Source organism: Phocoena phocoena, chromosome 15 (assembly GCF_963924675.1).
Source record: "Phocoena phocoena chromosome 15, mPhoPho1.1, whole genome shotgun sequence".
Taxonomy (NCBI): Eukaryota; Metazoa; Chordata; class Mammalia; order Artiodactyla; family Phocoenidae; genus Phocoena; species Phocoena phocoena.
In genome coordinates, this window is record NC_089233.1 from 57,735,304 (window position 1) to 57,802,611 (window position 67,308).

The 67,308-nt window shown below is 54.7% G+C and overlaps 5 protein-coding genes across 11 annotated transcripts; 3 read left to right on the forward strand and 2 right to left on the reverse strand.

Moving 5' to 3' along the window:
* Positions 1–2,117: 2,117 nt before the first annotated feature.
* Positions 2,118–11,553, reverse strand: CDC25B (cell division cycle 25B). Of its 4 annotated transcripts, none has more exons than XM_065891852.1 (16): positions 11,136–11,432; positions 10,228–10,334; positions 9,557–9,608; positions 7,874–7,915; positions 7,653–7,689; positions 7,277–7,399; positions 7,041–7,163; positions 6,716–6,850; positions 6,168–6,248; positions 5,870–6,049; positions 5,586–5,681; positions 5,017–5,079; positions 4,777–4,875; positions 4,432–4,565; positions 3,593–3,704; positions 3,288–3,430 (listed from the first exon to the last, which is right to left on the reverse strand). In XM_065891852.1, the coding sequence occupies exons 1-16, from the start codon at positions 11,333–11,335 to the stop codon at positions 3,290–3,292; spliced, it is 1,725 nt and encodes a 574-aa protein (XP_065747924.1). In that variant the 5' UTR covers positions 11,336–11,432; the 3' UTR covers positions 3,288–3,289. The 4 variants fall into 4 exon arrangements, with proteins under 4 accessions (XP_065747926.1, XP_065747924.1, XP_065747925.1 ...); XM_065891853.1 differs by having other exon boundaries at positions 3,290–3,430; positions 10,228–10,319; positions 11,136–11,335; XM_065891854.1 differs by lacking the exon at positions 7,277–7,399 and having other exon boundaries at positions 2,118–3,430; positions 11,136–11,553.
* Positions 11,554–17,476: 5,923 nt separating this feature from the next.
* On the forward strand, positions 17,477–20,117 carry CENPB (centromere protein B). Its single transcript, XM_065892970.1, has one exon. The coding sequence runs from the start codon at positions 17,477–17,479 to the stop codon at positions 19,286–19,288; it is 1,812 nt and encodes a 603-aa protein (XP_065749042.1). The 3' UTR covers positions 19,289–20,117.
* A 2,762-nt stretch (positions 20,118–22,879) lies between these two features.
* SPEF1 (sperm flagellar 1) lies at positions 22,880–25,523 on the forward strand. The gene is made up of 7 exons (XM_065893402.1): positions 22,880–22,988; positions 23,925–24,036; positions 24,387–24,543; positions 24,732–24,771; positions 24,919–24,979; positions 25,193–25,316; positions 25,416–25,523. Exons 1-7 carry the CDS (start codon positions 22,880–22,882, stop codon positions 25,521–25,523), a joined length of 711 nt encoding a protein of 236 aa, XP_065749474.1.
* A 2,714-nt stretch (positions 25,524–28,237) lies between these two features.
* ADISSP (adipose secreted signaling protein) lies at positions 28,238–41,930 on the forward strand. Of its 2 annotated transcripts, XM_065892559.1 has the most exons (6): positions 28,238–28,338; positions 35,197–35,313; positions 36,741–36,883; positions 39,897–40,035; positions 40,894–41,016; positions 41,254–41,930. In XM_065892559.1, exons 2-6 carry the CDS (start codon positions 35,295–35,297, stop codon positions 41,352–41,354), a joined length of 525 nt encoding a protein of 174 aa, XP_065748631.1. In that variant the 5' UTR covers positions 28,238–28,338; positions 35,197–35,294; the 3' UTR covers positions 41,355–41,930. The 2 variants fall into 2 exon arrangements, with proteins under 2 accessions (XP_065748631.1, XP_065748632.1); XM_065892560.1 differs by lacking the exon at positions 28,238–28,338 and having other exon boundaries at positions 40,894–41,003.
* Positions 41,931–42,320: 390 nt separating this feature from the next.
* On the reverse strand, positions 42,321–60,115 carry HSPA12B (heat shock protein family A (Hsp70) member 12B). 3 transcript variants are annotated; one of them, XM_065892248.1, is made up of 12 exons: positions 60,041–60,115; positions 55,165–55,224; positions 53,435–53,532; positions 52,308–52,432; positions 49,606–49,792; positions 49,155–49,259; positions 48,708–48,824; positions 46,722–46,896; positions 45,393–45,497; positions 45,025–45,283; positions 44,422–44,525; positions 42,321–43,832 (listed from the first exon to the last, which is right to left on the reverse strand). In XM_065892248.1, the coding sequence occupies exons 2-12, from the start codon at positions 55,205–55,207 to the stop codon at positions 43,177–43,179; spliced, it is 1,974 nt and encodes a 657-aa protein (XP_065748320.1). In that variant the 5' UTR covers positions 55,208–55,224; positions 60,041–60,115; the 3' UTR covers positions 42,321–43,176. The 3 variants fall into 3 exon arrangements, with proteins under 3 accessions (XP_065748320.1, XP_065748319.1, XP_065748318.1); XM_065892247.1 differs by lacking the exon at positions 60,041–60,115 and adding an exon at positions 45,927–46,013 and having other exon boundaries at positions 43,177–43,832; positions 48,708–48,821; positions 55,165–55,207; XM_065892246.1 differs by lacking the exon at positions 60,041–60,115 and adding an exon at positions 45,927–46,013 and having other exon boundaries at positions 43,177–43,832; positions 55,165–55,207.
* Positions 60,116–67,308: the final 7,193 nt, after the last annotated feature.

Sequence of the window (67,308 nt, forward strand, 5' to 3'; positions counted from 1 at the left end):
GAGCAAATCCGATAATGCCCAGTGCCCAGTGATGCCTCCTGACTCTGCCAGGCCTGGCACAGGCTCCTTACTTGGGCCCTGCCCTGCACAGCTCTTTGTGAGTTGGCTGCACGTGGCTGCTCCCAGGCTCCTAGCCAGAGGTGGGAATTACTGCCCCACCTTGGCCCAAGTAAAACAACCTTTAAAACTGGCTGGCAGCCCAGTATTTTAAACCACTTCCTTGACTGATCCACTCCTCTTTATGAGCATCCAGGAATAAAGTTATAGCTTATTTTCCTGGTGTAACAGGGGGTTGCAGCACCTCTGCCCCATCCCCGGAAATTCCTAGGGGCAGGGAGGTCTTGGCCTGACCCGAATTGGAGAGGCGAACCCTGGCGCCCCCTCTACCGGACCCAGGCCTGCACCTCCCTCAAGGTAGATGTCAGCGCCAGGGCCTTCTCTCAGGGAAGAGTTTCATCCTCACTTGACCAGGGTTCCTTACCTTCCTCTTTCTTCTGTTTCCCCTGCAAAATGAGCTGAATACTGACCTGGTGTGCATAGAAGACACTAGGTAAAAGTGTCGGGGCAGATGTGGCTGCAGCTGTCAGCACCTGGCACAGTCTGGGCGGTGTTAGACGCTCAGCACCCATTACTTTCTCCTCCCCATGTGGCCTGATCCAGATGGACAGAGTGGTAAGAGGACTCGCAGAGCAGAAGCCAGGCAGCCTAGCCCCACCACCTTGGCTCTCTGGGCCAGAGGTAGGAGGTGAGTGGGAGAGTCCTGGGCAGCTGTAATACCTGCTCTGCTTGTATCTGTTGTGTAACCTGGGGTAAGTGAGTGCCCTCTGAGCATCCAGCTGCCTTCCTCCTCATAAAACCAGACCACTTGAGCCCTCAGGGTGGTACAGGCAAGTCTCAGCATAACCATGCCCAGGGCTCACTCTCTCCCCTCCCTCTACTTCTCCCTCTTTCTCAGGCGTCTGCACAGATATTTTCCTTTATCTGGGGCAAATCCTCACCCAAATAAAGCTGGCCTTGGTGACAGCTGCCTGCTCAGTGGAGGGGGCTTCTGGAGACTTCCAAAGTTCCTCTTCCTGAGTAGAAGTCCAACCCCCAAGATACCGGCCCTCCCACAGGTTGTGCCCTTGCAGGGGGCTCTAGACCAGGAGTGAAGACCAAGCCTTGGAGCATAAGAAACTTGTGGTGGGCAGGGGGACAAGCTAGAGACCAGGTAAGTGTCCTTTAGACCCAGCCTGGGAATCTCAAGTCCCTTCTTATTGCTCTGGCAAGAAATAGCCTGTTTTCCCATCTGCAAAATGGAGCAAATAATCATGGCAAGGTAGATGAACTTTGACAGAAAGCAGTAATGACACCTGACATGTTCTGTGTGCACTCTGTATCAGGCAGCGTCTTAGTTGTACATTTGCAAAGGATTCCCTACAATCACAGCTCATATTTGAGGGGGAGAGTTATTTGCTGTGGTATTCCGAGAGGATTTCCTGACACACCCAGGTTTGGTCTGGGACTGGTTCTCCCAGATTGGCCCTTTCCCACTCTCTTGATCTTGAACTTGGCACCTCCTAGGTGGTGGAACCTCTGCTGGGTGCTGGGGATACTGAAAGGAAAGTCATGTCCCTGATAGGGCAGGGAGCCTTCTGGGAGGAATTAACATTTGAAACCAAATCTTAAAAGAGGAAAAGCAGATTGGGGAGAGCATTCCTGAGGATAATACAGCAGATGCAAAGACAAGGAAATGTAACAGCAACTCTGTTGCTGGGATTTGATTCAGCAAGAGGTGAGGAATGAGGCTGGGGAGGGCCTAGGTCCTAAAGGGCTATGAGACTTTTAAGTTTATCTGAGGGCAATGGTGAGCCACTGACAGTTCTAGAGGAGAGAACTGATGGCATCACTCTTGCCTTTTTGGTGCAGAATTTAGGAAGGGTGAGCCCAGAAGTGCTTGAGCAGCCAGATGAGGGAAATGGGGAGGCTGAATCCAAAATCTTGGCAAGACTTGGGAAGAGGGTAAGAGGCCACCTTCCCAGGAGTCTTCCAGCCTCAACCTGCTGACTTGCCCCTGCCACATTCCACCATCAGTGTCTGCCGCAGTCTTGTCAAGGGCTCCACAGGACACATGCTGCCTTACTCAACTTGCTCAGTGCTTTATTGAACCAAGACCCTACCAGATGACTCATCAGGGCCTTCAAAAGCCCTGCCCATTTCCTGAGATTCAGAATCCAGAGGTGGCTGGCCTTGGTTTAGCTGCTTCCATGACATTTCCTTTTGAATATCTCCAAACCTTAAAGTGTAAAGATTTTGTCCACACAGATACATGTATACTCCTGCTGCAGGCTGTCATCATCACTGAGACACTTTCAACTCAGCGGTTTGTAGACAAGGCATTGTGCATCCATGGCCATCCATCCATCCACTCTTCCATTCGTCCATCTGTCCATCCACGACAAGACAGCAGCAAGTTCTGACATGGTTCAGGCCCCAGGGTTCACAGCAGTGAGGGCTGGGCTTCCAGTGGGCTCAGGATGCAGGCCTTAGCCCTCACCCAAGGGCCTCCGCAGATAATAACATCCCTTTCTGAGGCAACAGAAGCCAGGGCCAAGTGGGTTATGAAAGTTTGAGTCTTTAACCCCAACTGGACGGGGGAACCTAAACCTTAGCCTGTGACTATCCTGAGATGGGCAAAAAAAAAAAAAAGACAAATCAAGCCTACAGATAACACTGAAACAGGAAAGAGTAAGAGCTCATGTCCGTGCTGGAGGTGTTCATATGGAGGGACAGGAAAGAGGAAAAGAGAAAGGGGAACATGGCGCACACACTCAGGAGTGCTGTCGAGGGCCTGGGGCACAGTGCTGAATCCTAGGGCAGCGAAGAGTACAGCTGTGGCCCATCCTAGGGGGCTGTAGCTTTCTCTCAGCCTCATACATACAGACAAAGCCCCTAGAAAAAAGGGGGCTTTTCTGAATACAGGAAGACAAAGGGTTAACCCAAACAATAAAGAAAAAAAAAACGAAAAGGCTCCTGCTACACACAAAATACTTCCTTTGAACTAGACTTAATCCAATTTCACTAAGTCAGCAGGCTGGGCTCTTCCAGGGGTGCCAGGGGTGGGGGCGTGGGTGTCACCAGGATATGGAGTATGACTGGAGTGAGACAGGGGATCAGCACTGGGGTGAACAGACAGGACACCCTCACCGTCTTTCACCCAGACAGCAGACCCTCAGCCCTGTAAGCCACCGGGCAGCTGACACCCAGGCTGCACAAAGCAAGAAAGGCGGGTGGGACAGTTGCCAGCACTTCACTGGTCCTGCAGGCGGCTGCAGAGCTCCCGCCGGCTCCGCTCGCCAGCCCAGCTGCGCGTCTTGAGGCGGAAGGTCTTCAGCTCATCCTTGAAGGCCTCATGGTTCATGGGCCGGTAGTCTTGAGGCTCACAAAAGGTCTAGGGCAGGATGGGATGGGTTGATCAATACGGGGAAATGGGCAACTTCGGTGGGGTGACCCAGTCCTCCCTACTCCTTCTCCTAGGGCTACCGCCTGGCCGAGCCCTTTCCCTGTAGCCCAGCCCTCCCACGGAGACTATGGCTACCCCCACCCATGGTACCGGGTGCTGTGGGAAGAACTCCTTGTAGCCGCCTTTGAGGATATACATCTCAGGATAGTAGAGGCTGGGGTAGTCATTGGAGGCTCTGTCCCGTTCCCGGATGAAACGGCACCTGCGACAAGCAGGGGTGTGGGGTTCAGAGCTGGGCGTGCAGTGGGTGTACATCAGGGGACCTAGTCCCCGCGCCCACTCCTTTGAGGGCCTTGGGGAACCACAGAAGGCTTGAGTGGAGGAATGTCAGCCACAAGAACACTTTGAGATCAGTCTGGCTAACTGGGTACAGAAGAGGTTGGGGAGATAGAAGGAACGAAGCAAATCAAGGGGGTTCTGTGTCCAGAAGACAGTTGCTCAATCTCTGTCAGAGACATTTCTCCTGGGCTGAGAAAGGGGAGGCAGAAAGGAAAGAAGTGGACAAAGTTCAAGAGGTAGATTCAGAAGGTCTAGACAAGGCTTGGTGAGGAGGAGGTGGAGAGAGGAAAGGACGATTGAACTCTGGAAGGGTCAGTGTCACTGAGGACTGGGACAGGGCCCTTGGACTTTAAGGACACTGATGGAGACTGATGGAGAATTAGGTTTTGGGGAGGGGGGCGGCAAGGGACAGAGGGTAGATGGGAGGCCTGTTGGGAAGGACAGTGAGAGGGAGACAGGAGGAGGGTGCCATGCACAGGGAAGAGGGGATGAGGTCTGCTCCAAGGTATCAGGTGAGACAACAGGTCTAGGCCCAGATGGGGCCATGGCTGGGCTTGGGCCTCTTGGCCATTGGATGGCTCTAGCACCCACAATCCCGGGCAAGGAAGGTCAGGAGCAGCACTAGCTGGCTGGGCGGAGCTGGGACTCACATGCGGGGCCCCCTCTCAGATGAAAATTCACAGTGGAAAACGAGGATGATTCTCTTGTCCAGGCTACAGGGTGTGATGGGGCTCTGTAGCAGGAAGGTCTCAGCATCCCTTTCCAGAGGCAGGTTCACAGCAGTCTGCCAAAGGAGCCAGAGGTCAGGCCACAGCCCTAGGCCTGGGTAGGAGACCCTGCCCTATGCGGTCCCCATCTTTCAGATGAGTGACCCCACCTCCTGAGGGGCAGAATCCCATGAGAGGGTGCACCCACCCCCTACTGATTCATCCTCCGGGCAGAGGAAGGATAGAACTGGGTGAGTCTTCAGGGCCTCTCCCGTCACCCTGCCTCACCTTGATGTGCCCGCCTTCATACTCGTAGGGGTATCTGCAGTCCACAATCACAAACCTCTCCACGATGTTGCTGAACTTGCCTGTCAGCAGGGCCACCATCTGTAGGAGGCCACGGAGGTGGGTTCCAGCAGTTCAGGCGGGCAGGCAGGGGCTGACCCATGCGCGTAGCCTGACCCCAGGGGAGGTTAACAGGCAAACAGAAGTCCCAAATGCACCAGAAAATAGCTCATGCCTGCATACCGTTTCTGGTGAGATGTACTTGAGGTCTTGGTGCTTTCCATCCACAGTCTGTAGGAGGAAGGCCTGAAGGGAAGAGAAGAGAGAGGGGAGAGAGAAAGTGAGATTGGTAAGATGGAAAAGATGGAGTTTTTTCCCAAGCCCAAAGGCCACACCTGCTTTGACCTTCAAATTCAGCTCTGGTTCCCATAGCAACCAAGAGGGGCCTCTAGGGTCTGATCCCCAGGGAACAACCTTCCAAGGGGAAATGAAGATGGGGAGAAGAGATGAACCCCCATGCCTCCTGCCCCCATGTATTGCCAAGCAAGCCCCAGGATGAGAAGCTCCAAGCAAGATGTTATGGTTTGGAAATGTTTTCCAAGGTTGAGACACCACTGACGCCCTGTACAGATTTAGGTACAGTCGGGATATCAAGGAGAGTGAGAGAGAGGAGTCTAGATGAGAATAAAGGATAAGATGCAAAGGACAAAGCGAGGGGCCTCTGGGGAGAGAGGGAGTTGCTGAAGCAGCTGCTGGGCTCAGGGGCCAGTCAGTAAGGGATCGAGCCTCCTGAGGGATCCCACTGCTAGTACCTTGGAGTAATCCCCGATCAGTTCTCGGTGGTCACTGTCCAGGATGTTCTCAATCTCGTCATGACACAAGGACTTTGAGCGGAGAACGCGGGCTTTCTGTGAGGCAGGTGGCAGCCAGGGTCAGGGGTGAGGCTGCCCCTCAGTGCCCCGTCTGGCTAGGACCCCCCTTCCCCGTACCCTGTCCTCTGCCACAAACCCGGCTGAGAAGGACTTGCTGGGTGGACTTGGAGGGTGGCAGCTCAGCCCTGCCAAGCCCAGTCCCACCCTAGAAGGAGGGCACTCACGGGTTCCTCAGCCTCCCGCTGCTCCTCCTCTGGAGGGGTCACGCTCCTTCTCCGCTTGCTCTGTATGGGCAGGTCCCTGTCCTGGGGCCGCTCCAGCCTCTTGAGGATGGGCCGGATCACGCTGCAGGGCATGGACGGAGAGCGGAAGAGCCGCTGGCACTTGCTGTACATGATGAGGTCCTGGCAGAGGTGGCAGGTCCGGGGTCAGAGTTTCCAGCCCCTGCTCTCCACCCCAAATCCCACCTGGAGGGTAGGGCCCCACCCCTCCAAATTCGGAGGGGCCTCTCCAGAGGCTCACCTGCTCCTCTTCCTTTTCTGAGGTCTTGACCAGTGGGGCACTAATGAGGCTCTCCATGCCTGGGGGGACTACATCATCCTCCTGAGGCCGAATCAGCAAGGATATGGTTACATTCGCAGCAAAGGTCCAACCTCTAAGGCCCCGAGTCCTCCAGGATAGGCTTCCCAGTTCTCCCAGCAAACTTCAGGCCAGCAGCCCTCCCTGACCCTGCTCACACCTCCCTCGCTTTGCCCGAGCACAGGGCAGCCCCCCAGAACTAGAAAGCTGCAGGGCCCCACTCGCTGCAGGGGCTTGCATAGAACTGTGAGAAGTGTGGCCATGCAGGAGGACCAGGCTTCCCTCTGTCCTGCCCATCTGCCCTTCACTGCAGCACCAGCCACCTCCTCTCCTCTGATTGGCCAGAGGTCAGGCTGTGACTCAGTTACCTCCAATTCTTCTTCTGACACTGAAGTGAGGTCATAGTCTTGCTGTAGGAGCTCAGAGCTCTCCCCTTTTCTGAGATCCCAAGGAGGAAGAGGTAGGGGGCTTGACAGGGCAAGGCTGTTCACCTTTAAGTCACTCTCCAGGATATCCACGAATCCATCATCTTCCTCGGCAGCCCCCCTGGCTGGGGTCAGGGAGAAGCAGCATTGGGCCAGGGGACTCAGTTCCTCCACTTCCATCTTCCGCTCAGGGGCGAGACACTGTGTGGGTGACGAGTAGACACAGACGACTCAGGGGTGGGGCCCTGAGGCAGTCCCCACCCCAAACTTTCTGAGAAAAGTTTCCCAGCGCCTCAGGGCTCAGGATCACCCTCAAGTCCCCCAGGCTGCCTTCACAGGCACCTGCCCCACGTGCATGCCTGCCCTGCATGGGTCAGCTCTCCTGATATACCATCAGGTCGGGAGCCGAGCTTGGCCTCTGGGCAAAGGCTTCTCTGCGGCTGGCCCACTCTGCCAGGGCATGGGTGTGGCTGGGATGTGTGGGCTTCCCCGGCATCTTGAAGACAAATCCATCCTGTGGGCAATACAGGGAGAGGAGGGGGGTGCGTGATCAAATGCCAGAGAACCATCCCAGCAAGCCCCCTTCTCTCCCTGGAGTGCTCCCACTCTGGCCTTCTGGAAGCGCACATTCTCTTTGTCCTCCCTAGAGCTGTGGGCAGCTCGGCCACATGCTTCACTCTTCCTCCAGGTGTCAGGCGCTTGGGAGTTGGTGATGTTCCGTAGCACAGGGCTGTGGCCCAGAAGCCTCCCCTAGAGAGCCAGGAGGGCAGCAGGTACAGAAGGCTGCATTCCTCTGGTGCCAGCCCAGGCCCTACCTTCTCCCATTCCTCTTCCAACTCCCCCAGCTCCCCTGTCCACCTCCAAAGCCCCAGCTCCCAGAGCCAGACCAGGGACACCCAACCGATTCAAGTCCACCCTCTGGGAACCAACCACAGTCCCTCCTGCCCCTCCACAATCCTGGCCAGCAAGCCCGAGCCTCCTGATGGGCCTCAAGGACACTCACCGGCAAGGACTGGAAGCGTCGGATAGAAAACTGCTCACTGCAGAAGGAAACAGGGACACCTCAGGGCTGAAGAGTTGGGCCGTGACAGAGAGCATGCAGGGTCCCCCTCCACCACAGAGCCCTGTGCACCCCTTTGGGAGGACCTGGGAAAGCACCCTCCCTGGGCCTACTCCACCCACACGGGGCAGGGGAGCCTGCGTGAGGAAGGTCCGAGCACTTACTTTCGAATAACTCGGCTGGCTGTCTGGATGGCCTGTTCAAATCTAGGAGAGAGAAGGGTCCCATGCAACCCAGCTCCCCTCACAGCCCATCGCCCACCCCCAGCATTACGTTTTTAGTCCACAAGGGCCAGGGCCAGGGTTCAGGCCAGGGGAAAGAGGGGAGGAAGAATGCAGACTATCGGGGGCCCAGGTGTAGGGGAAGGGGAGATGAGAGGCAGCCTGGGATTTTAAAGGCTGCCGTGAATGAAGGAGGCCTGGAGAATGGCAGTGACAGAGACAGCTGGGGTAGGTTGCAGGGTGGCTGAGGAGTTACCAAGGCAACAACAGTCTCACCAGCCTGCCCACAGGCCTTCCACCTGTATGCAAATCACCTCAGCAGGGCCATATGGCTGCCAGGAAAGGCATCCATCCATCCTATGATGACAGGCCTTGTCCTGACAATGTGGATATCTCCAGGGCCTGGATGCCAGAAAGGCTGGGCTTCCCTCCCTTGTGTGGGACTGTCCTGGATCCTCCAGGACAGGGGCCTGGTTCAGTCTGCTGTACCAGACCCCCTAGCGACAAATGTGCAGGGTCACAACCTCTCCTCCCTCCTGTGGAATTTTCCAGGACCCAGACTCTGTCCTACCCCCTCCTCCTGCCTTAGAAGAGGCCAGCAGGCAAAGAATTCCAACAGATGTTCCTTCTGAGGCTAGCTATGTTACCAGAGACCACCTGCCAGGCGGGGCTTTTGTGTGTCTATGTGTACACACACACACACACACACACACACACACACACACTTCTTTCTGTGTAATCATCAAAGCAGGTGCAGTGTGTGGGGGGGAACTGAGGGCTAAAGTGTCAGGGGGATGCCCCTGCCCCGAGTAGGGGGGTGGCTGTGCCCAGCCAACCTGGCACCAGGATGACCAATTTAATTGGCTTGGTTTTCAGTCTGCACCTGGGCCCTGGGGGTAAAGCAGGGACAGTTCTGTGTTACCATCAAAACCCAACGTGCAGTCCCCACACCACCACCCAATGCTCTCCCCATTTCCTGTTTATGAACAAACCTGCAGCCCAGCCCAGTCTGATCAAAGGCAATGGGAGGAAAGACAGTCACTGCCCTAAACCCAAAGCCACAGTCCCTTAGCCCAGGCCACGGATGCCCAGCTGTTCCCAGTAATGCCTGACAGCTGCTCTCCCTGCTGGGGCGTGATCAGCTGGATGGGAACAGCTGTGCTCTGGAAGGTACTACTCATGCCCCACAACCAAGCAGCAGGGAACTATGCTGAGCAGAGCCCACCAACTTCTCTACCCCCCCTCACAAAAGGCCTGGTCCAGGGGTTGGCCAGAGGGGCAAATGTCACTGAAACCAGAGGTTACTGATAGGATGGCCAAGGGCCAAACCAGCTTGCAGCAACTGTTTTGTTTGGCCTAAAGTAAATTAAAAACTTTGAATTAGTTGGACCATATTTTCCTACCACCCCGGCCCTGAACCCACTCTAAGCTGCTCCCATGAGAGCAGACCCTTCCATGAGACAAAGAGCAGAATTCTAGGACATGGGAAGGTCAGTTAGTGCCCCCATTGGGGATCCAGAGAGGTCTGTTTGCTCTCCCAGGATTCCCAGTGAGTTTAGGGTAGAACTGAGATTCCCCAGGGCAGGTTCCCCGTCCTTGGTAGTGTGGTCCCTCTTCTCTACTCACGTCTGCTCCACCACCTGGGGGTCCATAGGGCTGGGAGAGTCCATGCACAGACCTGAGGACAGAGTGCATTGGTTTGAAAGTGGTGGCATTTCCTGCACACTTTCCCCCACCATGTCCCAACCCTATTCAGAAAAGGGAAAAAAGCCTGTTGTTATTTTAGGTCTTGACATATTAAAAAATGAAACAAAACCCACCCATGGACCCCAAGGGCTGACACACTGCCAAATCACACAGGGCTCCACTCCCTGTTTACTATGGAAACTCCTCCCTGTAGCCTTTAAACCAGAACTCTGCTAAGCATTTTTCTAGAACTGGTTTAAAATAATCTGTTCTAGAAGAGACAATGGCTTTTTAAAGGAAAAAGTTAAAGCTGAAGGCAAGTGAATGTTATAAAATGACAGACTTTCAGCCCTAATGCCTCCCAGGTGGGGCTGTGGTTCAGGACTTTGGCGCCTGGTTTTAAATAGGTAAGATCTCATCTCCCGCAGAGGACCCCACCCAACACCCACCTTGCCCAGCCAGTCTGTGCTGGGCGTGGTAAGCCCCACCAGAAGTGGGCAGAGGGAGGCTGCTGGGCCCACCAGGTTGTGGTAAGGATGTTAGTCTGATCAGTAGTGAAGTGGGGAGGCTAAGGCAGCCCCCCAAACTCCCCTGGCACCCCTGGGCCTCACCTGCATCAGAAGATTCAGAGGACTCAGACGACAGGGAGGATTCAGACGCCCGACGGGACAGGGATAGGCATGTGAGCAGGCTGCCTACCTGACTCTTTGGGGTCTCGCTGGGAAGGGAGCAGGGACCCAGGGAAGGAGAAAGGTAAATATGGGGCTCAAGGGCTGGCCGGCCCATGTACCCACCAGCCACCCACCTCTGAAGGGCCCATCCAGCCTCTGCACTGTCCCAGGGAGGTGACGGCATCAAGGGCCTACCCTCTTCTCAGGCCTTCTACAGAGACTCTAAGTGTCTTCTCTTTGTTGATTGATTTAACGTTCTCCTGGGTGCAGGGGAAGGTGAACCCGGAGCAAGAGCAAGGAGGTAGGCTGGAGGAGGTGGGCTGGGATCATGCTGGGGGATTGTGGGGCAGCAGACAGCCCTGGAGGGCCTTCCCCTAAACTCTTCAGGCCCCTACCCATCCACAAGCCTTTCTGGAGGAATGGCCAAGACTTTGGTCTTTATTGCTCCAAGGACAACCCAGGCTGGAGCTGCAGGCTTGCTCAGGGAGCAGGACCAGAGTTTAACCCCTTAACCCCAGGAAAGAACTGGGGTTGGAGGGAACAGGGCCACCCTCAAGTTCCCCCTCCAGACTCAGAATCCCCTGCCTGGGGCAAAATGGTGGAGATTTGGGCTCAGATTAGGAAGGCAGCATGGTGGAGGTAGGGAAGAGGGTCTCCAGAGGCTTGTGCGGGCCAAGAACAAGTCACCTGGAGGGTGTGAACAGCACAGCCCTAGTCCTGGGCCCCTGAAGCAGTCTCTGTTCCGGATGCCTCCCCATTTGGCACCCAGGCAGGGCTCCCAAGAGGCCTGGGGCTAAATCCTAATGCGGGCCTCTCACCCCACATCCAGTATCCTTGGGGCGCCCTACCTGCCAAGCCCGGCGAGGTCGTGCATGGTCTGGGTGAGGGTGGTGACCGGCGAGGAAGCGGCGGCGCGCTTCGGAGACCCCAGGAGGCCATGAGCCCCCAGCCGGAGGCCCGGGAGGTGGCCGGGACGCTGGGCGCCACCGCGCACGCCGGCCGGACTGAGAGTCGAGGCTGCCGCGGGCTCCGGCTGGGGCAGCTCCATCTCGGTGGGGCGGGAGGGCTGGGCGAAGGGCGACCCACAGACGCCGGGCACAGCTGGCCGGGACGAGGTACGGAGCCGGCCCGGGGTGGAGGGGGGAGGGAGGGAGTAAGGAAGAGCAACGGGGCCGGAGCGAGGGAGGAGAGGGAAGCGGGGAGGGTGGGGAAGGGAGGAGGGACGCAGGGACCAGCCACCAGCCCGGGAAGCCTCTGGCAGAAGCTGCCACCTCCACCTCCTTATATATTCGAAAAATAACAGCGGCCGCGCCGCCGAACGCCACCAATGGGGGTGCGGGTTAGAAGAGAGGCGGGACCGAGGGCGGAGCCCGTGTGGTGGAAGGCGCGGAGGCTGGACCAGCTGGGCCTCGCCCAGTTCCAGGCTTTGGGTGGGGTGGAGGAATTAGGGTTTCTCTTACACCCCTCGCACTCCCTCCCAGCTACGGTTCGAGGAGCCTGGCTTCCCAAATTCCTCTTCTCAGTATGTGGTTTGGAGCTACACCCCCGCCCCCGCAGCGAAGAGGGTGTGTAGAGGGCCTCCAGCGAAGAGGGCCTCAGAGGATGCAACAACCCCCCAGGGTGGCCTTAGAGGGACCCCCGCCGTTTAACATCACTCACAAGCACCGGTTGGCATCTTGAGAGCCTCCATTCCCGGAGTCTGCAGAATACAGCTGTGCGGTGCGGTCTGTTTTCTCCATTCCACTTTACAGACGGGGACAATGTGGCGTAGAGAAGTTCATTAACTCGTTCAAGGTCACATGGTTGTGCAGATGGTGGAGCTGAGATTCACCCCAGGTGCCTCTACTCCCACAGCTTCCCTGACCCTGCAACTGGCAGCTCAGAGCGGCCCCAAAGCGTAATTCCCACGGGGAGCCCCCAGTGCAGGAGGTGGACCCGCGGTGGGGGCTGACACGTAACTGATGGGTGCTTCCATGGCCTCTGATTAGATGTGATGCCAAGGGATCCAGTTTTCTCCCGCAGCCCCAGAGGAGGCTCTAATGGTTGGTCTAGCCATGAGTTTTGGCCGTAAGGGCCAAATAGGGTGTCAGCAACCTCAGAACCCAGTTATGGAATTATCTCATGCCCACTGACGGTTTGGCTAATGTGGTGCCAACGTTTAATTGGTGTTTCTTTAATCAGGGAGGCTGAATTTGTCACTAGTTTTAACTGAACATCTTCTAATTATCTGATCACCTCCTAGGGAGCCATCTTTCCTGGACCGTGGTGGGAAGACTGAACCCAAAAGCGAGTGGGTGGTAAGCTACTCTTGCACCCCATCTCCCCCGGGGGAGAGGTGCTCTCCGGCTTGTCAGGTCGCAGCTCAGGAATGCTGGAGCCACGGCCTTGAGTCCCTTCCCCTGCAGCCCCAATCCTTCAGGCCAAGGAGCAGTGGGTGGGGGTGGCAGAAGGGAGGGCATGGCAGTAGGGGGTTGGGTGGGCCAGGAGACATGTGGAGGAAGGGAATGGAAAGACCCCAATCCCATCTGAGAGGGGTGAGGAGGGTGGGGACGTGACAAAAGTATGTCTCCCACCCCACCCAAATCTTTAGGGCCCCTCCCCAGAGGCAGTCACTACTATAATTTGTTGCATATTCTTCTGGAGTCAGTCTAAACAGTCCTAGCTAATAGAAACACAATGGGAGGCACAAATACGAGCCACATATGTAATTTAAAATTTTCTAGTAACCGCATTTAAAAAAGTGAAAAAAAGGATTTCCCTGGTGGTGCAGTGGTTAAGAATCCGCCTGCCAAGGCAGGGGACACGGGTTTGAGCCCTAGTCCAGGAAGATCCCACATGCCATGGAGCAACTAAGCCCGCATGCGACAACTACTGAGCCCGCGTGTCACAACTACTGAAGCTCGCTTGCCTAGAGCCTGTGCTCCGCAACAAGAGAAGCCACTGCAATACGTCCACACACTGCAACAAAGAGTAGCCCCCACTTGCCGCAACTAGAGAAAGCCTGAGCACAGCAGTGAAGACCCAACGCAGCCAAAAATAAATAAATTACAAAATAAATAAAGGAAGGGTGTTTAAAAAACAAAAAAAAAGGAAAAAGAAACTTTAATATTTTATTTAACCTATTTTAAAACTTATCATTTCAACATGTTATCAATATAAAAATTTTTAATGAGATGTTTTACATACTTTTTTTTGGTACCAAGCCTTCAAAGTCCAATGTGCGTTTTACACACACAGCACATCTCAATTTGGACTTCCCAGAATGTTTTATACCTTGCTTTCTTTTACTTGATATATTTACTCAATTCCCTAATGCTGAACATTTATTTAAATGATGCAACAGATATGCATAGAATGAAGTCCTAAAGAGAAACTGCTGGAAGGAATGGACTTTATTTATCAAAATCTCCTTTTCCCTTTCCTGAATCTCATTTTCTCAATCTGAGTTATTGAAGAACAGGGACCAAGTCATTTCCATCTCTCCCGTCTCCCAGAACCTTGAATAGGCCCAAGCCCAAGGTTGGTCTCTAACCCCCATATTCTACTTCTAGAGATTTCTCTTAAGAAGGTGATAAAAGTACACAGAGATGTATGTTCATAATAACAATGAAAAATGGAGAGCAAGCTGAGTGTCCTTCAATAGGGAACTAGACAATAAAGGTGGTTCCTCTATACTGTGCAATAGCTGAAGCATTTAAAGAGAACAGGTATTGGGAGGGTCGGGATGCCTGGCACCTGGCAAGCCCAATAATAATTGCTGATTATTGAATGATTACCTATTGGGCTCTTGGAAAATGATCTTTTGGAGAAAGGGTTCCTAGAGTAAAAGAATTTTGAAAGTCATTGATGTAGATATTTATTGACATGAGAAGATCTTTACAATACGGGCTAAAAAATATTATGCCAAGCGTGGTCCCATTAAAAATAATATGCACAGGGGACTTCCTGGTGGTCCAGTGGCTAAGACTCCATGCTCCCAGTGCAGGGGACCCAGGTTCGTGCCCTGGTCAGGGAACTAGATCCCACATGCCATAACTAAGAGGTCGCATGCCGCAGCTAAAGATTCCACATGCCACAACTAAAAGACCCCCGTGCCGCAACTAAGACCGGCGCAGCCAAATAAATAAATTTTCTTTTTATTATAAAAAAAAATGCACAGATAAGTATCCTAGAAGGGTATTCTCTGAGTGATGGAATTAATGGTGATTAAATGGTTTTATCCTAAAACTTTTCTGTATTTGAAAATATCTTCCAAAGAACATAATTTGGAATAATATTATAATAATAACATAATTATAATTTTTAGGTTAATTAAAAGAACATGATCTCCATCTGGCAGTTCCTCAAACATTTAAACATAGAGTTACCATGTGACCCAGCAATTCCACTCGTAGGTATATACCCAAGAGAAATGTAAACATATGTCCTTGCAAATAAATATTTATAGCAGTTATTTATGATTGCCAAAAGGTAGAAACAACCCAAACGTCCACCAACTGACAAATGGATAAGCAAAATGTCATATATCTGTACAACAGAATATTATTCAGCCATAAAAAAAGAAAGAAGTACTGATAAATACTATGTCACGGATGAATCTTGAAACATGAAGCTAAGTGAAAGAAGCCAGTCATAAAAGACACATATGATATTATTCCATTCATATGAAACGTTCAGAACAGGGAAATCTATAGACAGACAGTAAATTAGTGGCTGTTTAGGGCCAGCCAGGGAAGGGGCAGGGAGTGGATAGGGAGATGATAGCTAAAGGTTATGGGATTTCTTTATAAAGTGATGAAAATGTGCCATCTTTCCAATTCTCCACCTTAGGAAAGTCCACAGTCCACCTTCCCTTCTCTTGGCCTAGGCTGTCCAAAGCTGCCCATGAGGCCTATACCCATTCCACTTACATCATCACTATCCTTTGTGCCTCTCAGCAAACTTTCCATTTCCCCTTTCACTTTACTATTATTTTAAAAACATTTTTGGCTGCACCACACAGCATGTGGGATCTTAGCTACCTGACCAGGGATCAAACCCTCACCCCTTGAAGTGGAAGTGCAGAGTCTTAACCACTGGACCACCAGGGAAGATCTCCTTTTCATTTTAAAAATCCTGTAGTACTTGCTATTGAAGAAAACTTGGAAAATTCAGCAACGTAGAAAAAAAAAGCTCATCTATAGTCATTTCACCCAAACAACCATTGATTATAAGTCAGGATGGGTGGGGAGGCAGGAGGACATACATGCACATGGATGAAACCTCCAAAACTGTAGACTTGGTTTCCTGAGGGTTTGTGGGAAGGAGTCCTCAGCCAGGTGGTCCTACATTTACTTCTGCACAGGGACCTCACACCCATTATGGGCCAAGCATTGATCTGGCTCCTAAAGGAAAAAATCTCCCAAGTTTTCTTCTGGACCTTGTGATTGGAAGGATATTTTTTATGTCATGAGGTGGGGGAAGGGGGAGAAGCTCTCTCCAAGTAAGACACAAAATCCAGAAGCAATAGAGGAAAAAACTGACAGACCTGTCTACTTAAAGATTAAAAACTTCTCATATCTGAGATTCCCTAGGCTAAGTAAAAGGACAGTGGCAGACTGGGATAAAATATTTATAATATATTTAAAGATTTTATGTCCAGAGCATATGAAGAGTTCCTAAAAGTCAACAAAAGAGAAACAAGGGCAAAAGATATGACTAGAAAATTCTCAGGCTTCAAATGGCCAATAAACATATGAAAAGAGAAGTGCACACTGAAACAGCAGTGAGTTATACTTTCTTCCCTTGGCTTCCAGAACAGCATATGAGCTTGAATTTCCTCCTACTGCTTCAGCTGCTCCTCCTGTGTTTCTTGTTAGTTCTTTCTTGAGCCCTTAACCTTGGAGAACCCCGGCACTGTCTTTGGTGCTATTTTATTCTTTGTCTACACCCATTTTCTTGAAGCCTCATCCAGCCCCAGATCCTCAGCCTGTCCCTCTGGGTCACAGCCTTCCTCTCTGCCTACTCCTCAGGCTACTTTAAGATTTTTTTTAAAAAAACACTGCAATTCATTCATTGTTTAAAGAATTTGTCATGTTTATGTGTTTGGTGGAGGAAGAGGTTTCAGGGATTTGTATGTATGTATGCTTATGTACATACATGACATTATTTCTATAGGTGCAAACACATTTATGGCTAAATGCATGGAACAGTACAGAAAGTGAGACACCGAGATGTTATCAGTGTTTATCTATGAATTGTGGGATCATCATCAACCAGATTTAAAACTATACTGTTGCTTATAAAAATAACCTAAATGTGTAACAATAGGCCCTATCGATTAGTGTTCAACCATAATTGGAACAATATGCAACTATTAAAAAGTTTTTTGGTAGTACTTTATCAGTAAGGCAATATTTTCATCACTTGATGCCAGGTAAAACAGCAGGAGATGCCAATACACAGTCTATATCGTCTGATGCCAGTTTTATGCGATAAATTTTTAAAGAAAACTGCATGCGCCTAGAGAAAAGACTGGAAGTACATGTATCAAAATGTGACCTGCGCATCTCTCCAGGTGTTGGGGTGAAAGGTGCTTTTTAGTTTCCTTTACTTTTCAGTTTCCTCAAGAAACGTGGGTTATTTTTACCTTAATAAAATAAAAAAGACAAAACATAGTTGTTATTCTTTATAAGCAACAAATGGCTGCCCACCCGGCGCGGAGGCCGGGCACAGCGCCCCGGCCCGCACCGTTGCCGGCGGGTCACCAGACGCCCGAGCGCTGGCCGTTCAAGCAGGCCGAAGCGCCCCCGCGCGGTCGGTCCGGGGCGGGGAGGAGGGTGGGCACGGAGGGCTGGAGGCGGTGCCGGGCGTCCCCGCGCTTCCCGCGAGATCCCGCTCTACCCGCTCCGCCCTGCTCGCCGCGCTCCCAGCTCCCCGCGTCGCGGCACTTCCTGCCTTCCGCTCCCGCGCCTCCCGCTCTTGCCCGCGCCCGCCGCCTGCGGCCCGCCGCCCGGCGCCGCGCCCGCCGGCGCCCCCGAAGGTGCCCCCGGCCCGGCCGGGTCGCCGCCCCGCCCGCCGCCCCGCGAGCCGCTTTGTCTCGGGCGGGGCGAGCAGGAGAGGCCGCCAGGTGCCCCCCGCCGCGGGCCCGGGCCCCCCGCCCCGGGGCGGCGGCGGTGGCGCCGGGCCCCGGGGCGGGGGGCGCGCCGGGATGGGCCCCAAGCGGCGGCAGCTGACGTTCCGGGAGAAGTCGCGGATCATCCAGGAGGTGGAGGAGAACCCGGACCTGCGCAAGGGCGAGATCGCGCGGCGCTTCAACATCCCGCCGTCCACGCTGAGCACCATCCTGAAGAACAAGCGCGCCATCCTGGCGTCGGAGCGCAAGTACGGTGTAGCCTCCACCTGCCGCAAGACCAACAAGCTGTCTCCTTACGACAAGCTCGAGGGGCTGCTTATCGCCTGGTTCCAGCAGATCCGCGCCGCTGGCCTGCCGGTCAAGGGCATCATCCTCAAGGAGAAGGCTCTGCGTATAGCTGAGGAGCTGGGCATGGACGATTTCACTGCCTCCAACGGCTGGCTGGACCGCTTCCGCCGGCGCCACGGTGTGGTGTCCTGCAGCGGCGTGGCCCGCGCCCGGTCGCGCAGCGCTGCCCCCAGGCCCCCAGCGGCGCCCGCCAGCCCGCCCACGGTGCCCTCGGAGGGCAGCGGTGGGGGTACCACGGGCTGGCGCGCTCGGGAGGAGCAGCCGCCGTCAGTGGCCGAGGGCTACGCCTCCCAGGACGTGTTCAGTGCCACTGAGACCAGTCTGTGGTACGACTTCCTGCCCGACCAGGCCGCGGGGCTGTGTGGCAGTGATGGACGGGCACGCAAGGCCACCCAGCGCCTGAGTGTCCTGCTGTGCGCCAATGCAGATGGCAGTGAGAAGCTTCCCCCACTTGTAGCCGGCAAGTCCGCTAAGCCCCGTGCAGGCCAAGCCGGCCTGCCCTGCGACTACACCGCCAACTCTAAGGGTGGTGTCACCACCCAGGCCCTGGCCAAGTACTTGAAGGCCCTGGACACCCGCATGGCTGCAGAATCTCGGCGAGTCCTGCTGCTGGCTGGCCGCCTGGCAGCCCAGTCCCTGGATACCTCGGGCCTGAGGCATGTGCAGCTGGCCTTCTTCCCGCCAGGCACCGTGCAGCCGCTGGAGCGTGGAGTGGTCCAACAGGTGAAGGGCCACTACCGCCAGGCTATGCTGCTCAAGGCCATGGCAGCACTAGAGGGCCAGGATCGCTCAGGCCTGCAGCTAGGCCTCATGGAGGCCCTGCACTTCGTTGCTGCAGCCTGGCAGGCTGTGGAACCTTCGGACATAGCCACCTGCTTTCGTGAGGCTGGCTTTGGGGGTGGCCCTAATGCTACCATCACTACTGCCCTCAAGAGCGAGGAGGAGGAAGAGGAGGAGGAGGAGGAAGAGGAGGAGGAAGAGGAAGAGGAAGAGGAGGGTGAAGGGGAGGAGGAGGAGGAGGAAGATGGCGAGGAAGAGGAGGAAGGGGGGGAAGGAGAGGAGCTGGGGGAAGAAGAGGAGGTAGAAGAGGAGGGTGATGTTGATGACAGTGATGAAGAGGAAGAGGAGGAGGAGGAGAGCTCCTCTGAGGGCTTGGAGGCTGAGGACTGGGCCCAGGGAGTAGTGGAGGCTGGTGGCAGCTTCGGGGGTTATGGTGCCCAGGAGGAGGTCCAGTGCCCTACCCTCCACTTCCTGGAAGGTGAGGAGGACTCTGAGTCAGACAGTGAGGAAGAAGAGGAAGATGAGGAGGAGGAGGACGAAGATGACGAAGATGATGATGAGGATGGTGATGAGGTGCCTGTACCCAGCTTTGGGGAGGCCATGGCTTACTTTGCTATGGTCAAGAGGTACCTCACCTCCTTCCCCATTGATGACCGTGTGCAAAGCCACATCCTCCACTTGGAACACGACTTGGTCCATGTGACCAGGAAGAACCATGCCAGGCAGGCAGGAGTTCGGGGTCTTGGACATCAAAGCTGAGCCACTGGGCCTAGCCATGCCCCCAACCCGGATGTGGCAGCACCAGCCCAGGGCAGAGGACTCTCTGGGCAGCTGTTGTGGATGGAGCCAGAGTGGGGAACCCCAGATCCTTTAGTGATGTTCTCCTGGTCTTGTGACAGGCCCAGTCACCTCGGTAGGGCCTGGGGCTGGTGTCAGCCTCACTGCCTGCTTATTGCCTCTTTCTCAGAATCCTCTTTCCTCCCTATTTGCCCCTGGGCTTGGGGGACCAGGTGGGGAGGGTGGGGAGCTGTCCGGTGCTACCACACCGTGCCATCAGTGGACTAGGCCACAGTAGCAGCCAGGGATGGACCCTGGAAGCTCCTGGCCAGAGAGTGCCTCTCCCCTCTGCCATCCACACCAGGTCTTTGGTGGGGGGGGACCCCAAAGCCATTCTGGGAAGGGCTCCAGAGAAAAGTCCAGCCTAGGACCCCGCAAGGCTGGCAGCCCCGCATCCCTGCCCTGAGGCCGCCTTGAGAAGCACAGTCTAACCGCAGGCTCCTGGGCCTGCCTCTGCCTGCTTCCCCACTTCCCCAACCCCTTCCTCTGGCCCAGTCCATGTTACTTTGGCCCTTGCTTTTCTTTCCAGATTGGAGGTTCTCAAGAGGCCCTCCAGAGGAGTGGTAATGGGCACTTCCCTTGTGGGCAGCTGCAGGCCCCATGCCTCTCCTCCCTCTCTGGCAGGGCCCTATCCTGGGCAGGGGTCCTGGGGCTGGGCCCAGAGTCCAGCCATCCAGCTGCTCCTTTCCCAGTCTGAATTCAATAAATCTGTCCACCCCCCTTTTGTGGGAGTGGACATTTTAACAGCCAAGGGTGCATCCTTCATGGTCTGGGCTTGCGTCTGTCTTGGGGACACTTTCTTTCCCGGTTCCCTTTGGTCCTTGCTCTGGTGGGACAAATGTTGAGAGAGTGGCAACAGCCCAGGCCCTGACCAGGGTGAAGGGCAGCATGTATATCTAAGTGTTGCCTAGGCTTGGGTGGGAGGGGTCTTCAATGCACCTGCCTGGGGGTGGGTTTGAGCAAGCTGGGCCTTGCACTGCTTTGGGGTTAAAACTTTTGGGCCAGTTGGCTGGGACAGGAGGGAGGGAGCCAACAGTCCCTGGAGGGCCAAGTTAAACTGTGGGCACCTCGGAACTAGGCTTATCAAGGACCATTAAAGAAGATCCCTGCAGGAGAGGGGTCGGAGGGCAGAAAGAAAGGAGTGTTGGGGCAGCTCCTGTGGTCCAGGTTGGAGTTTGTAGGGGCATACAGGGCATCTCTTGTATGGTGCCTTAAGAGGGAGTCCTCTAGGCCTTTCAGTGATTGGCATTTCCAATTCTGGTGGCTATCCTTGGGAACAGTGTCAGGATGGAGGTGAAATTGCTGGGGACACATTGCACCCCCAAGAGGTTAGCCACTCCCTGTGTGGTACCCTCTGGAGCCCCCCCCCCCCCACCCCCCACCCCCCCCCCGCCCCTGTCCAAAGGTGAGGACAGGCCCTCTGCTGATCCTACCCAACCTTTCTCTTCAGGGCCAGCTCGCCCCTCCCGGGCCCTTTGTCACTGAGGCCCTCAGGCCCCAGTGGTTCTAGTGAGGGGAGGGCCTGAGCTTGAGCAGGCCAGCAGCTCTGGGCCCCAAACCGGTTTTCCCACCTCTTCTGAGGCTGGCACATCACCCCTGTGGTTCCCTGCCCCCACCTCCTCACAGTTCCTCCTCTCTCCACCCTGGAATGTGGGGGTGGGGTGGGGGGTGTTGCAGGCAGTTATCCAAGTCATCTTTTTAAACAAGAAGGTGGAATGACTTTCCCTTCCGTACCTCTGGCTCTCAGGGATTCCCTCAAGACCTTGAAGGCTTCAGAACTAAGTGAAAGCAAAAAAGCAGTTGGGATTTCCGGCCCCCATCCAGTCCCCATCTGAGCCCCGGAGGATGAGACAAGGAAGCCCAGCCTACCCCCTGGCCTGCTCTGGAGTAAATATGTGGGAGCAGTAGCCTTCTCCCCAGGTTCCCTTGGCCAACCCAAGGCCCTCACCTCAAATACTAACAAGGCAAATACTTCCATTTGTCTCCTGCCAACAAGAACACCTCTTTTGCTGGAACTGAGATCATCTCATTAATGATAACACCAACTGACATTAATAGGGCTCTTGCTGTGTGCCAGGCTCTATGCTAAGTACTTTAGATGCTCACAAAGCCCCTGTGAAGTAGGTAAAAACATGAGAAATACAGAACAGAAAGGTTCAGTAATGTGCCCAAAGCCAAACCACTAGTATGTGGCAGAAGCAAGCTCTCTCCCCAGGCTGACTCCAGAAGTGCCCCTTTACTAAGGAATTCCTAACCCTAACCATATTCCTAAAGGAATTGCTTACTGACTCAGTTTCTTTTTTTAAAAAAAACTTTTTATTTATTTATTTATTTTCGGCCGTGTTGGGTCTTCGTTTCTGTGCGAGGGCTTTCTCTAGTTGCAGAGAGTGGGGCCACTCTTCATCGCGGTGTGTGGGCCTCTCACTGTCGCGGCCTCTCTTGTTGCGGAGTACAAGCTCCAGACGCGCAGGCTCAGTAGTTGTGGCTCACGGGCCTAGTTGCTCCGTGGCATGTGGGATCTTCCCAGACCAGGGCTCGAACCCGTGTCCCCTGCGTTGGCAGGCAGATTCTCAACCACTGCGCCACCAGGGAAGCCCCTGACTCAGTTTCTAACCCATGCAAGAATAGCTCTTGGAGATGAGGGATGTGGAAGTGTCTACAGGAGCTCTTGAAGCTCCTGTACCTATAACTAACCCCTGTTCCCCCAGTCCCCAAATACAGGTCTTCTGTAACTACCCTTCCCATTCTCTCTATTACTCCTCAGGGACGGTAGGTGAGAACCATCCCCATTTCATGAAGGAGGAACTAGGGTTCAGGACTATAAATGACCTGCCCAAGACACTGGCCTTGAGCTCTGGTGCTCTCCCTGGGAGTCTGGGTTACATATAGAATGCCTCACTGGGACACTACTTGGGGGGTGGGGGGCAGTGGTGTGGGGATGGCCCTATGAGCACAGAGCTTTGAGGAGGGACCTAGCAAGGAGGCACTGTCACCCAGCCTACCACGCAGTCCAGATGTGAAGCAGCTGGTGATTAACAATGGACCACCAGATAAAGCTGACAAACACTGGGATGCTGACTTCACTTGGGACTGATTGCTAAAGGACCCTGGAGGAGTTTCCTTGTCCTGAGGATACTGATGCAGGGGTTCTGGAGGCCTGGTTGGCTTTGGCAGTTCCCAGAGTGGGTCAATGTCTGGTGAGCAGTTGGCAGAGGTGATTTCTTGGGAGGTGGACAAGACAAACCGCCTTTTCAAAGCTGGGGCCTGAGAGGAGGTAGCTGGAGGGGGAAAACTACAACTCCCAGAAGCCCTTGCTCCCCGGCGACTCGAGTAAGGTTGCCATGGTTTCAGAAAACAATATGGCCGCTCCCAGCTGGGAAGTGAGTCTTTGGGTTAGAGAGGCAGAGGAGGATCTGGGCGGCGGCAGTGGCGATAGAGGAAGCTCTTGAGGGGTCGTGAGGTTGGGCCTGGACTCTGCACAGCTGGAACGGCCTGACCTTTCTGAGGGCGCCAATGGCGGGCAGCGTGGACGAGGAAGCGCTGCACCAACTGTACCTGTGGGTAGACAACATCCCTCTGTCCCGGCCCAAGCGAAATCTCTCCCGGGACTTCAGTGACGGAGGTGTGCGCTCCAGCGTGTGTGTGTGTGTGTGTGTGACAGGCGTGTGAGCTCCAGCGTGTGTGTGTGTCCGCGTGCGCGTCTGGGTGTGTTCTGTACGTCCTTGTGTGTCTACGCGTTCTGTCCTGTATGTACGGGTGTACGGGGTGTGTGTGCATACATGTCTCTTGTGCTTGTGGCGGCGGAGGCGGGGGTGGGCTGGTGGGAGGGGTGTCTATCTCCTAGAACTTCAGTTGTAGAAGTGTGCATCTTGGGTATGTGGGCATGTGTGTGTCCATATTATGTATACATGTTCTATCCTTTATGCATGTGGTGTGTGTGTGTGTGTCTGAGTCTGTGACTCCCTCCTGGGACTTTAATGACTAAGATGCGGATGTTGTGTGCATGTTTCTTTGTGATTGTGTAGCTGTGTGTCCAAGACTGTCTCCTGGGATTTTAATAATAGAAGTATGCACCTCTCTGTGTGTATATTGGTGCATATGTGACACTTTGTGCTTCTGTGTGTGTGTGTTGGTGACTGTCTCTTAGAACTCCAGTGATAGAAGTATGTGTCTGTGTATGTTTCTGCATCTCTGTGTCATTTTGTGTGTGTGTGTGTATTTATGTCAATTCCTAGAGTGAGGCCCCAGCCTCCTGAGGTGTTCTCTCTGCGTCTATATAGAGGACTAGAGACCTTAGTTTTTATATGCCCCGAGTTAATGGCAAAGGAGTGCAGCTCCTTTGGGGTGTGCTGGAATTTTTGTCTCTGGCTGATCACTGATCTTGCTTTCTTACCTCACCTCCATATCATCCTTACCCCTTTCCACATCTTCACCTCTCCACTTGGCCCCACCACTCTGTAAACCCTGATTCTCCCATCCCACCCATTCTTTCTCCCTCCCCCTTCTTCCTTACCCATCTCTACAACTTCCATGTCTGCTCCCACCCCCTCTCCCTCAGTCCTGGTCGCAGAGGTCATCAAGTTTTACTTCCCCAAGATGGTGGAGATGCACAATTATGTTCCTGCTAACTCTCTCCAGCAGAAGCTGAGCAACTGGGGTCACCTGAACAGGTAGCAGAATACCTGGGCACACTAGTGGGATCTCCAGCTCCTACACTGGGATCCCAGGAAGGGCTGCCCAGCCCCTCCACCTCCTGTGGTCTCCACAGTCCAGGCTGGTGGCTGGCTGGGAAGGGACAATGCAGACAGAATCTGTCTGGTAACAAAATCAAGCGACTCTTCTTTTGGGGAGGTGACAAGGACCCTCGAGACATATAAACACTGGGCTCAGGTTGGGTGCCCTTCCATTCCCCCAGGGCTGTGCACTGAAGGGCTGCAACTGCTGCACCCCTTTCCATCCCCCAACCCTTCACTTCATCCCCCCCAGAAGCCAGTCCACCATCCCTGTGTCTGCCCCCCAGGAAGGTGCTGAACAAATTGAGCTTCTCTGTACCAGATGACGTGATGCACAAGATTGCACAGTGTGCCCCAGGCGTGGTGGAGCTGGTGCTCATTCCACTGAGGCAGTGCCTGGAAGAGCAGCAAAGGCGCAGGAAGCAGGGCACCAGCTCCTTACAGGTGCCACCCCATTCAAGTTTCTTGCACTGCTCTGGGGTAGTTTCCCAGGCAGCAGAACGCTCTGCCTCAGCAATAAGTGTGGGAGAAGGGTGCCTGGCTAAAGGGAGCCTGGCGGGTGGGGGTGGGGGGGAGGTGCTCTTTGGGGGTGGGCAGCCTGAGCTCACAGCAGACCCTGGGGGTTCTTTCAGGAGCTGGCTCCCCAGGATGGCACTGACTACATAGATGTGGGTAAAGTGGCCTTTACTTTTCTTCCCTCCCAGGGGGAGCTTTCCTCCTGTCCTTCCTTCCTGTGGGGGAAGGGGTGCGGGTGTGGAGAGGTGGAAGACAAGAAGACAGGGCTCCATCAGGATTACTCCTACACTTGCCTTGTCTCAGGTTTGTCCCAGAAGGCCCGAGGGGAAGGTGCTCCAGACCCCCAGGGAGGGGAGCAGCTCAGGTAAGGAAACTGGGAGCTCCTGACCTCACCAAGCCTGGTAATCTCCCTATGCACATGGCTAGGAGGTGAGGGTGAGGGTTGCACCTGGAAAGGTAGGGAAGTCAGGGATGGGTGGGGGAGGGTGGGGGTGAGAGAAGGCCTGGTCGAGGGACACTGGAAGGGTGAGGGTGGGGCCCAAGATCCAAGCCTGGGCTAAGCTGCTTCTCACCCCAGGGTGGGCCGGCTGCCTGTGCCCCGGCCTCTGGGGTATAGCCAGGCGCTGCAGGGCGACCGAAGCTTCGTCCTCCAGATTGCTGAAAAGGAGCAGGAGCTGTTGGCCTCGCAGGAGACTGTGCAGGTGAGGGCGCACTGGGAAGGCGCTGGGGGATTGGGGCCTGGAAACACAGGGGCGGGGGCAGCAGGCCGCAGGGCTTGACCTCTATGGGGCTCCTCCCAGGTCCTGCAGATGAAGGTGAGACGCTTGGAGCACCTGCTCCAGCTCAAGAACGTGCACATCGAAGACCTCTCCTGGCGGCTCCAGCAGGCGGAGCGTAAGCAGCGGTGAGCCAGCGGCTCCAATGAGCCTCCTGGGACAAGAGCGCCTCCCCTCTCTTGGGGTGTGAGTGAGCATGGGGGGCGGTGGGACAGGAACCCTCCAAGCTGAGCCCCGTGACTGAGCCCCCTCCTTCCACTCCATCTGGGTCAGGAGAATGGACTGCTTTCCAGAACCTAGAAGCCACATGCAGAGACCTGGCATGCACCTCAAAGCAGTGCCTGACACCAGAGGGGGTTCTGCCTTGGTGCTCCCTGTGCTGGGCCTTGGGGGGTGGTCCCCCAGCTCGGTCCGCACCCCTAGAACCCGGTCCCTGCCCAGCTCTGATGACAGCAGTGTCTCCATCCAGGCTAGTCCTCTGTGCCCTGGGCCAAAGGGGAAGCTGCCCCAGACACCTGAGGGGCTTCCTTGCCCCTCCTGGGCACTCACCTGGGACCCAACTGGAGGCTGGAAAGTGCAACAGCTGAAGGGGTGAGGAGTGAGCTCAGCTAGGAGTGGGGAAGACATGGGCTGTGCTTGTTCCAATTGCCCTCCCCTCACAGGGGTTATGTTAAGAATGTCTGGGCTGCCCCCATTAAAGGTATGCTCTCCTTCCTGTGCCTGCCTTCTGTTCTCTGAGGGGGATTTCCTGTCCCCCTTGTGCTACACCCCACCCCTTAAGTGAAAGAGCCTTGTGGGCCCAGAGTGGGTCTCAACTCGTGGGTAGCTGGGCCCTGAAGTGGCCACTGCTTGGTAGGTTGATGATACCACCAGGGGTTAGGTCTTGTGCACTAGGACAGCCTGACTTCTAACTCTGGCCTTAGATTGACCCCCAAACCTATCCTCACAGTGTCCTCCAACCCTGTCCAAACCCAACCACAAACCCAGGCTTCAGATTCTCACCAAATGTAGCCACATAGTCACTCTCAACCCTGCTTATGGACTCACCCCTAAACCTGTCCTCTGTATGACTCCCAACCCTGCCCACAGACTGACCCCAAGTTCTGTGGACCAAGGCCAAGCTTGACTCTCAACCCTGACCAAGATACCATGGCCTTTGGTGCCATCAGCCTTTGGTGCCAGGCTGGAATCAAGTCCATGTTGTTAGATCTTCTGATATTTCAAAAGAGGAACAAGAAGAAGCAGAGGAGGAGGAAGAGGAAGAATAATTTTTTAAAGCCCCATGTGGACTAAACAAAATACATCTATCTATAGCTTACTCTGGGTGCACTGTCTGCCATTTTTAGAGCTTGAGGAATAGAATAGACGTGTGAATACAACTGTGGGGGAGGCATACCGGGGCACATGGAATGGTGGGTTGGGTAATAAGAAAGCATCTGGCAAGAGTGGATGGGCTGGGATCAGAATGTAGAAATCTCCCAATGACCATGCTGGAGGACAGCATCTCAAACTTCAGAGTGTGAACTTATCACCCAAAATGATGCTAAAAAGTTTGAGGCTCTTCTGGAGACAGTCCCAGAGCACAGAGCGCTTTGGAACAGGGGAGGATTCAATAGTAACAATAGCTCATGAAGATTAATTTGCCGACAGTGTGTTCACCAGAGACCCGAAGATAGGTTAGGGGCCACAGGGATCCAGCGGAGGGTAGGAGCCTTGGGGGCTCCCCAAAGGCAGTGACCCCGCTCTTTCTGAAAGGAAGCTGGCCTTAAGCCGCCCATACCATCTCTCTCCTAGTTATGTTGGAAAAAGGGACCGTTCCCCGCGGGTACTTTAGGGACCCTGTTCCAGCCAGCGAAATCGGGAGGGGGTGTTGTTCAAGGACCTGCAGGCGCAGCAGCGGCTAGAACCCTTAAAGATCCGAGGGCTACATTTCTGTTCCCAGACTCTGTGCAGGCGCCCACATCCCACCCCGGGGCGCTGAACGAGGCACATCCCCCTGCCATTGCGACCGCCTCCGTGGAGATCGAGAGCAGAGGCTGCGGTCCCCGGCGGCTCCTGCACAAGTTCTCCCACCCCCCACCCCGCGAGCCTTCTTTGTTCTGATTCTTATCTGGGCCGGCAGGGCACCCAGGACGCGTCTCAGTTCCTCACGGGAGCGCTTCCTCCGAGGCAGGGGGATGGGACGGAAGGGGACGATGCCGAAACCCGGGGATCGCAGAGCGGGAAGAATGGAAGGTTCCTCCGCTCCTGGACAGGACCTAGCGATGCCCGTATCGACTGCCAATGCGGGCTTGGAAGCCTCGGAAGAAAGGCGACTTTCAGGTGCCTCACCTAGCTCTGAGCCCCACTTTACGGCCGCTCAAGGGACAGAGCCCAGGGGACGCCCCTTCCAGGTTAGGCGGAGACAGGAGGTGCAAACCCCCAAGCTGAAAGTAGACACGCGTAGGGCCTATTAAAGGCGCTTCTTCCTTCTCTCGCTTCTACGGTATCCTGCCGCCTGGCCACGGAGAGCGCCCTGGCTGACTTCATCGCGAGAACTTGCCGGGCCCCGGGTCGTGGGCTCGCACGGCGCAGCCGCAGGGGCTCCTGCAGGTGACGCAGAGGCGCAACGCCCGTTGGCGGTTCTTTGGGGCCCGCTTATTGGTCCGAAGTGCCCTCGCCCCACCCCTTCGGTCGACCAATGGGAGGAGGTGGGGGGTGTGCCCTTGAGGCGAGCGGTAGCGGCGCGGGGTTCTCTCCTCTGGTTCTGCGCTGAGACCCCGCTGCTGCTGCCACCGCCACGGCTGCCGCCACCGCCACGGCTGCCGCCACCGCCACAGCTGCCGCCGCCGCTGTCGCGGTCGTAGCTTCGGGGTGCTCCCCGCACGGTGAGACTGCTCTTCCTTCCGCCACCTCCCGGTTCCGCCCCGCTCGCGGAGATCCCCTCCCAGCGGAGCCGCTGTTCTGGGTAGTCGGTGCCTGCGACCCCATCCGGCTGGGGCTGGAGAGTTCCGCTGTCGGGCCCGGGACGGGGAGGGCTCCCTGGCATCTGAGCTGGGGAGATGTCAGGCCCCAGGGCCGCAGGTGACCGTTAGGTGGTAGAGCTGGAGTGCTTTCCGCGGGGCGCTGTCGGGGGCACGTGTGACACAGTGAGGGCGGGGGCCAAATGGGGTCAGCGCCGTCAGCAACTCCGCGCCCGCCCTCCATTGTCATCGCCTCAATGTGTGACCTTGGACGAGTAGCCTCTGAACCTCGCGTGGCTCGGCACCTTCAGGGAGGAGGGCTGTGATGTCGGAGAGTACGGGCTCCGGAGACTACAGCGTCAGCAGAGATGAGGGTGGGGACGGCACAGGATTATGAGGGACAGAGCCGACGCCTCGCAGCCCGGGAGGAGTGTGATGGGGGGGCGTCCAGACTCCTCTGTCCCCTTAGAAGATGAGGATGGGGTGGGGATGGGGGCGCCACACCCACGGGGATGGAGGCGGGAGAGGGTACAGATTCCTATACCCAGGCCCCTGATGTCTCTGGGAGCTTGGCCACCACCTCCCCTTTGTCACAGAGCAGGAAAGGTTCGTTTAGGTTCTGGACCAGTGTTCCTGTTAGTGAGCAGGAACCCTGGTGGACTGAGAAGGGTGGGCTTGGGTTGCCATTCCTCTTGAACCTTGGCCTTGGGAAGTGTGGGTAGGGCGTTTCTCTGCTCAGGGAGTTGAAGAAGGTCAGAGGCAGCTGTCACCCGCTGGACCTGGCCTGGCCTCTACTAATTGGGGCCTGGGTGGGGCAGGCAGTCTGGAGGCTAGAGGGGTCTGAGCAGCCTCTAGCTGGGGGCCTGAGAGGTTGTGGGGAGGAGATGCTGGGGAGAGGAGGGCAGCACTTCTTGGGGAGAAAGGAGGGTGGGAGATGGTGGGGGTCCCTTCCTGAGTTCACCCCTGCTCCACTCATTCTTTTTCTAATTAATTAATTTATGGCTGCCTTGGGTCTTCGTTGCTGTGCGTGGATTTTCTCTAGTTGTGGTGAGTGGGGGCTCCTCTGTCGTTGCGGTGTGCGGGCTTCTCATTGCCATGGCTTCTCTTGTTGTGGAGCACCCGCTCTAGGCGTGTGGGCTTCAGTAGTTGTGGTTCACCGGCTCTAGAGCGCAGGCTCAGTAGTTGTGGCACACGGGCTTAATTGCTCTGCGGCATGTGGGATCTTCCCCGACCAGGGCTCGAACCCGTGTCCCCTGCATTGGCAGGTGGATTCTTAACCACTGGGCCACCAGGGAAGCCCTCCACCCATTTTTAAGAGAGAGAACACCATACTTATCCTTGCAACTTTGGCCTGCTGGAGGGAGGAGAAAATGGAGTCATATCCAGTCTGAGTTGACGTAAAACTGTCACAACCACTCCTGACCTTCAGCCTTGTCTTTCAAGGCCTTGTTCTAGGTATGTGGGCCCAGTCCTATGTCAGGTCCTGGAGTCAGCAGGTTAGTGTGGCCTCAGTGGGTGCTCTTTTTACATGCTTGAGCTTTGACGAGAGGCTTCTGTGGGACTGAGTGCTTAAGCCAGGACTGAGTCCTAGGCTGGGGTGGGGAGGGTGGAAGATTGTAGAGTTCCTGACTCAAAGTCCTTGAACAGGTTGAGAATGGGGATTAGGAATGAATGAGAAACGAGGCCCCAAGAAGCATGTTCCTAGCCACAAAGCAGAGGACAAGCTGGGGCTGGTCCTATGATGCCTGGGGTTTGGGGACTGCAGAGACGTGCTGTGGGGATGCAGCTGTGAGGTACAGGGCAAGAGGGTGGCAGGTTCTGGAGCTCCACTTTGCCATGGACAGACTGTCTTTGACCCTCCCTTCAGCCTTGGGCCCCAGTGTGGGACAGCCTGGAGTAGCAGCTAGCACTCTGTGTGCAGGACAGGAATCTAAGGGGCTGAGAACTCTGGGTTCCTGTGTAACTGTCCATCTGTCCATTTGCCCAGCTGCCATTTCCCTGTCCTGCTCCTTGTGCCAGAGGCGCCACTGGGCCTGACTGAGCCCTTCCCTGGGTAGGATAACCTCGAAGCAGCCTTTCTCTCTAAAGCTGAGAGGGATCTGAGCTGGGAGCTCTGTTTCCCAGAGAGAAGGTTCCGCCAATTTCCCCGAGATTAACTGAGAGCTGAAGGAGTCCCCGAAGGCCCTTGTTCCAGCTTCCCAGCCCTCCCCATCCTGTAACTCTCTGTGGTACCACCCCTGACCTGTTGCCAGCCCATCTAAAGGTAGGGGTGTCTTTTTTTTGCTCGAGTGGGATGTATATTCTTCACATCTTCTTTATGAGTCCTTCTGGTTGTAGGGCATAGTGGGCTCCCAGCAGTCTGCCCTCTGGCAATCCCTGGAGACCTGGTGGGGAGGGGAAGGCAGGATGAAGGAAGGGAGAGGGAGGCCCCTCAGCCCTTGAGCTGTTTTTCTTTTTTTTATATATAATTTATTTTTGGCTGCATTGGGTCTTCGTTGCTGCACGCGAGCTTTCTCTGGTTGCGGCGAGTAGGGGCTACTCTTGAGGTGCATGGGCTTCTCAGCGTGTTGGCTTCTCTTGTTGCGGAACCCGGGCTTTTTAGGCGCACGGGCTTCGGGAGTTATGGGGGCTTCGGGAGTTGTGGCTTGCGGGCTCTAGAGCGCAGGCTCAGTAGTTGTGGTGCAGGGGCTTAGTTGCTCCGCAGCATGTGGGATCTTCCCGGACCAGGGCTTGAACCCGTATCCCCTGCGTTGAAAGGTAGATTCTTAACAATTGCACCACCAGGGAAGTCCCTTGAGCTGTTTTCTGAGAAGACTGAAGTCCCTGTGGCCCACCCTGAGGGCCATTCCTGACTTCCAGGATTGGCCTGAAGTACCTCTTTGATGCTGAAATTGCTGTTGCTTCAGAAACCAGTCCTTTGGGGGATTTGTTCTGCAAAGGTGGGGGTGGAGTGGGGAGCACTGTCACAGAGCTTCAGGCACCAGCTGCACCAAACCCACTGAGGAAGAGGCCACTGCTTATTTGTGTGTTGCAGATGAGGAAACTGAGGCACAGAGACACGGAGTAACTTTGCCATGCAGCCTGAATTTTAATCATCTTGACCACGTCCCTGCTGCCTCTTGGGGGCTGTGCCACTTGGGCCACGATCAAGACTTGGCTGGCACAGGAGGAGGCCTGGGGTTTCAAGGGGACCTAGTGGTTCCCTATGGACACAGCTGCCGCAAGAGGAGGCCCAATGCCATCTCCTCCCGATTCTGATGAAGAATGGTGCGTGGATGAGAGTCTGGCTCACAGGGGACAGCGACCAGAGAGGCTTTCTGCTAGGAAAGGAGCTTTTTCCAGCCTTCTCTGAGCCCCTGAAGTCACTTGCCTCCTCGCTCTGCGTTCTCATTGCCCAAGGGTTACAAGGCAGTGCCTGAGTGCTTGCTCTGTCCTGAGCTCTGGGCAGTGCAAGAGACGCAGGTCCGGCCCTCAGTGGACCTTCCATTTCAAGGTTGAGGGGGCAGGTAACAGCTGATTGTGGCCAGGCTAGTAGATGCCCATCGGGGGGGCCCCACTCTGAGATGTGGGGAAGGGAGTGCCCTCCAGGGCAGGGGTTGGCTTAAAGAATGAGGTGGGGCGTTCCTCTTCTGAGAGCCTCTGGGCCCTGGTGCCACATCTGCCTAGAGGGCCCAGCTGAGGCCCATGCTTGGGCTCCACTTAGTTTGGTCATTCATTCATTTAACAAATATAAACTGAACACAGCTGCTCCCTGCTGGGCTGGATGCTGGGAACACAGCGTTTGGCAAAAACACAGTCACCGCCCTTGTTAGGTGGGGGACATAGATATCAAATGATCCCAGAAGTGAGAAAGGGGATCCTTTTTGAAGATTTTCAGGCCTATCCTGGGATGGGCGGTGGTGGGATGGGGTTGTGCTACCTTGAAAAACGTCCTCTGGAGCTGAGACCCAGGCTGGGGTGTGGATGGGGGGCAGGATTGTTCCAGGCAGAGGGGATGGCCTGGGTTAAAGCAGGCAGGCAGGCAGGCAGGCAACAGGCAATGGACTGGGGAGGAAGACAGGGACCGGACCCTGTGTGTATTGGGGTTTTATGAAGTGAAGAGAGTTTTATGAAGAGCCGCAGGAGCCTTTGCTTACCAGCCGCTGTTTGAGTTTCATCCAGGCCTCCCAGGAAATGTCCTGGGAAATGGGGGCCTCTTGTCATTTCCCCTGGCTGCAGAGGTGTGGCTGGAGCAGCCTCTGCCCAAGGTAGGAGGAGGGTCCCCTTGCTCTTGGCCATGTTTCACATGCTCTGAGTCCACAGCTTCAGGGGATGGCTGGAGTGGGTAGGGTAGGGCAGGCTTCTCTCCAGGGGCCAGTCTCTCTGGGACAGCTAGGCATTCCAGGGCTCAGGGGCTGCCCTTCTGGGAGTGACCTCAGAGTACTCACCTGGGGCTGTTTCTGCCCTGGCCGCTCCTGCATTCCTGAGACCCAAGCCTTGCCTTTCCCTGTACCTCCTGAGGCCTCGTATGTGGGCTCCTGGTACCCAGGCTGTTTGCCCTGCCCTTGAGGCCAGGCTTGGGCCTAGGTGGACTTCTCTTGCATTGGGAAGTAGGGAGGGAGGTGAGGCCTGCTCTCAGGGCAGCTCGGCACCTGAGGGGCCTCAAGGTTATGCCCTCCACAGGCCCAGCTCTGAGGCCACCCCAAGTTGGCTAGTCTCTTCATTCCCTGGACTAGCCAACGTCGTTCACTTATCTCTACTTTAGTGTGTATCTCTGACATATGGACATACTTCTCTACGTAATCCAATTCCATTATCGCACCTAACTGATAAGCTTTTATTTCTTAATGTCATCTAAGATCCAGTCCCACTCATTATTTCCCAATTATCCCCTAAATGTCTCTTTTTAGAGATAGTTAGAAATCCCCTACCCCATTTATTTTTCTTCTTGAAACTGACGTGGTGGAAAAAACGAGGTCAGTTTTCCCATTCTTGGTCTCTTTGTGTGTTAATTTAGAACAGCGGTTGGCAAACTTTTTCTGTGAAGGGCCAGATAGTAAATATTATAGACTTTGCAGGCTATGTGGCCTCTGTAGCAACTACTCAAAGTAGTTTTGCTTTAGTGCAAAAGCAGTTTTAGGGAATTCCCTGGCAGTCCAGTGGTTAGGACCCAGCACTTTCACTGCCAGGCCCAGGTTCAATCCCTGGTCTGGGAATTAAGATCCCACAAGTAGCATGGCAAGGCAAAACAAACAAACAAATAAAAAAAAACAAGCGATTTTAGACAACACGTAAACAAATGAGCACGGTTGTGTGCCAGTAAAACTTTACAAAAAACAGTGGCGGCTGCCACAGGCTGTAGTTGGCCCATCCCCTATCTAGAACCACCTCCCTCCTTTATTTTCCTTCTTACAGTTTGGAAAAAAATTAGGTCAGTTGTCCTGTAGAATATCCTGCCTTCTGGGTTTGTCTCCTTGCTTTCTCGTGGAGTCATTTATTCTGCTGGCCTCTGTGTTTTTGGTAAGCTGAAGCTGGAGTTCTAGGGGCGTGTTAGATGCAGGTTAGACATTTGGGGTGGGGCTGCCCTGTTAGCACTGCTGTGACTTGGTGCTGCCTCACATCAGTAGACATCAGTGTGTCCAGTTGTCCCACTCTGAGTGAGAGGAGATTGACTAATGCAAGACTGACTGATGTCACATCCCTCCAATGCAAACTCGTTCCCTTTAACCCTAGGTCATCTGTCAGTGGCACTTGCGCATATGTGAGCATCCATTTCAACCTTTGCCTTACTGGTTTAGCACCCACTGATTAGTGCTGCTCCTAGCATTTGTGTTTTGGGGGTTGCAGAATTATTTAGCAGTTGGTCATTCCTTTGTTAAAGAAGAGCTGTCCTTTAACCACCAGGGCAAGTTGGTTATAGGAAAGGCCAAGAGAGAGGCTGAATTAGTTCTCTATATTGCCAGTTTCCAGTAGAGAGTTAGGGCATTGCTACTGTCAGTAGTGACAAATGAGGATTTGGGTTCGTTTGTTTTGCTTTCTCCCATTTTTTGTAGTCTCTGTGAATGCTCTGATTTTATGTAATTCCATCTGTTTCCATCAGTTGCACTTATTATTCTTTTTGATGCTGAGATGGTCTCAGCCCAGTCTTTCAGAGGCCTGGCTGCTCACACAGGCTTCCTGGAGGCGCCTCCCACAGTCTCTGCCCTGAGGCTGCCCTTGGGGAGCTGAGCTGGGAGGCCAGCCGGATAGTAATCAAGCCAGAGTCTGAATGGTGGGTTTCGATGGACGGCAACCCCTTCATGGGTATCTGTTCTGTATATGGCCCTGACCTATCACTCGGAGGGAAAGCTCTGAGGACATGTTTTATTATGTGAGCCCCCATATTTGCCCCCCTCCAAGCATACTGTTAACTCTGACCTGGACCCACTCGTGCAACGTGAATACTGTGGTCTCTGGATGTAGGATGGTACAGCCTGTGTGTCTGGGATGGGCCAGCCTTTGGGCCACCAGCACCAGAACTGACCCCTGGAAAGTGCCAATGAAGTCCCCTTCCTTTGCTGGTTGCCTCTTCCCACCAGCCTTAGGTGGGCTGGGCACAAGAGGCTTGTGCTGGCGCTGTGGCACCCAGAAGCTGCGGCTCAGTACATGCTGGCCAGGCCCTGGGTCAGTAGTGTGTCAGGCAAGGGTGAGGGCTCTTGGTGAATGTGGGGAGTGGGTGGAGGAGTGGGGGGCAGAAGCCCCCTCTGCTACGGGGTGCAGGTACCACTTGGACTACTGAGAGCAGCAGGGGTTTGGGTCCTTCCTAAAGGGAACTCTCTGCTCTCCCCTAGCCACAGGCCCATTGGTGACCCTGACCCCTGCCCTCCCCACTCCCCATGCATCAGGCTTCTGCTGGTGTCCCTGGAGCATGGGAAGCTGCTGAGCTTGACCAGTGGTGTCTGGCAGGAGCTGCGTGTCTCACCCTGTGGCAGGGAGGGCATCCATGGCTGCAGCCAACAAAGGTGAGTGCCTGCCTGGTCTGGTGGGGTTTGTAGCATCTTCCAGCGGGCCCTGGTGGGAAGGGGCATTGCTGCATGTGGGGCCTGCGTTGGCTGTGAGTGTGTGTGTGTGTCTGTCTGAATGTGAGGTACTAATTACATTACACCAGTGTTTGTTCTGGGGACACCCAAGCCAAACCCGGGGACCCCTGCTGGCTCCATGGTGTGCTGGTCTTTGGAGGTGTGTGCCTTCATGGCCCCATGTTCCAGCCTCCCTGTTCCACTGTGGGGGTTGGGGAGCACAGGGGGCTTTGGGTGAGCATTGAGGCTGCTGAGGTGGGTAGGGCCACAGCAGGTTGTGGAAAGGAATTTGGGTTTCATTCAGAGTCCAGAAGTGCTCATAGAAGGTTTTAGGCAAGAGAGGCCTGGTAGGATATATGAGGGTCAAGTCTGGGGGCCTCAGCAGGGAATGTGAAAATGCCAGGCTGGCCCCCTGGCCCTCCACTGAGTGTGCAAGAACCCAGGCAAGGGCTGGCCCAGGCCTTCTCACCAAAAGGACTCTGGGTAGGGCTGTTGGGAGCCCTAGGGGCTGTGGGGGTCAGAGAGGATTGGGGTCATGCTCTTGGCAAGATGGGCCTCTTTCAGCCTTAGCCTCCCCCAGTACAGGCCCTCAGCCCAGTTCCCACGCTCTGCCTGCCTTAACTCCCTGACTTCCTGGCCTTGGAGAACCTGACCCAGCTGGAGACAGCCGTGGGCCATGTGAGGGGTTAAGCAGAGGAGGGAAAGGCGTCTCTGGGAGGGGTCCTGGAGGCTCCCCTGGGTTCTTCCTTCTTACCTGCCAGTGATCAGTGATGAGGTTTAGAGGCAGCTGCGGCCCCTCCTAGGAGGGCTGAGTGTGGTTTTTGACCCTGTTTGTTTCTCCCACTCCCAGGCAGGTCCCATAGAGCCCATTCCTGTCTCTGCCCTTCTCCCCTCTCAAGTTGGGTCAGCAGGAGGGGCAGGCAGGGGGCCTCAGGTACTGACAGACCTGGAAGAGGAGATCCCAGAGATGGGGAGCTTGCTTGGCACTGTGAAGGAGAGCATGGGGCAGGGTATCTTGAGGATTGGGGCTGAGTCCTGCACTGCTTGGTGTTTGGAGTCGGGAGGACTGTCTCTTCCCTGTTAGCCCCATTCCCTCTAAGTGAAGGGTCATATTAGCTAATCCCTGAATCCCACCCCCACAAACCCTCTCTCAGGATGAGTATTTTCTGTGGGAGGACTGAGCAGGTAGGGGCAGGTGGGAGCCTCAAGCCTTTGATCACCACTGTCCAGTAGGATGTGGCCTAGCCCAGCAGTGGATGCTGGATGATGTGAAGGGCAGTCGCAGAGGGCGGGGAGGTGACACGGTGGAGTAGTTTACTGGGATAGGTGAAGGCAACAGCCCCGGTAGCCCTCTCCCACTCTCTTCGTAGGCAATAAGCCCAGAGTCCGGAGTATCCGCTTTGCGACAGGCCATGATGCAGAAGGCTCCCAGAGCCATGTCCACTTTGATGAGAAGCTGCATGACTCTGTGGTCATGGTCACCCAAGAGAGCGACAGCAGCTTTCTGGTCAAGGTATGTGTGCATCTTCCCCGCCCCATCATCAGCCTCATTCCATCTGTCTTCTCCCTGGCCCTGCCTGGCTTCCTGAGCCTGTTCCATTTCCTCTAAGTTGGCTCCATAGGCACATCTTTGTCCTTCCCTGGGCTTTGATTTCCCCATCTGTAAAATGGGAAGTGTGAGACTGTGGTAAGATGAGTGCACTTAGGACAGGGGTCCCCAACCCTCAGGCCACGGACCATTACTGGTCCATGGCCTGTTAGGAACCAGGCCACACAGCAGGAGGTGAGCAGCAGGCGAGTGAGCGAAGCTTCATCTGTATTTACAGCTGCTCCCCATTGCTCGCATTACCGCCTGAGCTCCACCTCCTGTCAGATCAGTGGCGGGATTAGATTCTCTTAGGAGTGGGAACCCTACTGTGAACTGCGCATGCAAGGGATCTAGGTTGCGTGTTCCTTGTGAGAATCTAATGCCTGATGATCTGAGGTGGAGCTGAGGCAGTGATGCTAGCGCTGGGGAGTGGCTGCAAATACAGACTATCATTAGCAGAGAGGTTTGACTGCACAGAGACCATAATAAATCAGTTGCTTGCAGACTCATATCAAAACCCTATCAGTAAGTGGCAAGTGAAAGCTAGCTCAGGGCTCCCACTGATTCTTCATTATGGTGAGTTGTATAATTTTTTCATTATATATTACAATGTAATAATAATAGAAATAAAGTGCACAGTAAATGTAATGCACTTGAATCATCCTGAAACCATCCCCACCTCACCCCCACCCCCTGGTCCGTGGAAAAATTGTCTTCCACAGAACAGCCCCTGGTGCCAAAAAGGTTGGGGACCACTGACTTAGGATGTTACTTGAATGGGAGTGGAGCTATTGTTATCATCGGCATCACCCCAACCATTGCAATTGGAAGGCAGCTGTCAAGGCTGTGGTGTCACAGGCCTGGGTTCAGGTCCAGGCCTGCTATTCTGGCTCTGACCTTGGGCAGGTCACCTCAGTTTCCCTTCTCTGAAGTAGAGACAATTTATATCCCAAAGAGTTGGAAATGGAAGGATGTATGTATGTCACTCAGGTGTAAGGCTAATTATGCTGATAACAAGGTGTGACTTTATTTACTCTTCTCTGCCAAACCTCTGGCTGATTTAGGCTCTTTGCAGTAGTATTTATCACCCCCATGTTTTTCCCCTCTCCTCCTCTCCGAGTGGCCACATCTCATACACTCTTGTCTCCTCTGCTGCTGGGACACACAGTTGGATCCCACATCCACTTTGGAGGGGCAGGAGGAAGTCTCTGGAGGGGATGGATTGGAGGGAAACAGGGACTGAGGCCCTCAGGTTGGACAATAAATCAGGGCTCCAGAGTTGAGCCCTGGAGGGCATGGTGGTGAGGATGCGGGTTGGTTTCTGGTTTATTGAGGTCACCCTGAGGAGGGGCCCAGAGTCATACCTGTTTGCCCAACTCTAAAACCCTTGCTCTTCCTCCAAGAGCTGACAACTTCCCCAAGGGAATAAACATAATTAACCCAAACTTTCAAAAATAGCTCCCTGCCTCCCATTGCAAAATCCATTCATGTAATTAGAGAAAATCTGGAAGATAGAAAAAACTATAAAGAAATTTAAAAGTACCCGCAATCATACTATCCAGAAATAACTACGGTTAATATTTTGATGTGTGTTATTCCAGTTTCTTTTTTAGCTTTGTTTCCAAAAATGAAAAACTGGTATCACAGTGTACACACTGTGTTTTGCTTGCTTCTGTTGTGAACCATCTCCTGATGGTTTCCACGAGATTTTAAAACTGCCTGGTATTCCACTATATGTATCATCATTGATTTAGCTGGTTCCCTATTCGTGGTGTTACAGTTTTGTACTGTTATAAATAGGGCAGTGATGAGTATTTTTTTTTTGCACATCTCTGAGTATTTCCCCTGGAAAATTCTGCAAGTGATACAGCTGGATCACAGGGTCACCATTGGCAGGTACAGCCAGAAAGTCCTCTTGAGAGGTGTGCCCTCTACCAGCAGAGTGTGGGGGCCACAGGGACTGAGCTTTATCATGCAGTGACATCATCTGATCTCATTGAAAGGCTAGTTGCTCTCCCAAAGGACAGGGCCATCCATTTCCTGAAACTGAACAGGAGTGTGTGTGCATGAGAGCTGTGGATACAGCATGCACCCCTGCACCTCCTGGACTGACACTCCAGTCAGCCTACCTGCCCAACAGCCACCCTGGCCTGTGACCCTTCACATGACTGGAGTTTCCAAGGATGGCCAAGCTCTGTGTATGAACAACAGAAATTGCTCGGGCTGTGAATCAGGGCTGTTGGACACAGTGAGCCTTTGAGTGGGCAGGCAGGAATCCATGTTCACATGCCAGCAGGGTAGGCTGGAGCCCAGGTTCCATGGCTGGTGCCAGTCTTGTGGGCCAGCTTTGGACTGACACAGCTGGTCTAGTGTCTGTTTTTCTAATTCTGTCCCATCCTCCATCTTGTGCTATCTGTGTTGCCTGGTGGCCCCGCCATGACTAGAGGACCAGAGTCCCTGGGCTCTTGGCTCTGGCCACATGCTGGTAGTGGTGGGAGCAGGTGGATGGCCTGTGTCGTGGGGCTTTGAGCCTCCCCTGTGGGCAGTGGCTGGTGCTTTGCTGTGTGCCACGTGTGGCAGCAGTAGCCAAGAGGTCCAGGGAGGACTATACCCTGACCACACTGTGGCCTTCAGCCAGTCATTTCCTAGCTTCCATTTCATCATCTATAAAATGGCCACCAAGGAACTTAAGGGCTCATGAGACAGATGCTGAGGAGTGTGTGGGCCAAGCTGTAGGGATGGGGTCCTTGGAGAAAGGGCCTAGAGCTACCCGACCAGGGGTGTGGACCAACTAGAGTGATGGAGGGAGTCAGGCTCCCCTGGGATTGTCAAGGAAGCAAGTGTAGGGCCCCACAGGATCATCAGTGGCACAACCTGGGTGGGCCCTGGGGGAGACTGTAAGTGAAGGTGCCTCCTTCCCCCACCCCTCCTGCTGCAGGTTGGCTTCCTGAAGATCCTGCACAGGTATGAGATTACCTTCACTCTGCCCCCAGTGCGCAGGCTGAGCAAGGAGGTCCGAGAGGCACCTGTCCCCAGCCTGCACCTCAAGCTCCTCAGCGTCATGCCCATCCCAGAAGGTGCGTACCCTGCTTGGGGTGCTGGAAGCCTGCCCTCCTCCAGCAGGGCCTGGGTGTGAGTGGGAGTGAGAGCATGGGGTACTTCCTTCCCGCATCTAGGGCTGATGGGCAGCTTAGCAATCAGGGGACATGATGCCTCTTTATGGCCTTGCAGTGTGGCACCTTGGCAGGTCCCATACCCCAGGCCCCACTCCCTGAACAGAAGTCCATGGGCTCACACAGTTGGCCTATGTCTGCTCATTGCCTGATAGTTACCTTAATGGGACAGTGGGAGCCACTGAGGAACTGGCTCTGGGCCTCTAGCCCTCCCTCTGCCTGTACCTCAGGAAAAAGCTACTGGAACCTCAGGGACTCTGGGCAGCTACCTCCCATCACCCGCCAAACCTGGGCTTGGGCTTGGGGCTGCTTCTCTATACCCTGCCAGCTTTAGTGCCCCCGCTTCTTCCAAAGGCTAGGGTATCAGTTTCACCATGTACCGAAGCCCCAGCTTCAGTTTCAGTTCCCTCTACCTCTACCTAATGACCTCACCCTCAAGTGGATTGAGCAAGACCCTCAGGCCTCTTGCCACCAGATCTGTTCAAGCCCTGCCCTGCCCTCCTTTCCCTTCCCCATCACCCTCTCTCCTTGCTTGCCTTTTTGGGGAATCCCACCTCTTGGAAGCCTGAGTTTGACCTCTGGCCTACAGGCAGAGGCATGTAGAGCTCAATGAAGAATGGGAAGTTCCTGAGGCCCATGCGCCCAGCCCTGGGGGTAGGGTCCTGGGCCATCCTTGCTCTGGAGGTCTTGGTGGTGGGTGGGGGCCAGTGAGTGCTGGGGGGTGGGGGCGAGAGGCCGCAGAGGTGCTGATCACCCGGGCAGGTTACAGCATCAAGTGTGAGTACTCAGCGCACAAGGAGGGCGTCCTCAAGGAGGAGATGTTCCTAGCCTGCGAAGGTGGCACCGGCACCTGCGTGCGCGTGATGGTACAGGCACGCGTCATGGGTGAGAGCTCGAGGCCCGGGTCTGGCTAGAGGAGGGAGGCACCAACTTGGCTGCAAGGAGTTTCCACCCTCCTTGAGTCTGTAAAAGGGATCCTTGTCCCGGCCCATCCCCAACCTCCTTGGTGGGTGCCTTTCTCCCCATCCCCTAGCAGAGCCGGGAGGGAAGGTAGAGGAGTCCCCTTGGAGTAGGTGGGGCCAGGGTCCAGCCTGGCATACTGACTTGTCACCTGCCTTGCAGACCGACACCACGGCACACCCATGCTGCTAGATGGTGTCAAGTGCGTGGGTGCTGAGCTAGAATACGACTCAGAGCACAGTGACTGGCACGGCTTCGACTGAGGCCCTCGCCCCCACCTGCCTCGGGGCCTCTCAGCCTTAAACCCCACCTCGTCTCCTCAAATGCTGCGTGATGGTGTGGCTTCCTCACCCTACCCAGGGATGGGCATGGAGGTGGAGGGTCCAAGGGCCTCCAAGCTGGAGCCTCGCCCACACCTCTCACCTCATTTGTGCCACCTCCCTGCCTCTCCAGCATCCTCCTCTCCCACTTCCTCCTCTCTGTGTGCCTCAGTCTCCTGCTGGAAGAAATGGGCTGAGCCCCCAAGGAGGCTCTCTGAGGAGGGATGGAGAGGGCCTGGGGTGGGTTCTACCCACCCCCCTACCCCAAGCCATAGGGGCTGTAGCCAGGGCCTAGGAGAGGAGGGAGCTGGCTCTGTGGTGTAGCTGCCCCCATTACTGCTGCTGTCGTCTTGCTTTAGCCACCTCTCCTGTCCCCTCCCTCTTTCCCACTGCCATCCATGGTGAGGAGGAGGGAGGTGCAGTTCCCAATCCCTACCCCCCCAGGTCTGTGTTACTTGGTTTTTAAACAACTGGTTGGGATAAAACCCTAAAGAAATAAAACTTCCAGTGGATACCAGAGGCCAGCAGGATTTTTGTTCTCCAGGGCCCTGAGAATGCCCAATCCTTTACAGAAGGGCCAAGGAACAGTTTTGGCTCAGCTCATTCTTTTTGGAGGCAAGGTCACTTTGTGGGTCACCTGGTCCCAAAAGAAGTATGCACAGGGGGTGACATTTTAGGCCTGGGAATAGTTGCCAAGACAGAGTTTGGATGGGGAGGGGCCTTCTGCCCAGGTCAGAGAGAGGTCTTGTGGAATGGGGCGTTCAGTTTGGGAGGCTTGACCCAGAGACAGCAGCACCCCCTTCTGGTCAGTTCCCAGCCCCAGGCACAGCTGAAAACCTCCCTTTGCAGATCCCAGCCCCTCTCCACTACTCCATTATTAGGGTCCCCTCTTGTGAGGTACCAGGAGGCTATAGCTTCACCTTGAGCATAAATGCTTTATTGTCACCTTAGGGTTCTCAGGCAGGTGGAGCTGTTGCACATCATGGGAGGGCAGGTACACTGAGTTGATGGCAGAGCTGTGACCAGTGCTTCCTCTGTCCTCCCTACCCTCCCCCCACTCCGTGGCTCGATGGAGTGCAAGTGCGTCATTCATAGGCTGCCCCTGGGGCCTTCTCAGATAGAAAGGAAAGGCCCCCCCGACATGTGCCCCCACATCCCCCTCATAAGTGCCTCGCCCTGTACCCTTCTCATAGTCCGCTACTGCTCTTTCTACAATTAACATTCATACTTGGGTGGTCAGTACCACACCCAGGAAGGTCTTACTACCCCTGTCCCTTTCCTGTCAGTTTCCAGTCCTTGTCCTGTCTGGCTCCCTAAACAGGCTGAGCCAGTCAGTCAGTGCACTCCGCCCTTCAGGCCCAGGCCCTAAACAACCTCCTTCCTCTTGCTGCCCCACCTGCAGCTGCACCCCCACCCCCCCACTCCCATCCCGGACCCCAGTTCAGACCAGGGCTCAAGTCTTCCGGTGCATTCTGCTTTCAGGATCATGTGCTCCCTGTGGGCACGCCGTCTTGCAAACCTCTTTTAAGTCTCCTTGACCTCAGTCCTTGGCAGGGCCCTTCAGCCTTCCAGTCAGCGGACCGGGGCCCAATCCTAAAGCCAGAGTTTCTGGATATGTCCCCACCCATCCTCCTGTGACCTCACCTCCCCTCACCTCCCGGGGCAGGATGGTGGGGAATGGGGCCGGTTGGTCCGCCTCAGCCCGCTCCCCAGGCCCTGGGCCAAAAGAGAGTTCAGCGGGGCCTACGGGGCTGGCACTGCGCCCTCAATTGGAAAGAAAGTCGATGGCGGCGCGCACGGAGCGATTGGTGCTGACGTCGACGGCAGTGACCTTAATCTCGGTGTCGCCAAACTGCATAGCAGTGCGGATCTCACGGCGGCTAGGGGGCGCGCCGGCGGCATGGGGGCCTCCCTCGGCGGGCTCGAGCTCTAGACTGAGCGCGCCGCACTTGCGCACGCCTGGGTCGGTGATGAAGCGCGCGTCCTCGGCGGCGCAGCAGTACAGGTTGATGAGCACGCGCCTCTGGCCTGGGCGCGCTGGGCAGTAGCTGCGCAGCACCTCCTCGCCCAGGGCCACCGACTGCTCGGCGGCCACGAAGCGCTCGAACACGTCGGTGCACCAGCGGCGGCCGTCGCGAACCAGCAGCTTGTCGGGCGGGTGGCGCCCAGCCACAAAGCGGTTGAGCACGCCCACGCCGTAGGTGAGCGGCGAGCGGCGCACCCGAACCACGCCCGGAGCCTGCCCGAAGAGCACCGCGCCCTTTAGGATGGTGAGGCCCACGTCGTGCGGAACCACCACGCGGAGGCCGCGGGCACCCAGTGCTGCCTGCACCGCGTGCTGCAGCACGGCCGACTCTGCGAAGCCGCCCACCAGGAACAGCAGCTTCACGCCCTGCACTTCGGGGCGCGCCAGCAGCGCCTCTGCGGTACAGGAGTGAAGGGTGGGGGTAAGGAGGAGGGACGGGGAGTGGGCCACTGAGGCCACCAGTGCGCATCCACTGGTGCCTCTCCTCTGCCCGCCTGTATCCTCGGGCAACCAGAAACTAGTCTTTTCACTATAAAACGGTAGCCTGGTTCTCATAAAGAAAAACACTGGGCACTTTCATGAGGGCCCCTGGCAATCTTTATGGGCTCTGCTTCCCCACCACACTGGAGGGCTTTAGATAAGGGTCTGCATTTACACATATTAAATGCCTACTACGTGCAAGACATTGCACTCTCTAGATACTTCAGCTCATTTAAATCCCTGTGATAACAGTTTGGGGGACCTAATACTATCACCCCATTTGGGGAAACAGGCACCAGAGGTTCTTTAACCTGGCAAGACTGCACATTTTCCCGCCTATCTCTTAATCCCCACCACACTGCATCCTCCAGGTATTCCAGATGATTCTGGGTCTCATTCCAGTGTATGGATATGGGAAGGTTTCCAGGCACTAACAGGGTAACATATTCCCCCATCTGGGTGTGTATGTTGAGGTGAATGAAGGACCCAGGCTCAGGTGCTCACCTATGTGCTGGATGATCCCGCTGACCGTGGGCTGAAAAAGGTCGTTCATGGCCTCACAAGACATCCTGAGCATCCCCTGTGAGGACCACTTCACGAAGTTCACGCTGTAGGTGTTGAAGGAGGCACAGGCCCATGGGTCAGGGTCCTGGGTGCTACCCCTATTCCAGGCCGAAGTACCTGGGCACTGACTGACTGCACATTATGTGTTGTGCCAGGCGTACTTTCAGGGCTTTAGATGCAGGTCTGTTCCAGGTCCAGGCATGAGGTCCCAGGAGAGGAGCCTTCCTTTGCCTCGAGCAGAGGAACCCAGACCCATTGGCTTGTATATATGTATGTATGTATATATATGTATATGTATGTATGTGTGTGTGTGTGTGTGTGTGTGTGTGTGTGTGCAGGGAATGGGAAGAGGTAGATGTTGGCCTTTCCGCAGGCTCAAGATTCTCGCCCCAGTTTGGGCTGCTGATTCCAGCTGGGGTACTCATGCCCCTCCCCCTGCCTCCACCGGGGCTGGCATGATATGTGCGTGGGACAGATAAGGTGGCTCCCCTACTCCCCCCTGGGGCCCACACCTTCCCCTGTAGGTGCGGTCCCCCGGCCCACCTGCTCCTGCGCAGGGCTGTCTCCACGTTGTGGCCTCGCTGCTTGCGGTAGAAGTCAATAAACGAGAAGGGCAGCGAGATGTTGAGCGCCCCCGCACGGTGTGGGCCTGCGGTGCGTTTGCGGGCCTCGAAGGCTATAGTCAGATCCACCCAGGCTGCTGGGCGTTGCCTTTTGAAAGTGGCGATGAAGTCTTCGCCGAAGATGCGGCCCAACAGCTGCTCGAAGGCCAGGTCCACGCCCACCGCGCCACAGGGGCCACCTTGGGTAGGGCAGGGGAGGAAGTGGGGCGTCAGTGCCGACTCCGCCGCCAGGGGGCGTTGGCGGGGCCAGGGCGGTCTGGGTACCAAGGGCGCTGCCTGGCTACTCACCAGATGCCTTGTAGAGCTCCTTGAGGGTGCCATGGGGCTGCTCCAACTGGTGCACGGTAAGGTCCACCGTGCCTCCCCCGCAGTCTGCCACCACGTAGCGGTCTCCTACGGGGGCGAGCGTGAGCACACACTCGTGGCACCTTCAGCTCTGTGCCCTCTGCAGACTCACCCAGCCTCCAGCCCTGCCCCAGGTCCTGAGCCCTGTCTGCGGGGCCATGGGGGTTAGGGTTGAAAGGGGCTTCAGGTGCTTGAGGGTCACCAGGTAGGAGCACAAGGTGTGGGGGAAAATGGTCCCAGGATTCTGCAACTCCATCTGCAGAGAATCCCCCAGGGGAGTGGGGGTTAGGGGCATGGCTGTGAGTGGGGGTGGGAGTGCAGGTGACTGAGGGGAACTACCAGGTTAGGTACAGCTGAAAGAGTTGGAAGGGGCAGGGTTCCTAGGGGCTAGAGCTGACTTCGGGAATGTTCCCCCCACCTTCAGTATACGGTGCCCCACAGGGCCCAAGGAATATCCCTCCATCTTCCCTCCCCCACCTGCTTGCATCTCAGCCCACAGTTCTCCGACACCCGATTCCACCAGGAACGTGCGGCTGTGGCGGGACCTTCGAAGCTGCTCTCGGGCTGTGTGTTGAGGGACAGCAGGACAGTGAGGTTAGAAGGGGTGTCTCAGCTACCACGCTCAATGCCCCACGTCCTTCCACCAACGCCCTCCATGAGCATCTGGAGCAGCGAGTGCTCCTGAAACTCCTGCTCCACTCCTAACTGGGAGAGGGCAATGCTGAACCCCAAAGAGTCCAGAGAAACTGGATGGGGTAATCTTAGGTACTGTAACCAACAGCTAAGGGGGAGTATTTCTGGCTGCAGGACCTTCCCTTAATCCAGAAGGGCTCAGGCCATGGCAAAATCAGAATTAAGAAGGTCTGAAGGAGCTGGGGATGGGATGGGGGGAGGTCCTGGGACCTCTTCCTGTCATGGGAGATGGCATCTGAGGGGATGATGAAGGTTGACCATAGCTGTCCCAGTTCCTGGTCCTGGCAGCAGGAGCTTGGGGCTGATGGGGGAGGGGGGAGGACAGCTGATGTGCCAGGAGGGGAGGGAAAACTGATTCAGTGGCTGTTTAAGGGGCAGCTCCTGAAGACCTCCACCTTCAGCTCAGAGTACCCTTGTACCCAAGCACCTCTCCCCAGGGTAGGCATCACTCTCCCACTCTCAGATTCAGGGCTGGGCTGAGTCCTACCATCCTCTGACAGTGCTACTCTAGGGCAAGGTGTAATCTTCAGCGCCTGCCTCCAAGGCCACCACTGGGCAGTATCCCTGGGGGTGGCTCACCCTGACGGAAGCTGGAATCAATGGAGCGGCGCTCGCCCAGGCGCCCACTGCCTGGAGCTCGGCTGCTCAGGTCCACGAGCTGGTGCAGACGCAGCTTGCGGCAGTAGACAGAGGCGGCCTCAGGCTCCAGGGCGATGAGTAATTGCTCTGCATCCTCTCTTGACACCAGTCCGGCCTGAGGTTGGGTGGTTTGCAGGGTTGGGGAGCATCATGGGCCAAACATCACACTGAAATGGCACCTCAGGGCAGGCAACCGGGGGCCTGTGGGGCTCCAGTCTCCTCTGGATTATACCCCACCCATGCTAAGCTTCTCAGGCCCCTCCATGCTGCACAAATTTGGAGCTCTCTCACAGCCACCCTGTGACCAGGCTGGGGAGGGGCATGGCCATGGCCAAGGATGCCATGGTGTTGCCCAGCAGGAAGAGACCCTAGACTGAGTGAAAACCTAGAGCACCTGGGATCTGCCTCCAGGCTGCCCAAGGTGTCCCTGGGCTGCAGCAAGGTCCCCTTCACAGATGCTGGGTTGGCCAGCTAAGCACTGGCTGAGGGGGTTAGTGGAGACTCCAACACAGTGTATTGGGGAGAGTGGGTATAATGGCTAGACCATCAGTCAGAGGGGTGGGGGGGGCGGGGGCCCCTTTTGGCTTACTGAACCCTCTTTCTCCACTGGTGATAGACAGTGGCTATGGGCCTCCCCACTCTTAGGAGAACTTTGTTCTCAGGGAATCTGATATAGGAGGAAAGAAACTTTAACTGAAATTTCAGGCGCCAAGGCAAGGCAGTCTGACCAGGTGGGGGATGGGGATGGGTGGGTATTGAGACTCCAGCCTGTTCTCAGCTGACAGGGAACAGTGTGGGAGGAAGCAGGGTGGGTAAACCAGCAGGGGGCCACTGGTATAGGTGTTTGTTCTGGCTGGGCACAGCCATGCTTTCATCCTGGTCTCTGCAGGGGGATGCCCACTGGCCTCAGGGTTAGCTCCTTCTAGAGACAAGTGTAGGCACCTGCGGATTTGACAGCTGTGGCGTGCCTGGCCCAAAGTTGTGTTTGTGGGGCGTTGGGGGTCCTGGTATCTTCCATGGGAAGATGTACTGGAATTCCTGAGATCCCTTTTGGGGATCCTAGGGTGTCCACCAAGGCCTCAGGTTCACAGGCGGGATCAAACAATGAGCCCCCCTCCAACCTCCCCATTTCCACTTGAGAGGGAGGTGCCTGAGCCGTCCCCCTTTCTCCAGACCTTTGGGCACCTCTTACGGTAGGAAGACCAGCAAACATTGGCCAAAATCGCCTCCCTTCATAGTTTCATAGTCCTATTTCCCCTGCTCAGTGGTTGGGGCTGTGGTGAAAATACTGATGCTGGCTGAAGTGGGTGTTCTTGGTGTCCTGCCCAGCTACTGTGAGTGTTGGCTGCTATTGGCTCACCGCTGCCCCTTCTCTGAAGAACTGCCCTCAGCTGAATGGGAACCGCCTCACTTGGAGGGGCTTTCCCCAACTCCCCCAGTAACCAATGACAGACTGATAAGGATGGACAAAAAGCCACCCCCCCCCCCGCCTCCCCGTGGCCAACACCACAGTACATTCTCCCTCTAGAGCTCTCCATGGGATCAGGCTGAGGCTAGACTCCAGCTGAGACCACATCCTTGCTCAACTCTTTCTCCTGTCCTGCTTTTCTCACTCCCCTTTCTCCTGAGAGTCCTTGCAATAGACCACATGCACAAGAATCCCCATCTTGGGCTCTGCTTCTAGGAAACCTGCCCTAAGACACTGTTTAAGCTGGCCTGGGCTGTGTCTTTTGTCCCTCTGCTCTCTGGTCCTGCAGGCCCACCCCCTTTCCTGGTGGCAACAGCCCTCCAAAATGGCCAGCAGGGTGGGGCTGGCAGTCTTTACACAGTGGCTCTGTGGTCCCAAGGGTGGTGGGTGAATGAGGGTATGGGCCCTGCCCGGGGCCCTCCCGACCAACGTCCACGGCTCTGAGTGCACATTCTCACCAAGTAGGCAGCCTCTCGCATGAACTGCTTAGCTGGCTGTTTCCAGATGGCCGGCACTGTCAACACCCAGCGCACAGTGTCCTTCTCTGGCAGCGATGGGCACTGGTCCCTCAGCTCCTGGAGCAGGAGGGGGCAGTGAGGGGAATGGCTGGCTTGGTTTGCCGGGAGTGTCTTTAGCCTCTATGGGAGCTGGAGGAACTAATCAGGCCTCAGGAGGAACTACCCAGCTAACTTGGAATCCTAACACCCACTTCCCCACCACCACCACCTCCCCAACACCTGTAGGGTTGATGCAGGCTCTACCAGATAGAAAGGCAGGGGACTGGAGAAGATGACCTCTGTCTTCTGACAGTGGCTACCCATTGGATGGACAGGGGATGGGCTGAGGGGAAAGGATGGACCTGGGGGTCCTCCAACCCAGTAGGCAGGGATGGGGTCACAGTGCACCTGAAGGGCATGCTCCTTGAAGAAGCGCAAGGCATGGGCGAACACCTCCAGGGCAGGCATTTTCTTTCCATTTACCGCTTCTAGCTGGGTCTTCAAGGTGAGATCCTGGCAGGGACACAAGGTGACTCTGCAGGAGGCCGTAGCTCTGCCTCCATTTCCTGACAACCTCTTATACTCACCCCATTTCCTGGTGCTCCTCCTCTTTGGCACTGTCCCACTCTGGCTCTAATCTCACATTAGTTCTCTCCCCAGCCCCTCTCTTTACCCTATCTTCACCCCTTGGTCATGCCTCCATCCCTTACATTCAAGTTCCGCCTCCTTAGCTACTCCTCCACCAGTCCCCTCCTCACCTTTTAGCTTTACCTACCCTCCATGAGGCCTCCCTCCCCGTTTTCCCTCCTAGCCCTGCCTTCCTGGCTGGAGCTGGGCCCTGAGCCAGAATGTGACTCACAGTGGCACTGTGGATCTTCATCTTGAACTTCTCAAAGTAGAGCCAGTCACGAGCCTCCTCAGGGTCCAGATCGTGGTAGTAATCACGGGCTGTATAGCCAAAACTGTGAAAGGCACCCTCTGGGGTCAGCAGCAGGCAGGTGGGGGTCTTCTGGTGGGCCACACCTGGGTCCCCGCCCTCCCATTTCCTGTGGAGGTAGATAGCTGTCAGTGTGGTCAGCAGTAATCCTCCCTTTGTGGGGTTGGGTGCTGGCTCTGGAACCAGCTGTGTGACTTTGGGCAGCTCACTTGGCTTCCCCAAGCCTCAGTCTTTCCATATGTAAAATGGGAATGATAATAATACCTACCTTTTAGGGTTCTTGTGAATATGGTGCTTGGCATCCACTTAAATCTCCATAAACGTTGCTCATGGGATCCTCTCTATCCATGGGGCCATGGGTCCCATCCGACATCCTCAGCTCCTGATCCCTTCCATGAAGTATACCATTGGACCTCACCTCCCTTTTTTTTTTTTTTTTTTTTTTTTTGTGGTATGCGGGCCTTTCACTGTTGTGGCCTCTCCCGTTGCGGAGCACAGGCTCTGGACGCCCAGGCTCAGCGGCCATGGCGTACAGGCCTAGCCGGTCTGCGGCATGTGGGATCTTCCCGGACCGGGGCATGAACCCGCATCCACTGCATCGGCAGGCGGACTCTCAACCACTGCACCACTAGGGAAGCCCACCTCCCTGTCTTTTTAACAAGCAGCAGCAGCAAACCATCTGCCTTGTCTGGCCTTCTGATATGTCTAGGCCATCTTCCACAGCTAAGCTCTTTCAAGGTATTCATGTTCACTCCTATCTGGCCCACATCAGTAGCTACACCCCAGCTGACTGCACCTCCAGCAGGCCCCCAAAACCTGAGACTCCAAACTTCCCTATGTGCAGGCACCATCTGGACCTCCACCCAGAACTCACTGCCCAGTTCATTAGCCTGGCAAATCCTTCCTCTCCTTCCTCTGCATTGTCTGATGCCCTGACTCCTCTAGGCCAAGCTCACCAGTGCAGCCTTTTGGGGAAATAACTGGGAATCCAGGCAGAAGGAAGAGCATGTGCAAAAGCTTAGAGGTGTGAAAGACCAGGGAGAACTAGCTATAAGTTGGCTCAAAGCAGGAGAAAATACAGGAATCTTAAGATCAACTAAGGAGTATCAAATGCCATATCAGAATTCTGTCTTGGTGGGTATTAGGTAGGGGAGTGAAGAGGCATGACCACATTTGCCTTTAGAAATGTCACTGGTTCCCATGTAGCAACAGAGTGGAGGGGAGGGAGGATGGAGAAGGAAAACCAGGGAGGAGGATATTGCAACCATTCAAGTGAGAGAGGGTGGGGCTGAACTTTGGGGTGGTAGTGGTGGAGAGAAGTAGGCGGGTATTACAGAGATATTAGAGATAGAAGTGATGGGGATTAGTGGCTAGTGGGGGTGGGAAGGACTTGGGAGGAGGCCAAGATGCCGCCAGTTACTTCCTGTGATTGTTATCTCCAGTGTCTCTTCATGTGTCCTCAGCCCCAGCAAGGGGCCCAGCATGGCCTTGGCTGTGCATGCTGACAAGTTGGGATGCCCTGCAGCTCTTAGAGAGCTCTAAGGGCCCAGAGTCTTTGTGGCCTCATGTGGATGTGGAGGGAGCAGAGAAAGGGGAAGGACAGTCCACGCTCATGTAGGTTAGGTCCCCTGTATCTTTGGGGCAGTGACCCTTTGCCTGCCTCTCCACCCATGCTTCCATCCAGCCTCCCAGGCCCTGGTGAAGCCCCCTGATCCCCCACCCCAGGCTGAGTTGGGAGCTTTGGGGTCTTCTATAGGGGTCTTCCCCCTATAGGCTACAGCCCCACTAAGATATATTCAAAGGATCAGGGTCTTGAGGCCTGAAGGAGTGTCAAACAAATGTTTCATTCAAACAAAACAAAATCCATCAGAATGGATTTTTCAAACAGCTCTTTCATGACAACTGTGTGACTTGTCAACTCAGTTAACCCTCTGATTGTTCATTTCCTTGTATTTCATTTGAGCCGAACCTAGGAATCTGCCTCTAGGATTCTACTACATAGAAATTCCAGCACAAGTTTTCAAGGAAGAATATTCATTGCAACACTTTTTGTAATAGTGAAAAATTAGAAGGAAAAATAGCCTCAAAACTATCAACAGAAGAATGGATAAATTATGACACATCTGTACTGTGGAATACTATGCAACCATTAAAACAAAATTGTGGCTCTCTGTATTCACATGAAACATCTAGAAAATAGTGTTGAAAGCTTAAAATAAAGCAAGTTGTATGATATACCACTTTTATTTTAAAACCACATATTTATTTGGTTTTTGCATATGTATTTGTGCATATGTATTTGTGTATGTGTTTGTGACCAGCCCAGAAAAAGATCTGTGTATTTTGCTGTATGTTTGTTATCTCGCAATAAAAAATTTAAAATAAAAAACAAAGCCCAATATTTCCTGCAGAGGTCAGAGTGCTGCCCCAATTGGGGCTGAGGGCCCAGGCCTAGCACCCATCCTCCAAACTTTTGCCCCAGTGAGGAGCCCAGACTAGGGGTGGAAGGCACTCTGAGGAGACCCCATATCTCCTTAGTGACAGTACTTCTGGGACCAGGTCTCTCCCAGGGTGTAGGATTCCCCCCGCACCCCACACCAATCTCCCAGCCCAGCCACCCTCACCTCATCATGTGGATGGCCTCAGGGTCACTGGCAAAGCTGAAGGCATAGCCACTGGATGTGGTGCCGAAGTCGATGGCCACTACCACGGAGAAGGGGGCCTGCTGGGGGGCTCGGGCCTCAGGCTTCTGCAAGTGCAAGACCTAGTCAGGGAGCAGCCAGATGGCCAGGCTGAGTGTATGTGGGAGCCCTCCCAACCCCTGGCTGTGGTCCAGACCGGCCCTGGCCCAACCCCACCTACCTGCCTGCCTGGCTTCCTTCCTCTCCTAAGCTCCAAGGTAAGCTCTTGAGATGCCAACTGTTCAGAAAGCCCAAGGCCTCTCAGGTAGCCCCATGAAGTTTTGGGCTTGAGCTCCTGCTTCCCTGCTTCTGGTTCTCTGCCCACCTTCTGCCTGGACTGCCTTTGCCCCACCCCCATCTCACACCATGTCACAGCCTGGGCCCAGCTGGGGGCAATTTTGCTGCTCTGAGCAGCTTCATAGCACATGGACCTGCGTATATTTGACCCTCTTGCTCTTTGTGGCCACAGTGACACAGCCAGACTCTATCCAGTTTTGTGACAGAGAAGAGAGGCCCCATGCACGTGCCCAAGAGTGGTCCCTGACTCCTCCCAGGCCAGGCCTGGGCTCCCTGAGAAAAAGGGGGTCCCCAGGCTGAATCACTAGGATGAGGCCACCCCACGTGGGGTGACCTAGGGAGCTTGGGGGTGGTGGTTATGTCCTGGATACTTCAAGCTAGCCCCAAACTATTTTTTAGCAACATGTCTCCTCTTCCCTAGATATACCTTGTATTAAGGTGGCTGTGGTTGACAGGAGGGGAAGCAAGTCTCGGAGGCCCAGTGCTCTGAGAACACACAAAACTACTTGCTCAGAAGTACATCTGCCCCAGGCAGGTTACGTGCAATGGTCCCTAGATGTTATCCTGGAGAGAGATCACCTCAGTAGAATTGTTGCCCCTACAGTCCAAGGTCACCTAAGGCTAACCCATTAGGGGGAACATGAGTGGAGTGTGTAGGGGCAGGAAGCATGATGGCATCCCCAGCCCAGACCTGCCAGGGCTCTTCCAGACACCAGTGTGACCTTCCCCACTAACCAGGCCACCCACCACCCCAATCCCTGCTCTGGGCTTACTGGAGACTGTGAGGGTGTGAGGGGGGCAATGCCACAGCTTTCTTGGGTCCTTGGGGAGCCGGGTGGGCTGGGCACTGGAGACCGCTCTGGGCTGGAGCCTGCAAAGAGAGGGCAAATCACTCTGGCACAATCAGGGTAAGGGGGAAGGCCTGGGGGATTCTCCATCAGTCATTGCTGGGCCAAGGTGAGGGGTACCCTGCTGGGGAAAGGGGATGAGGGAGGGAGGGTAGGAAGGATGGGACTGAGGTCGGGGTCGGGGATAGCTGGGCTCAGGGTCTGTTATCAGTTAGAGGCGACCTATTCCTGAAGGGTGACATACTTCACCTAGGGACTCACTGTCTCCCCCAGCACTCCTCAGACACAGCAGGGAAGGGGAGAGACAGAGAAGCATTGTGGGGGTGGGGAAGACTGAGTCCAGAGATAGAAGGGCAGGAGAGATGGGGCAGGTGAGCTCCTGGGGTGAGGGTGGAGAAACCAGAAAAGGTTGGGGACTACAGACCTAACTGAGTGGGAGTGGAGGCACTCCTCTCCCCACTAAAGTGCAGCCACATGGTTCTAATCAGGACCCGAGGGAGTTGCCTCCCCCTCTCCCTCTGCCCCACAAGGGCCATGGACAGGCCCAGCTGGCTGACTGGGGCAATACCTCCCCCAGCCCAGCCCTGAGCCAAGAGGTGTCCACCACACTAGGAAGTCAGATTCCAAGCCTCCCCTCCCCCATGACACACATAGACCTGGAGCCAGCGTTTGGGGGCAGGAGGCCCCCTTAAGACCCTCTCACAGGCCCAGGACTGAGCTGGACCTTTGGTGGGAGGAAGCAGTGCAGCCCCAGAAGGCAGCCCAAAGCCTGGTTTGGAGGCTCTGGCAGCTCAGGGGGCAGGAGGGCCTGCTTTGCTGGTGTGGGCTGGTGGCTTATCACCACCACACTGAACTTTGCTAAGGCCCCTGGGAGGGGCACTGGGGCTGCCCTGAGATCCGTGTGTGGGGACGGGGGCGCTGGCCAGGGAGATTGATGGGGTCTGGTATGAAGACACATTGGCAAATCAATGTCTGGCTTTAGGCTGAGCCAGGGCTGGGGCCTGTGTACTCGCTCAGCCACAGCTCTGTGGCCCTGGCAAGTCCCAGCCCTCCCCGACCTTGGGGTACCCTTGGAATATATGTGAGGGGCCGGGCATGATTCTGGGAAGTGCCTGGACAGGGCTGGCATCTGTCTTGCAGTGCTGGAGGGGCAAGGACATGGTGGTCACACTCCCAGAGCCCCTTTTTCTCAGGTGGCCAGGGCAGGCTTGGGTCCTGTCACCAGCTCCAGCTTGAGGGGCCGAGTTGCTGTGGTTTGAGCCTGGGAAGGGAGTCAGGAAGGAAGCCCCAGCCCACCAGGTCTTTGTGAGTGGACTTCCTGAGGCGTGTCCGTCCTGCCTCCTGGCCTCCTACCCCTGCACAGAACCCAGAGCCTGCGCCCAGACCAGGCCAAAGGCAGATGCGCATGCACACGGAGTTCTGTGCAGACATACACACCCTGTGCCCAGAGACCTGCCCATAGGCAGACATGCAGACACACATACACACTCACATGCGTAGTCCTGTTACACTGACCCTCCTTGCGCACACACACTCACAGAACGGTGCTCAGGAGCCTCTGCTGGGCAAGGCACGTGGACAGACTAGGGGTGGGTCTGAGTGCCAGGGTGAGGGGGGCAGTGGGCCCCGGGCAGAGGTGATGGGGTGGGTCTTACCGCTGTACAGCCCCTGCAGGCCCATCTCCGGGACAGCCAGCATCTTTGTAGGCCCTGTGGCTGTGAACAGGAACAGACAAGCAGAATGGCATTTATTTGTTCCTTTGTTCCCTTACTGAATAATTGTTTTTATTTATTTACTCTTGGCTGGAGTCCTTTGAAGCAAATCCCAGGCATGTTGCTTGACCTATAAATTATTTAATGTCTCTCTAACAGAGATTTTTTAAAAGACATTGCCACAACACCACTATCATGTCTAACAAAATCAACAGTAATTCCTTAATTTCATCCAATGCTCAATCCTCCATCCCAGCTTGTCTCAAAAATGTCGGGTTTTTCTTTGGGCCACACTGCGTGGCTTGCAGGATTTTACTTCCCTGAGCAGGGATTGAACCCTGGCCCCCTGCAGTGGAAGTGAGGAAACCCAGTCACTGGACTGCCAGGGAATTCCCTCAAAAATGTCTTTTTAACAGTTGCTTTGTTGGAACCAGGATGCTCCTAAGTGTTTTCAGGTGCCCACTCTCTGCCAGATGCTGTGGGACATCAGTGACCCAGAGAGACACTGTCCCTGTCCTGGGGGCCCACAGCCTGGTGGGGAAGCCATTCATAATCAGATAATCATGTAAGTGAATCTGAGATTACAAACAATGCTGTGAAGGATACTGTGAAGCAGGGCAGAAAGGGGAGCATGGCAAGGCTGGAGAGAGGGGTTGGGCTAGGCTCACCCTGCAGGCAGACCCTGGTGGACCCAATTTTAGATCTGGTTTTACATGAAAGGCAACAGCAAATCTTGAAAGGTTTCAAGTGGCAGAGTGAAGGCAGGGGCATGACTAAATCTGTGTTTTAAAAAGCCCCTCTGGCTGCATGGGAAGTGTAGATTGCAGTGGGACGACATGAAAACAGGAGCCAATAAGTGCTCCAGGCAACAGATGATGGTGGTGGCTGTGTGTCTTGAGACAGAAGTGTAGACATTTACGTTAGAGGTTAAAATCAACAAGCCTGATGGAAGATGGCTGGATTGGACATGGGAGGTTAGGAAGAAGAAGGTGTCAAGGATGACACTGCCTGATCCAAGCTAGGAGATGGATGGTGAAATGGAGAATACTGGAGCAGGGCAGGCTGGCAGGGGGAAGGGGCAGTGTTCTGGGTGCAGTCTTGAAACTGCTGAGAGAACAGACTGAGGAGTCAGATGACATATGACCTAGAGGACAGGGAGAAATCTGAGGTGGAGATGCGTGTCTGGGAGTCATTGTCACAGGAGGCTTGGCAGAGAGTAGAGTGGGGGAAGGGAAGGGAGGAGAAGCTCTGAATAAAGGTTGACTGGAGGAAGGTTGGCTGGCCAGGGAAACGGAGTTGCCTGCTATGGTTTCATGAAGATCTTGATAAGAGAAGGCTGTGAAGCTAGACGCCTTTAGAGATTTTTAGATGAGACTGGAAACACCTGTTTTTAATGGCATTTCAGTGGAATGATGGAGATGAGGCGGGAGTCAGGTAGGCGAGGAGGGAGCAGACAGTGAGAGAAGAGAGCTAGCTAGCACTCCTCCAGCTAGCACCTGGAGGAACATAATGCTTGAGGAGGGGAGGACAGGTTTTTATTTTCTCTTCTAAGGTGGGAGGAACCTGAGCTTGTGTCTGTGAAGTTCTGAGGGCCAAGCTAGAGGCCTCGTCCTCCAGGTCATTGACAGCTTTGTTACTCAAAGCGTGGTATCAGGACAGCAGCACTGGGTCCCCTGGGAGCTTGTTAGATGTGCAGGCCCTCAGGCTCCGCCCTGGACCTGCTCAGTTAGCGCTTGCTTTTTCACAAGATCCCAGGTGGTTGGGAGCACACTAAGGTTTGAGAAGTGCTTCTCAATGTATCCTGGCCCAGTCTTCAGATCACCAATGCTACTGTCCTCAGCAGTGAGCCTAAACAAGGGTGGGGACAGCCCAGAGCCCACTCCCCCTCTGTAGCCAGTGGCCAGATCAGGAAGTTTTGCTAACAGAACACACGGACACAGAGCTGGGCACTGTCACACCCCTACACACATGTGCACACACCCTTGCTCACACAGAATTCACACAACCCAGCCCCAGCATGGACAGACACTGAGACACATCCAGGATATTCCCCCATGGCCAGCACCATGGAGATTTCCAGACGCATGCAGTCCTGCTGTCACTGGAGGTGCACAGGTGGATGTCCAGGAATTAGAATCAGGGGAAATACAGGGGCTGATCGTGGGCACTGTACAGTAGCTGGATGATGCTGAGAAAAAGGAAAGTAAATGGTGGGGGTGGGTATGGGCCTTGAGAACCAGGGACAGGTGCCCAGTTCAGGGTGATGGAGTGTCGTGCTGGACGTGGATCCTACCAGCTCCCAAGAACTGATTCTGTGCATCTCTTCTCAATTCTGCATTTATTGACATCACATTGATAGCTTGAAATCAGCCATGGTGTTTCTACCATAGAAGTTGGTAAACTGCAAATTAGGTTTTTCTCCCTCTTGGGGAGCTGACTGAAAAACATCTACCAACACACTACTAGATCAAGCCCACAAGAGAGAATATGGCAGCCCTATTTATACATTGTTTTGATTCATCAGCAAAAACTTATTGACATTTCTTCCTGCCAGGTTCTGCAGCTAAGTGCTGGAGAAATGCTTTGCTGAATGAATGAATGGATTTTCTGAACCAAGGATATTGTATTTGGAGCAGAAACAATCTAGAACCACCAAGAAAAAAAGACTCAAGAGTTGTCACTCTAAGCTGATTCCATGTCCAAACCAATGTGTCTATAATCTCCCCAGCTCTGTGAACCTGGTCCAGTTATCTCCCATCTTTGAGCATGTGACACGGAATGCCCCTACACTCAGGGCTGACAAGGGCCTGTTATGGCATCTGGCTGGAGTGCATCACGTTGCCTCTCTGTGCCTCAGTGCCCTTTCCTGTAAAATGGATCATGCAGGGGGCTTGTGAGGATCAAGTCCAAGAAAGGAAGGTGGCTGATAAAAAGGCAGGAAGTTCGACAGATGTGAGCAGTGTTCTTTCCCTTCGTGATGTGGATTCTAAATTTTCTCTTGTCAGAAGTCTTTGGTCTTATTGAGACTTTTATTCTAGTCATTCTGAGTTCTTTAGGGAGGGAGGGAGGCCCTGAATCAATTTGTGTTAAAGAAGGAGGATCCTGCTGATTCTCTGAGAGGTGGAGGTACAAGAGGGTGGCAGCCACACAAGCACATACACATACCCCATATTTCTTTGGGACATCCCCCAACATGCATACACACCCACATACCAGAAACATGTAAGGAGAATGCTGATCATGGGACTCAGGACAACCTCAGCTACAAAAGCTATATCTGGGCGGGGCCTGCAGCTGGAAGTGGGGAGAAGTAGATCCCTGCCCCAGGGGCCCACTAATTTCAGACTGGTGATGCTTATGGGTTTGAGAATTGGGTGGCGCAGTTTGATATACAGAGAGAATAACTTCATTTCCTGGCTACAAGGGCAGGCTAAACCCTGGCCCCAGCCTGACCCCTACCCTACCCACAGATAGACCCTTAACCCTGCCTATGGTCTGTCCCTTAACCTTGCCCATGGACTGACCCCTAGCTCTTGGCCTCATATTGACCTCTCATCTTCAGCTGTACCCTGACCCCTGGCCCTGGCTTCTACCCAATAGGCATGACTGGGGACTAGGACAGAGTGTGGCCGAGTAGGGACTTGAAACTGGTGACTCCCATCCCACAGCGTCCCCCAGACTCACAAAAGCCTAGGACTTTCACCTCCCTACCCCTGCAGGCCTCCTTTTACCGGGACCCTGCCTCTCCCATCCACTGCTCTCTCAGCATCCTGCCAGTCAGCAGGCAAAGAGAGGCCACAGGCATTTCTCCCAAGCCAGAGACTGAGCCAATCAGGGCCCAAGGAACAGATCAGAAATGGCACCCGAAGGGCTGCCCCAGTCTGTCTCTGGAGAGGCACCCTCAAGGAGAGGGACCAGTGGGAGGTTGTGGGGTAAGGAAGCTGCCTTCTCCTGGCCTGAGGCAGGGAGTGATAGAAATGGCCTCCCAAGTCCCCTCCCTGTCCTCAACTTTTCTTTCTATACATCCTGCCCTGCCCCCATGGGTCCTCATCAAGGGAGCAGCCAGTTCACAAACAACCTCTGTCCCACACAGCCTAGGGCCTGAAGCCCCTCCCACCCTCTGCCCACTGTCCCTCATCACCTCTCTTACCTTCTGGGGATCCAGGGCTGCCTTCACTCTCCCAGGGAATCCACATTTTAGAGCACCCTCCCTGTCAGTTTCTCTCCCCCACACAAGCTAACTTTACAGCCTGGCTCCACTGGGATCCCACAGGGAGCCCTGACCCCACCCCACCTGGATTCCCAAGCTGGCCTCACAGAGAGAAACCAGAGGTCCCTGTTCATGAGGCCAGCCCACAGTCTGGCACTGTGCCACCCAGCCACTCTTGAACTTTCTGAACCACAGGCCCTGGGAACTCCCCCTGCAGGCGTCCCCAAATACACACACACTCAACCCCCGGGTCTCCACCTCTGGCCTAAGCACCGTGTCCTCCACAAACTGGCTCCCTAGAGCAGCCCCCAGCCCCACAGACACCCAGACATGGAAGTCCCTCGAGCCCCCCTCCCTTCCCCCAGATCCCCACCCTCCACAGGGCGAGTGTGGGGTCCCAAAGCCCGGATGTAGCCCTCCGTCGCTACCCCAATTGCCTTACTGAACCCACAGCCCTGCTGGAGAGAGGGGCTTGCAGATCTGCCCCAGTCCTGTCCCCCTGGGTCAGGAAGTTTGTGGTGGGGTCTCAGCCACCAGCCCGCGATGAGACCGCAAACCTTGGCGTTTTCTCCTCTCTGGGAGCCCAGCGGCCCCCCGCCCAGAACTCACCTCTGCCCTGCCGACAGCTTGACCTGTGTCCAGACGCCTGGATCCTGGGCCCAAAACCGGTGGGGCGGCTGTGCTCTGCCGCGTCGGCCAAAGCCCTCGACGTGCGCCCAGCCCCAGCCCGGCTCTCCGCCCCGCACCGCCCCCGCCCCTCTCCTCCCCTCCCCCTCCCCCAGGCCGGATGGCCGCGCCGCTGCCGCCGCCGCCGCCGTGTGGGCCAGCGCTTCAGCCCAGATGTGCGAGGCCGGGGCGGGGCCTGCAGCACGGGCCTCCGCCGAGGGGCCCGGCCCGGCTCGAGTCCACCGCCCCTCCCTTTGCCCCTCCTGCGCCTCCCCCACTTCCCAGCCACCCGGGGGGCCGTGAGGGGAGAAGGGTGAGGAGACGAGGTGGAGGGAGGAGGAGAGGAATTTCAGGCCCTGGTAGGCCTCCTGCAGCCCGACTGCGAAGGGCTCCTCTGCCCACCCCAAGGCTACCTCGGGATTCAGCCTAAGGGGCCTAGCTGCTGAGAGGGAGGGCACTGCCCAGACCCCTCCAGCCCCTGCCCCGGACTCTCGCAGTCCCTTCACCCAGACACCCCCACCCCACCCCCAAGATCCCGAGCTTGGTCTCCAAGGGTCAGAGAAGAGAGAAGAAGCCAGATTGAGGGTGAGGACAGGCCTTTAAGCCCCAGGCTGGGGCCTAGGTCTGTCCTTGCTGAAGTTTGGGGTAGGGAGGGAAGGGTTCTCACAGTTTGGGTCCCCACTCCTAGCAAAGGGATCACTCAGAACTCATCCTGCTTTGGCAAGGAGCACAGAGCTCCTTTCCTGTGAGGGTTCATGACCTTCTTCCTGTCCTAACCCATGCTTTCGTGGGGATTTGGGGACCTGGCCTCCAAACAGGAGACATAGAGTGGAGATCTCCTTGCTAGGCCCCTCTAAGGCAGCTGACTTCCCATAATGCCCACCACCTCCTGATTCTGGCAGGGCCTGGGCCTGGCCCCTTTCTCTCTGCCCAGTGTGTTCCCACAAAGGCTTAGGCTGGGCATGGATGGGATAGGGCCAAGGGCTGCTTCTTAGCTTGTCTCTCTGTGTTAGGGGGGCTGGCCTCCTGTCTGTTCCCCCAGCCCCTTCCCCAAAGAAGGCTCCCACAGTTCTTTGGGCATCAGCTGCCCCTCCCACCCCAAACCTTGGCAGGGGCTATTGTCCCTCCCTGGAATACTTTCTCTCCTCATCTCTGACCATCTATAAGGCTCCCCAGCTAAAGTGTCATCTCTCCTAGACTTTTTATTTATTTATTTATTTTCTAAAATTTTTATTTATTCTTATTTTAAAATTTTTATTACTTAATTTTGGCTGTATTGGATCTTCGTTGCTGCAAGTGGGCTTTCTCTAGTTGTGGTGAGCAGGGGCTGCTCTTTGTTGCCATGTGCGGGCTTCTCATTGTGGTGGCTTCTCTTGTTGCAGAGCACAGGCTCTAGGTGTGCGGGCTTCAGTAGTTGCGGCACATGGGCTCAGTAGTTGTGGCACGCGGGCTCTAGGGTGCGCGGGCTTCAGTAGTTGTGGTGTGCAGACTCTAGAGCGCAGGCTCAGTAGTTGTAGCGCAGGGGCTTAGTTGCTACGCGGCATGTGGGATCTTCCCGGACCAGGGCTTGAACCCATGTCTCCCGCATTGGCAGGTGAATTCTTAACCACTGCGCCACCAGGGAAGTCCCTCTCCTAGACTTTTTGCCCTTATTTTCAGGGCCACTGCTCCAGAGGGCTCCCTGCAATGAGACTGGGGGTGAGGGGTGTGCAGAACCAAACAATTTTGTATGTTAGCACTGGCCAATAAGCCAGCAAGGTATGCAATCAGCAGCCTCCACTGGCTGTTCCAAATGTGTGTCTGTAAGAATGTGTGTATCTGTTGGTGTGTCTGTCTGTGTGTCTATGTGTATGAGTGTGTCTTTGTGTCTATGACTGTGTGTCTATGTATGTCTGTGTCCATATGTGAGTGTGTCTCTTGGGATGTCTATGTGACTGTGTCTGTATGTGTCTATGCCTGTCGGTGTGTCTGTATGTATTATATATGTGTGTCTCTGTATCTTATGTCTTTGTGTGTGTAAGTGTGTTTGTTGTATTTATCTGTTTGTGTGTGACAAGTGTGTGATGGGGGCTGGCAGGCCTTCCTCTCATTCCAGAGGCCGAGCAAAGCCGGGGAGGGTTGAAGTGTGGCTGGGCATTAGTGTATGGGGAAAGGGCAAAGGGTTCAGCCTCTCAAACACAGAAGCAGAGAAGGCAAGTTGGGCTTGAAGGGCAGCAGATGCGGGATCTGTGGGATCTGCCTCTTGTTATTCTTTTTCCTCCACCCCAGGTGTTCCTCCCTCCCCACCCCCAGCTCCACAGACTGGCTCATCTCTGAGGGCTACAGCAGCAGGCTCTGAGCAGGAGTGAAGAAGACTCGTGGGTGGGGAGGTCCCCAGCCCCTGGTGCCCTTCTGTTTAGCAGCCTTCTGTTCCCCCCTATTTTAGGCCCCCTCAGTCTGACATAGGCATCACAGCCCCACCCTTGGGCAGCATCCAGTCAGACACAAGAGAAGGACATCGAACAATCCCAGTGACTCCTTGCCACTGGGAGGTTTGATTCAACTTCCACCAGAAGATTTGGGCCGAGGTGGGCATGGACAAGGGTCCTCCAGAGGCCCTGCCCTTTGTCATCCTCCCTGTGCCCTTGCACCTCCCTCCTCTCCCCTCCATCGCTATGGGGACCCACCCACTGACCTCACCAGCTTCCTGCTTCTCCCTGGTGGGGGAGGAGCGAGGAAGGATCAGTTCCAAGTGTGTACTTTCAGGAGCAGCCTCTCTCCAGGTCACGCTTCCCTCCTCTGGCCTGCACTCAGGATATCTCCCTCCTGTGGATGCCCTCGTTCCCAGCCTTGCCCCTCCAGTTCATCTCTATTATGCAACTGGAGGAGACTTTAAAAAGTGCAAATCTGGTTCTATTGCTTCACTGCTCCTACACTCTCCATGATTCCCCATTACCTACAGCAGAAGAGCCAAGTGATCCAAGGCTTGGACTGCCCTTGGCTGACCTCTCAAACTCCCCTTCCCAGCCCTAACCTCCAACCGCATCTGCTGCCCTTCAAGCCCAACTTGCCTTCTCTGCTTCTGAACCTTTGTTCCACCTGGGCCAGCCCCAGCCCTGCCTTGCTTGGCAGGCAGCACCCTTCCTCCCTTGGGCTCTTTGGGAGAAACTGGCCCCTGGGAACCTGTTGTGGGTACTGTGTCTGCTCAAAGAGCCCCCAGCCCTGGTCACCACCAGGTGTGGCTTTTAGGAAAACTCTTTGGGTCTGGAAGGCAGGAGCAATGCTCCTCTTGCTTGGTGCCTCACCCGCACGCCAGCAGGCAGTAGTAGGGCAGAGGGTGATATTTGTCTTTAGGACATGTCATTTTCCGCCTAAGCTTATGTGTTCTGTCTCCCCTCCCTCTTGCCCAAGTCCAGCTGCTTGCTCCATCCCAGAGCTTGGGGCAGACAGACAGAGAGACACACAAACCACACACACACACACACACACACACACACACCTCACACATACACCAGGAGGAGGGCAGGTGTTCCCACAGCGTTCCTCGGGAGGAGAGGATGGACAGAAGTTTTCTTCCATCAGTAGACCCTGTTGACTGCACCTCGTGGTGTGCTGGTGCCTATTTGGGTAACTTACCTGCCACTTACGCTGCCACAACACCCTCGGTGGGGAGGGACTCTCCATTCTACAGAGGAGAAAGCTGAGGCTTAGAGAGAAGAGGGCACTGCCCATTTCAGACCCGCTGCTGATTCAGGGCACAGATCGATTCAGTGGGCTGTCTCAGAGTCTGTGCTCTTGCAGGAGACTGATGAAGGGAAGATGGTACCTGGGCACCCAGACGCAGCCTTCCTGGATAGTTGTCCAGCCCTGCCTGCCCCTCCCTGGGGATGGAAGGTGGGTGGCTCCTGGGACAGAGGCCTCTAGAGTGTTCCTCTACCAGATTCCTGAGGTGCGAGCTTCCTTCCAGGAATGACTCTGCCTGCCCCACCCAGCTGGACTTCCTCTCTGTGGCTCACAGCATCCATCTGCATCATTTTCCTCATTGGAGATGGGAGCGTGGGAGGCCCAGCCTGTGGCCAGGAGTTCAGGATGAGCCCTGGTGGTGCCCTGCCTCCGCTGTTGCATGGGCAGCTGGCACCTCCTCCTTCATAAAAAGAGAGCCCTGGGGTTCCACCTTCCTGCTGAGCCTCCCTAGTACCCTGCCCCAAATGACCCCCAAAGCACCGGAATTGGCCCTGTCTCCCAGAGCTCTGCACTGACATGGCTCCACTTGCAGCTCCTTCTCCAGAGTGATGTTATTAGGGTTCCCAACAGGGACATTGGGAAGACTTCTTGGAGGTGGTGACGCTTGATCTGCATCCTGAAGGATGACTGAGAGAGTCATCCATGTGGAGAAGTGGGCAGAGCATTCCAAGAAGAGGAAGCTGCAGACAAAGGCATGGAGGGTGGAGTGAGCAGGAGGCAGAAAGGAATCAGCAGACTCCATAGCTGGATGAGGGGCTGGCTGTGTGTGTGCCTGATGCTTTCAAGTACAGTCCTCCCTTGTGCCCTACCCCAGCAGGCATGTTGGTTCTTTGCTCAGGAACCCTCAACCCCACTTGCTCAACTTGGACATCTTCTGTTTGGGATCTTTGGTCTCTAGTCCTGACCACCAGGAGTTCAGCTTCACTGCACAACCCCTTCTCTGCTCACGCCTTCACTTACCTTGGGCAGCACCTCCCCTTGCCAACCCCTGTCCCACAGAATGGCCTCTCTGCTAGGGTATGGGGGTACAGAAAAGGGCCACGACTCTAAGGGAAAAGAAGATGTTGGGGGAGAGAAGATACTTTCCTTTCAGCCATGTTAAGTTGGAGGGAATGCTGTGTAGACAGTGCTGGATGCCCCCTCCCCTATTATCTAGTTTCTTTTTCTTCATAATAGAAACTTCTCTTTTCAGCCATACAGAAGTGTTCCATAGCGTCTTTCAGCTTTTAAACACTGCTGTTGGTTGCCCATTGTTTCTTGTTCCTCATCCTGCTTTTCTCCATCTTGCTGCCTGGAATGTTGATGGGGTGACTGGAGCTCTAACCACCATGTTGGACCATAAGGTTGAGGGATACACCCCAGTGATAGCAGAAAGCGACCAGCAAGGAGACTGGCACTCAGCAATAGCCCATGCCCACCCAGGGCTGAGTACTTGCAGACCTTTAATCGTGAAAGAAACAAACTCCTTTGTTTAGGACCCTGTATTTTCAGTCTCTGTTACTCATAGCAGAATGTAATCCTATCTGATTTGACCCTAAGGAAAAATGTTGACTAGGCAGTGGGTAATGGACCTGGAGCACAGAGCAGAGTTTGGAGTTGTGGGTAGAAATTTGGCAGTCATTCTCACGGAGATGGGAATTGAAGCCACCAGAGCAATGAGATCAGCAAGACAGAGTGTGCTGTGTGGAAGAGCAGACAAGGCCTGCCCAGGAGGCAGCCTGTCCCTCTCTTGCCCAGAAAGACTGTTCTGGCTCTGCTGCTCAATTTCATCCACCGGCTTCCGAGGTTTCAGGAGGAGGGTTCTGTCTCCTCAGCACGCTTCTTGGCTATTATGCTGCAGATTCAGGATGGAGGGAGGCTGGGGGAAGACAAGAGGTATATGGACTAGGGTTGGAGGAAATTGTTTGGAAGAGTTTTTAGAGATAATTTTAAGAGCAGCTGTGGTGTGTGTGGCAAAGTGGATTGGAGAAGGAAAAAAAAGAGGTTTTATAATGTGCTGTTGTAGTGTGAAAATCCCTTTCATGGTGTTCAAGAAAACACAACTTGAAATGTGTTGAAATTACTTTTTGATTGCTAGACTGGACCTCATCTGTCATAACATCACCTGAGACTGGTCCACTTGGATGATGGCTTGAGAAGTGCCACACAAGTAATAAAAACCCATTAGAGCAGCAAAAGTAAAGGAGAAGCTCATATCACAGGGGTATGTATGTTATAGAATGTGGGGGCAGAGGAGTGCATCTGGGCTCCACAAGGGTCTGGAACAAGGAACTGGAAATAGGCCAGCAGTGGGGAGCTGTCGCCCTGGCCACTTTCCTCCTTCTTCTGCTCTCTGTGTATCTGCTAAATTCTTCTCTTGCTGCAGACTGCCTTTTTATTAGACTTCTTTTTAATACCAGTTTTAGATTTACAAAGATAGTGAGCAGACAGTAGGGAGTTCCCATCTATCCCCTCCCTCACACACAGCTTCCCCTATTATTAACATCTTGGACTAGTGTGATGTATTTGTTATAATTAATGAAGAAATACTGATACATTATTAACTAGAGTCCATAGTTTACATTAAATTTCACTCTTTATATTGTACATCTGTGGGTTTTGCCAAATACATAATATCAGATATTCACCATTACAGTGTCATATAGAATAGTTTCACTGCCCTAAAAATCCCCTGTGCTTCACCTATTCTTTCCCCGAATACCTGATGACCACTGATCCTTTTACTGTCTATAGTTTTGCCTTTTTCAAAATGTCAAATAGTAGGAATTATACAATTCCTACTATTCCAAAAGCTATACAATATGTAGCCTTTTCAGACTGGCTTCTTTCACTTAGTAACATGTATTTAAAGTTCCTCCATGTCTTTTCATGGATTGACAGCTCATTTCTTTTTAGTACTGAATAATAATATTCCATTCTATGTATGTAACAGTTTATTTATTCATTCACTCATTGAAGGACAGCTTGGTTGCTTTCAGGTTTTGGCAGTTATAAATAAAGCTTCTATAAACATTTGTGTACTGGGGTTTGTACAGACATAAGTTTTCAACTTAACTGGGGAAATATCTAGAAGTGTGATTGCTGGATCATATGGTAAGACTATATTTAGCTTTGTAAGAAACCACCAAACTATATTCCAAAGTGGCTGTACCATTTTGCATTCCCACCAGCGATGCGTGGGAGTTTTTGTTGCTCCACAACAAAAATCCTTGTCAACATTCGGTGTTGTCAGTGTTCTGGATTTTCACCATTCTGATAGTTGTTGTTTTAATTTGCAGTTCCACAATGACATATGATATTCAGCATCTTTTCATATGCTTATTTGCCATCTATATACCTTCTGTGATGAGGTATCTGTTCAGATGTTTTGCCCATTTTTAAATGGAGTTGTTTGATTTCTTATTGTTGAGCTTTAAGAGTTCTTTGTATATTTTAGATACAATCTTTTATCAGATACGTTTTGCAAATATTTTCTCCCAGTCTGTGCT

Coding starts and splice junctions, on each gene's coding strand:
- CDC25B (XM_065891852.1), bottom strand. CDS start 11,335: ATGGAGCTGCCCCAGCCGGAGCCCGCGGCAGCCTCGACTCTCAGTCCG. Junction 7,400..7,652: donor GACGCTTCCAGTCCTTGCCG/GTGAGTGTCCTT, acceptor CTGGCTCTCTAG/GGGAGGCTTCTGGGCCACAG. Junction 4,876..5,016: donor AGTACATCTCACCAGAAACG/GTATGCAGGCAT, acceptor GGCCTCCTACAG/ATGGTGGCCCTGCTGACAGG.
- CENPB (XM_065892970.1), top strand. CDS start 17,477: ATGGGCCCCAAGCGGCGGCAGCTGACGTTCCGGGAGAAGTCGCGGATC.
- SPEF1 (XM_065893402.1), top strand. CDS start 22,880: ATGGCGGGCAGCGTGGACGAGGAAGCGCTGCACCAACTGTACCTGTGG. Junction 24,037..24,386: donor AACTGGGGTCACCTGAACAG/GTAGCAGAATAC, acceptor TCTGCCCCCCAG/GAAGGTGCTGAACAAATTGA. Junction 24,544..24,731: donor AGGGCACCAGCTCCTTACAG/GTGCCACCCCAT, acceptor GGGTTCTTTCAG/GAGCTGGCTCCCCAGGATGG.
- ADISSP (XM_065892559.1), top strand. Junction 36,884..39,896: donor ACAGCAGCTTTCTGGTCAAG/GTATGTGTGCAT, acceptor CTCCTGCTGCAG/GTTGGCTTCCTGAAGATCCT. Junction 41,017..41,253: donor GGTACAGGCACGCGTCATGG/GTGAGAGCTCGA, acceptor CCTGCCTTGCAG/ACCGACACCACGGCACACCC.
- HSPA12B (XM_065892246.1), bottom strand. CDS start 55,207: ATGCTGGCTGTCCCGGAGATGGGCCTGCAGGGGCTGTACAGCG. Junction 48,825..49,154: donor TCAAGGAGCATGCCCTTCAG/GTGCACTGTGAC, acceptor CTCCTGCTCCAG/GAGCTGAGGGACCAGTGCCC. Junction 44,526..45,024: donor ACAGCCCTGCGCAGGAGCAG/GTGGGCCGGGGG, acceptor CAACACCTACAG/CGTGAACTTCGTGAAGTGGT.